General features: G+C 35.9%; 4 protein-coding genes across 4 annotated transcripts in view; 2 read left to right on the forward strand and 2 right to left on the reverse strand.

The window, feature by feature from the left end:
- Window positions 1-1,803: 1,803 nt before the first annotated feature.
- On the reverse strand, window positions 1,804-10,684 carry LOC117339061 (phospholysine phosphohistidine inorganic pyrophosphate phosphatase-like). The gene is made up of 7 exons (XM_033900428.1): window positions 10,526-10,684; window positions 8,906-9,093; window positions 8,452-8,605; window positions 7,457-7,520; window positions 6,668-6,760; window positions 5,999-6,090; window positions 1,804-4,036 (listed from the first exon to the last, which is right to left on the reverse strand). Exons 1-7 carry the CDS (start codon window positions 10,642-10,644, stop codon window positions 3,913-3,915), a joined length of 834 nt encoding a protein of 277 aa, XP_033756319.1. The 5' UTR covers window positions 10,645-10,684; the 3' UTR covers window positions 1,804-3,912.
- Window positions 10,685-10,777: 93 nt separating this feature from the next.
- On the forward strand, window positions 10,778-17,108 carry LOC117339062 (spermatogenesis-associated protein 24-like). The gene is made up of 6 exons (XM_033900429.1): window positions 10,778-10,917; window positions 11,845-11,922; window positions 12,433-12,495; window positions 13,165-13,295; window positions 14,801-14,871; window positions 15,026-17,108. The coding sequence occupies exons 1-6, from the start codon at window positions 10,792-10,794 to the stop codon at window positions 15,283-15,285; spliced, it is 729 nt and encodes a 242-aa protein (XP_033756320.1). The 5' UTR covers window positions 10,778-10,791; the 3' UTR covers window positions 15,286-17,108.
- Window positions 17,109-24,853: 7,745 nt separating this feature from the next.
- LOC117339382 (erythroid differentiation-related factor 1-like) lies at window positions 24,854-52,570 on the forward strand. Its single transcript, XM_033900944.1, has 21 exons — window positions 24,854-24,986; window positions 26,588-26,875; window positions 27,430-27,555; window positions 28,078-28,134; window positions 29,263-29,342; window positions 30,702-30,813; window positions 31,061-31,182; window positions 32,182-32,293; window positions 39,323-39,470; window positions 40,193-40,404; window positions 41,050-41,178; window positions 41,700-41,867; window positions 42,176-42,515; window positions 42,879-43,079; window positions 43,359-43,571; window positions 47,944-48,170; window positions 48,516-48,674; window positions 49,007-49,156; window positions 50,066-50,213; window positions 51,404-51,617; window positions 51,959-52,570. The coding sequence occupies exons 1-21, from the start codon at window positions 24,951-24,953 to the stop codon at window positions 52,137-52,139; spliced, it is 3,423 nt and encodes a 1,140-aa protein (XP_033756835.1). The 5' UTR covers window positions 24,854-24,950; the 3' UTR covers window positions 52,140-52,570.
- A 12,384-nt stretch (window positions 52,571-64,954) lies between these two features.
- The window catches only part of LOC117338982, a gene marked incomplete in the record, with an annotated part of 70,746 nt that continues 63,611 nt past the window's right edge, over window positions 64,955-72,089 (reverse strand). The window contains 4 exon segments of the mRNA XM_033900347.1: window positions 64,955-65,019; window positions 65,050-65,524; window positions 65,940-66,116; window positions 71,772-71,951. Of these exon segments, the coding sequence (XP_033756238.1) occupies window positions 65,064-65,524; window positions 65,940-66,116; window positions 71,772-71,951 (818 nt within the window).

Below are 72,089 nucleotides of genomic sequence, written 5' to 3' on the forward strand. Positions count from 1 at the left end.
TTGTTTTCCGATTAGTCTCAAAATGTAATATGCATAACTAGGCACCGAGGGGAACCTACATGTGAAATTTCAGAAAGATCCCTTCATTAGTTTCTGAGAAATAGTGATAACAAATTTCAATTGTCAAAATCCAAGATGGCTGCCTGTCGGCCATGTTGTTTTCCGATTGGTCTCAAAATGCAATATGCATAACAAGGCACCAGGAGGAACCTACATATGAAATTTGAGAAAGATCCCTTCAGTACTTTCTGAGAAATAGCGATAACAAACTTCAATTGTCAAAATCCAAGATGGCCGCCTGTCGGCCATGTTGTTTTCCTATTGGTCTCAAAATGCAATATGCATAACAAGGCACCGAGGGGAACCTACAAAAGAAATTTGAGAAAGATCCCTTCAGTACTTTCTGAGAAATAGCGATAACAAACTTCAATTGTCAAAATCCAAGATGGCTGCCTGTCGGCCATGTTGTTTTCCGATTAGTCTCAAAATGCAATATGCATAACTAGGCACCAAGGGGAACCTACATATGAAATTTGAGAAAGAGCCCTTCTGTACTTTCTGAGAAATAGCGATAACTAGAATTGTTTACGGACGGACGGACGGACGGACGGAGGGACGGACGGACGGAGGGACGGACGGACGGACGACGGACCACGGACGCAGGGCGATTTGAATAGCCCACCATCTGATGATGGTGGGCTAATAAAAACCAACATGTTATTAAATATAGTGTGGCATATGGCACCTGTATTTCATAGACAAACTAACAGAAAATATCAACTTAGAAAAGTCATTGTCCTTTTCATGGAAAGACTACATGTACATTGTACCAATAACTTAAACCAGGAAATTTGGATCCTGCAAAATCAAAGCACCTTACTGTAATTCAAATAACTTTAAATGTAAATTTTAAAGGGGCATTCCTTCAGCAGAAACATGCAAAATTTCTATTGATGAAATCTATGTCCAAATAAGGATTATATAAGTGTTTGTGTCTACTAGTAATGAAATTAACCCCAAAATGTACAGAAAAATGAAGAATCATACACAAATACTGTTTGTCTTTTTGGTAATAAGTGATACTCCGGGGCAAATTGTTTGGTTTGTCTTACGAGTAAAACTGTCATATTAATGTAAAGTTTATAAATCTTACTACTTATTACTACTTGATACATATTTTCCATTAAGTTCCATTTTGACAACCTAAATTTTATTAAAACGAAGGAATTTATGCCCCTTTAAAATGTTTAATCATATTAAGTATATTGCTTTAATACATGTTAATATATTACAATTAATTCCATACTGATTAATACTGGCACAAGCTGTTAAAACAAAATAATCAATAAGAGTTTAATTAATACATGTACAGTATTTCATTGGCATCTTGTCAATAAATCTTCAGATACAACTTATATTTTAATTAATATTAGTAGTATATACATTAACATGTACATAATTTAATAAAGAAATACATATGTTGTTCTTTTCAACTGTCTTATAACTCAAATTTCTTTGTTGTGGTATACTTGGTTATTACATGACCTAATGTACTATCACTGGAAACCCCCGAGACTTAATTGGTCTACTCCATGGTTTGTGTAGAGCAGAGACTCGAGAGTTTCTGTCATCTCTGGTTTGTGTAGAGCAGAGACTCAAGAGTTTCTGTCATCTCTATGGTTTAATTGTGTAGAGCAGACTCGAGAGTTTCTGTCATCTCTGGTTTGTGTAGAGCAGAGACTCGAGAGTTTCTGTCATCTCTATGGTTTGTGTAGAGCAGAGACTCAAGGGTTTGTCATCTCCATGGTTTGTGTAGAGCAGAGACTCGAGAGTTTCTGTCATCTCTATGGTTTGTGTAGAGCAGAGACTCAAGAGTTTCTGTCATCTCTATGGTTTGTGTAGAGCAGAGACTCCAGAGTTTCTGTCATCTCTATGGTTTGTGTAGAGCAGAGACTCCAGAGTTTCTGTCATCTCTATGGTTTGTGTAGAGCAGAGACTCAAGAGTTTCTGTCATCTCTATGGTTTGTGTAGAGCAGAGACTCAAGAGTTTCTGTCATCTCTATGGTTTGTGTAGAGCCGAGACTCCAGAGTTTCTGTCATCTCTATGGTTTGTGTAGAGCAGAGACTCGAGAGTTTCTGTCATCTCTATGGTTTGTGTAGAGCAGACTCCAGAGTTTCTGTCATCTCTGGTTTGTGTAGAGCAGACTCCAGAGTTTCTCTCATCTCTATGGTTTGTGTATAGCAGACTCCAGAGTTTCTGTCATCTCTATGGTTTAATTGTGTAGAGCAGACTCGAGAGTTTCTATCATCTCTATGGTTTGTGTAGAGCAGAGACTCAAGAGTTTCTGTCATCTCTATGGTTTGTGTAGAGCAGAGACTCGAGAGTTTCTGTCATCTCTATGGTTTGTGTAGAGCAGACTCGAGAGTTTCTGTCATCTCTATGGTTTGTGTAGTATGGTTTGTTTTTGTTTAACGTCCTATCAGCCAGGGTCATTTAAGGACGTGCCTGGTTTAGGAGGTGGAGGAAAGCCGGAGTACCCGGGGAGAAAAAAACAACGGCCTACGGTCTGTACCTGGCAACTGCCCCACATAGGTTTCGAACTCGCAACCCAGAGGTGGAGGGCTAGTGATAAAGTGTCGGGACACTTTAACTACTCTGCCATCACGGCCCCTGGTTTGTGTAGAGCAGAGACTCGACAGTTTCTGTCATCCCTATGGTTTGTGTAGAGCAGAGACTCGAAAGTTTCTGTCATCCCTATGGTTTGTGTAGAGCAGAGACTCGAGAGTTTCTGTCATCTTTATGGTTTGTGTAGAGCAGAGACTCGAGAGTTTTTTGACAATGACATTCTACATGCAATTGTAAAAAATTATTTGAAAGTGTTATTAACTAATGAATTGCATGGTTTTCAAGATATGAAATGTTGTTATAAATATTTTTTAATTCTTTTACATATTGCATATACACTACAATTATTTATCTAATTTTACATGTTGACTGCATCTGTAGTTCAAAATGACACTGATAATATAAATCACCTTTTAAAACTATATGCATTTTCAGGTATACAACTGTTATCTAACGATTAAAGCTTGTTAGATTGCATTTATTGTCAATATAAATTTTATCTTTAGTGACAATAAATACAATCTTATATCTCGAATGCATGCATCTATCCACTCATAGATGCAGTCAAGATTAATGCTGTGGCAATGGGAGACTGCAGCACCAAATGTAGATACATACCAGGTACATATACATGTACAGACGCGTACGGTTTGGGCTGGGAATGAAGGTGTTCGGATTATCGAGGCTCCACTGTATATAGTAATATAATTCATTTATAAATCGGATCTGTATCTCCCGAGATTCAAGGTCACTCTTTATAAGACCATGTCAGATCAAGCAGCATGTGTAAATCTTGTTTACAACTCAAAATACTCTGTATATTAAAAAACTAAAAATAAAATAAAAAAATCCTGAGAGGATTTCTTCCTTGAATCTATATATGTAACATTAACAAAACACTGACTTTATAATAAGATATTGAACATGATTAAGGACATATATAATCACTGCAAAAATTCCAAAAAATCATTTTATAATACTATAAAGACAAAAACCATCATGATGTATCAAATATAATTATCTAATTACAGTAGTAATTTAGTAACAATTAAAAAAAATCTGTTTAGTATAATATTTGATATTAAAAAGAAAGCTAATAACAATCCAACTAACTCTTAAACCTTTTGGACATCCAAAATGTTCATGAATGTTGACGATCTATTTATATACATGTATATCATTTTTTTTGGCTGGAAGGGAATGACACTATATCGTGGAGCCTCAGCAGAGATGACGGCAAGAGCAAAGGAGTTCTTGTAGCCATATGGCATAAACACAGAAGATTGCTATGCAAGTTCTGCAAGGCCATCCCAGTTGGGTTTTCTTGATTTGATCAAAATATCTACTGCTTCTGACAGATTATTTACAATTGCTGATGGCTTGACTGTAGGGTGATCTTCGTCTGTGGATCTAAAAATAATTGACAAAACTACAGTGAAAATGCTTTTTAATGAAAATTAAATTAAATTAAAACTATCTGAAATTGCTGATAGAAAGTCACTATGATTTTAATTGTACATGTAAAGGCAAGAACAAGTACATCTTCAGTTATACAGGTATTGCAAACAACCTCAAAGCATTTAAATACTAGTAGATACGTATACGTCTCGAAGAACTGCTTAGAACATTCCTGAATTTAAGATTTTCCACTCCCATGGAAATGCCACAGACCTAGTCATGAGATATAGATAATTTCTATTCTACCTTTTTATAGGTGTTGATTATACATGAAGCTAGAGTTCTAGGCACAATGTAGGCATGTCCTGTGCATGTCTCTGACTTAGGATACACATGGGTATGCTGTATTGGCATGAAGTCAGCATTATATCACATGAACCTGAAAGAAAGTCATTGTGACCTACTTTTCATCCTTCAGTGACAAATTTCTGGTTTCGAGTAGCAATTTAATCTGCATCAATATCATAACTTATACCAGTAACACTCCATTTAATTCTGCTTGTATTCCTGATATACCAGTGTCCCTCCTACCTCACTGTCTACTATCTTGCCTGTATTTACCTGTCCATACAAGCATTTCCCTTACCTGTATGTATCTGTCCATACAAGCACTCCCCTTGCCTGTATTTACCTGTCCATGCCAGCACTCCCCTTACCTGTATTTTCCTGTCCATACCAGCACTCCAATTACCTGTATTTTCCTGTCCATACCAGCACTCCCCTTACCTGTATTTACCTGTTTTTACCTGTCCATACAAGCACTCCCCTTACCTGTATTTACCTATCCATACCAACACTCTCCTTACCTGTCTTTACCTGTCCATGCCAGCACTCCCCTTACCTGTATTTACCTGTTTTTACCTGTCCATACAAGCACTCCCCTTACCTGTATTTATCTGTCCATACAAGCACTCCCCTTACCTGTATATACCTGTCCATGCCAGCACTCCCCTTACCTGTATATACCTGTCCATGCCAGCACTCCCCTTACCTGTATTTTCCTGTCCATGCCAGCACTCCCCTTACCTGTAGTTACCTGGTTTTACCTGTCCATATCAGCATTCCCCTTACCTGTGTTTACCTGTCCATACCAGCACTCTCTTTACCTGTATTTTCCTGTCCATACCAGCACTCATCTTACCTGTATATACCTGTCCATGCCAGCACTCCCCTTACCTGTATTTTCCTGTCCATACCAGCACTCCAATTACCTGTATTTTCCTTTCCATACCAGCACTCCCCTTACCTGTATTTACCTGTATTTACCTGTTTTTACCTGTCCATACAAGCACTCTCCTTACCTGTGTTTACCTGTCCATACCAGCACTCTCTTTACCTGTATTTTGCTGTCCATATCAGCACTCCCCTTACCTGTATTTCCTGTCCATACCAGCACTCCCCTTACCTGTATTTACCTGTTTTTACCTGTCCATACCAGCACTCCCCTTACCTATATATACCTGTCCATGCCAGCACTCCCCTTACCTGTATTTTCCAGTCCGTACCAGCACTCGATCCCCTTACCTGTATTTACCTGTTTTTACCTGTCCATACCAGCACTCCCCTTACCTGTATTTTCCAGTCCATACCAGCACTCCCCTTACCTGTATTTACCTGTTTTTACCTGTCCATATCAGCACTCCCCTTACCTGTGTTTACCTGTCTGTACCAGCACTCCCCTTACCTGTATTTACCTGTTTTTACCTGTTCATACCAGCACTCCCCTTACCTGTGTTTACCTGTCCGTACCAGCACTCCCCTTACCTGTGTTTACCTGTCCGTACCAGCACTCCCCTTACCTGTGTTTACCTGTCCGTACCAGCACTCCCCTTACCTGTATTTACCTGTTTTTACCTGTCCATATCAGCACTCCCCTTACCTGTGTTTACCTGTCCGTACCAGCACTCCCCTTACCTGTATTTTCCAGTCCGTACCAGCACTCCTCTCATACCAGATGCCAGTGCACCTCCTACATCACTCACAATATCATCCCCCACCATAACAACCTGTAGATGAAAAGGAACAATATATATATAAATGTCTGTAGAGTGACACACCGAGCTCCAACTTCACTGCTTAAAGAACCTGACCCTGGCTGTTGGTGTCCCTTTGGGCACCCTGCATCTCTTTATATACTAGACTATCTTGTTGGTTTTTTATTTGACCTTGGCTGGCAGTGTCCCCCTGGACACCAGTTTTTCATTTGAATATTTTTTGGGAGTCATGTTCAATAGATTCTATTTCTTATGCTATTTTCAATGATTGAAGAAAATAAAATTGGACATTTTCAAGAGTTCAAGAGAATATATACTCCTTTGAAACTTCTTGTAAAATTGTAAAAGCTTGAAACATGAACAAATCTTATGATGGATATCATGGGATGTTGCAATAATCAGAGCTATATTAGACAAGTTAAACATGACTGCATAATTACCATATGGTACTCTAAGAGATTTATAATATGCCACTATTATATAATGAAATATACAAAGTATAAAGAAAACCCAGAAAAAGGATGAACCTGCAATAACACATTAATTATATCAAAATCTCTGTTTTGTTTAACTCGTCTTAAGATTTTACCTTTTCAGCATTAAGGCCCATGTTCTTCACAGCAGTGTTAAAAAATGTAGCAGATGGCTTCCCTACTACCTCAGCCTCAATATCACAGGCATACTGTAAGATAAACAATTACACAGTTACTTCCCCTTTCCCTACTACCTCAGCCTCAATATCACAGGAATACTGTAAGATAAACAATTACACAGTTACTTCTCCTTTCACTACTACCTTAGCTTCAATATATCACAGACATACTGTAAGATAAACAATTACACAGTTACTTCCCCTTACACTACCACCTCAGCTTCAATATCACAGGAATACTGTACGAAAACAATTACACAGTTACTTCCCCTTACATTACCACCTTAGCTTCAATATCACAGGAATACTGTACGAAAACAATTACACAGTTACTTCCCCTTTCCCTACTACCTCAGCTTCAATATCACAGACATACTGTAAGATAAACAATTGCACAGTTACTTCCCCTAACACTACCACCTTAGCTTCAATATCACAATCATACTTTAAAAAACAATTACACAGTTACTTCCCCTTTCCCTACTACCTCAGCTTCAATACCACAATCATACTTTAAGATAAACAATTGCACAGTTACTTCCCCTTACACTACCACCTTAGCTTCAATATCACAATCATACTTTAAGAAAAACAATTACACAGTTACTTCCCCTTTCTCTACTACCTCAGCTTCAACAATTACACAATTACTTCCCCTTATTTCTCCACTTTCGACAACATAAAAAATGTCTCAATATTGTGTGTATAGTCTCGCATCTGACTTACCTCTAAAGCACGACAAAATGATCCCACGTCTAGAACTAAGTTTCCTTCATCTTTATAATACCTCCTGTTGAAAAAGTATACATACAGTTCTTATTTAAATTGTTAATTGTAAAGAATCTACCAAGTATTTTATGAAAAAGCTGTTCTCAGGTATAGCATTGATCAACATTATGTTTTTATAGCTCATTCATATCTACTGAACTATACTTTAATTTGTTTATGGAAAAATAGAACCTACCGGTATATTGTTTGTAGCTTTCTACATCCTGGAATTTATCCATAAAGAAGAATCTTAGTTGTTTCATTTCATAAGTTAAAAATTGTTTTGCTCAGGAATCTTTTTTAGATTATATCATCTACTAAAAAGGTATATTGCAGATTTAGGACAATACAAAAACATCCATCCACTGATCATAAAAACATTAACTTAACCTTGAATAAAATACAACTTTTTAACTGTGTCTGAAAATAGAATCAATCCGAGTGTGAGAGTTTGGCCAGTCAGTACAAGGCTTGCGAAGTGCTGGCCACCCAAACCCTTACACGAGGGTTGAGATATCCTTGTTCGCAGAAGAGACCCATGTTTGTTTATTTTTCTCACATACTTGCAAGCAAATGTAAGTTGTTATGAAAGTTTTTCATCGCACCATCTGCAATGTTCCTTGGGACGTGCTTCGAAATTAATGACATCATCATTTACGACATGGTTACTGAACGTAAAATAGTAAAGTTACGTTATTGTGAGCAGCGTCATATAGCACATGCCAGCTATCTTTAACCCCCCCTGTGTTAGATCAATTTACATTCTAGTGTATCTTTTCCCTCGCAACAGCGGGATAACCCTGTGAAGCATGTGAGAAGCCTGTATCAATGTCCATTTTAGGTTCCAACTTCTTTACAAGCAAATTTGAAATGTACTGACTGAAACTTTCAGATAGATCGACACAAGATCTTTAAAGAACAGGATGAATGTAGCAAAGTGTCATTGACCATACCCTTTGCCCAGGGAGAAAAGGATAGGGTTATTCAAGGAGACCAGTATCTGGAAAGCCTTGTTTAAGTTGGCGTAGGAAAACTCGTGGATGGCATCCCCTAGTACCACACAATTAGGGTTCTCTGTTGTCACATCACTAAAGTCAGCTGAAGCATCTGATAACAACAAATATCAGTATTAAAATATTCACAACTTAAAAACAAATATATAATACAAATCTAAGATAGATTAAGATAGAAAAAAGACAGAAACATATATTTAAGCATTTTTTGTTCTTTTAACAAAATTTTTAGGTCCTGAATATTATACCATACAATGATGAGGTTAATATACATGCAATAATATGAAATGACACATTTTACATCTTAGAGCTGAATTCAAAGAGATACATGTCATACATATTTTGTATGTCTACATCAACACAAACTCGCTCTATAAATCCTGTTAATACTCACTGGGATGGATAAGAAGATGAGGACGTAGATTTCTCTCCTTGAGGACCTGACACATAGCTGGGATGGGTGGAAATACTTCCTCTGGTTTAATGTCAAACCCAAAACCTTTTAATCTGTCTACTAACACCTGTCTGGTACAAGTCGTCTCATTGGTACAGAACCGTACTGGCAGCCCAGCCTCTTTCAGTCTGCCCAAAAAACACAATATAACTAAGTACACAAGATGACATGTCTCTAATGGTAATAATGTTTTGTATAAGTCAGAAAGATGGTCTCCCAAGATGGACTGCCAAACATGTCAAGTGTCTAATGAGAGATTTAAATATCTCCATCAATGCATTGACTGACTGAAATGTCATTTAAGTGTCTTTAGAGAGATAGTCTCCCATGTTTGACAATCTAAATTAATGTGTTTTCAAAAGAGATTTTCTCCCATGATTGCATTGACTACCAGATACAATCTACCTAGATTTTGTTTCAAGAGTGACACATCAAGTGTCTAAAGACAGATTTTGTCCAATGATCAGCTGTCTATAGCAGGTCATGTGTCGAAAGAGAGATTTTCTCCTGTATGTGAATGCACTGGCAGCAGCCATGACATTTATTCTGTCTAGACTATATTTAGAATACATATTCTTAACAGTTAAGACAAGTTAATAACTTGTCTACACTGCTCTCTGACAGGTGAACACCATGCCCATTTTTGTTTTTGCGGTCCATGTAATTGGACCAGAGTAATTATATATATAATATGTGTTTATGAAATAAAGACGGACCTGGGCTGGTGATTTTATGTCAAGATATATGTACATTTAAATTTACATTTAAAAACGGATGAACTGGTTTGACCGCAAAGACAAACAGGCCCCTGGCCCTGCAGTTAGAAATCGTCTGATTGACATCCAGAGCTATGTGTTACTGCAGCTATACTATGATTTCTCCTATGATCATGGCAAAAATATCAGATTCTCTTACACAGGTTGTCTCCCATTACCTGCCCCAGCTGCTGTCTAACCTGTGAAGCGTCTAAAGTTCAAGTGTTATCTATGACATGTACAGCTCCACATTCTTACATCAACAAGTAGCCCGAGTTTTCTCTGGCCCTGTCACCATGTCTGGTGTAGGAGACATGGTGACAGGGCCAGAGAAAACTCGGGCTAATCAACAAGGTGGCAAACTGGTTTGGTTTATAATGTTTTTATCTACTTTAGGATACCTGAACGTCCAATGAATACAATTACATTGACTCAAGCCAGTGGAATTCCGTGGAAATATACAATTGAGAACTTTTATATTAACTGGCTGCAGGCATGGAAAATATGCGTAGATCTAGATCTACTTCTATGTTGTATATTGTACCCCTCCCACACACACACACATGTACACACACACACACACATTGTTCAGATGTATGGTATGGTCACCACTTTTCTCTATAATATAACGAATTTTTTCAAAAGTATATCTCAATTGCCGTGTGTGATTAGATTCGGACGGCGGATTGATCATGTGTACATATGTACTTTGTGGGAGAGCAATGCAGGTGAAAGTGAAAGTAGAACCCGTTGCTTATTCAGGCAACAAAATTTGAAGTAGAATCTAGGTTCATTGAAAACTTGCCTCTTTACCGCTTCTAAAGATCCTTGTATGGCTTCCGAAGGTCCACTTTCATATAAAACTCCTGTTATGTCTAATAAAACGCCTTCCACACCGTCTGTCCATTTTCCTGTACTCGTCATTTTGACTTACAATTAATGTCCGAAACGCGTATAATCTTTCACGTTTTGTAGAGTCATTCGGAACATTTCAGATTTGTTCATAACGTTGCCACTATGAAGTTAACCTTGACCTTGTCAACAAAAAACTCGGAACTTTCTATTCAAATCATGGCGGAGAGAGATGCAGGTTGTAGTCCGGAGGATAATTATGTTCCTTCTGATGTCCTTGTTCAAAATCAGTTGAAAGATGTGATCATTTTACAAGATTTGACTATCAACAAACTTCACCAAGATGTAAGAGTACTTATGAGTACAAAGAAAATATAAAAATTTGTAAATGTTGAACACCAGAACCTGTCGCAGCCTGTCATTCATGATCACTTCACCAGTTCACAACACTTGTTCACATACTCCAACAGTTAAAATAAAATGTGTTCATGTTTAGTTATGAAGGGGAAAATTAAAACTTGAGCGCTTCTGCAATGTTTTTTTATTGTTCATAGAAGAAAGCTGCAGTCACGTGGCAGCAATAGTGGGCAATCAGAATCAATAATTAAATATGTTTGGTGTGGTAAAAACACACAATATATGTATTTGATTTGAGAGTTAAAGTAATAAAGTATCATCAATTGAAAATATTGATTAATGAATCAAATTAAATGGACAAATGTTATATTTCTTTTTATCTTGTACTGTTCTCTACATACATGTAGTACTAGTGGTTATGGTATTTATCTTAAAATACTCCTGGTCTAACATCATGTCTTTCATTTGTATTTATAAATACTTATATGCAATACATTCCAGTACATTGTACTGCATTTTTTGTAATATAGGCAGTTAGAAATGTTTTACCCCATAAATAGTCATTAGATAATTGGGTAAGAGGCACCACCATGCCAGTTGACGCACCTATGGCATGGCACACGTCAGACTATACATTGTATGATACATCAAAAGTCTTATCCCCTTTCTCGGTCAAAGTTTTCAGCAATGATTATACTCTATCATTAGTTTAATTCGGTACCATTTACATGTGTACAAGATGCCACTATCCTAGTGGTGGGGCCAATGGACAATGGAAACTTTGGTGCCCTTTTGTTGATACACCACCTGATTGTTATACAAAATTATATTGCCTGGCTTCTACATTTTACAGCCTATAATTTGTGCCGAACTGTAATTACTCATCCTAATCTGTATCCCAAATTTTAATTGCAGATAACATTACAGGAATCTACACTGCGAGAAAGCTTCCTGCCTAGAGATGTTTATGATTCTGAACTGAAACAGCTTGAGGTATCCTTATCTGCTTTTATGTTATCTGGATTTGTTGAAATAGATAACTTAAACCAATCTGATGAATTCTTTGAATTTTCATATATGATCACAAATATTTTTACAATAAAATATATAGACAGTTTGGATTTCTGTAACATATCTTATTTGTGTTCATTTACTGAATCATGGATTGCAAGTCACCATGTTGGCAGCTGTATGCTCAATGTTTAATTTTGTTTGCTGGATCTCTGGTATATTAATTCAATGTTGGTCTGACAGGGTTAATATCTCATAAAACACAGATTAATACTGTAAATACAGCAAATGTTCTTTATTGTCAAAATTTAATACAGATCTTCCATAACTTGGTAAAAATTTGATTACAGATAAAAGATGTTTATATTTACAAATGTGTACATGTAATGTAAATGTTATATACATGTGTGTACATCAATATAATGTAGTTTTAAGTTAAATTGCTAATAAAAAAATTGATTAAATTTTTTTACCATTTTTGTTACTTTTCAGAAAACAATACACGAAGATTACATTCCAAGACAAAAGTATGAATCGCTTCAAACTGAATTAGAGGTACGACACATTATCGATAAAAAAAACCTTTTCAGTTTTATTAATGGTTCTCTGCCATTATTTTGAGTCCTTATGTGTGTGAAGTTTTATTTGAATTTAAGCAAGATGTGATAATGAAGTAAAAAAGAGCTGTCAAGTGACTGCCTTGGACTTCTAACAGTTAGAATTTTTATGAGTATTTCTTAGAATGTACAGAATGGGTCATCCCCAAAAAGTAAAGAGATTTCCCTCCTTAGTTATTATACATTCAATGCCATTGCGATTGAATATGTTATAAAAATAAAACCTGCTTGTTTGACATTTACCATGTACAGTTCATATAAAGACAAACCATTACTGTATAACAGCTCTTTATAGATCTCAAGGTATCCAGGTGACCCTTGATTTGTAACAATTTCAGAAGTCAAATAGACATGTCTTTTTAATCTCAAGGCCCAGATCTGATTTTAAGGAGACAAAAATGAAGAAAAAGAAGAAAAAATAATCAGAAATGGATTTTCGTTGTGTACTCTGGTTTCCTCCCACAGTAAGATCCCTTGTGTGATTCCACCTGGGCCAACAGGCATGATTGATATAATTGATAAAACCTGTTTCACATTTGTTATAAAATAGATAAAGTTTACATTTACATAATAGAGCTGATTTACAATTGATTTTCATTGTAAATAGCAGGAGAAGCTGAGACACATAAAGACACAGGGAGAGTTACACGAGGTCCAAGACAAGCTGGAGTTTGCTTTGGGTGAGGTAGAAGTACTTACAAAACAGCTTCAGAGAGAGAAGGCAGCATTTGAAAAAGCGTGAGTAAATCAAAGTTTTCATTAGGGCGCAAACATGTAACAGTAATTGTTTAGTACCGTATTTATCTAAAATATACCCCCTCCTCTGGTGTTTAATTTTAGTATTGTATTTGAGCAGGGACTTAATTTGTTGATAAATACAGTTACTCATGACTAAAGGGTTGACAAATGTAAATTCAGTGCGAGAACTCAGTATTTTGAAAAAATCCTACTATGTCATTATAATGAGAAGACTTTGATGGTATAGTCCTCCATCAGGAACTCTTTATCATATAGTATTAGAGGAGATTATAATTAGTTTGATATGTAATGATTTACCATGGGAATTTCATTTTGAATTATTATCATATTTAAAAAGATATGTATTTCTTGTAATACCTGACTGTGTCCCTACATTGAAGTTTTTTATTAAGAAAATATATTAAATTCAAGATACCTTTTTATTCCTTATCAATTTTGATAATGTATATACTGACAGGATCCTTTATAATGTAGATACTGACTGGATATCTGATGATGTATATACTGACTGGATGTATGATGATGTATATACTGACTGGGTGTCTGATGACGTATGTATTGACTGGATGCCTGATGATGTATATACTGACTGGATGTCTGATGATGTATATACTGACTGGATATCTGATGATGTATATATACTGACTGGATGTCTGATGATGTATATATACTGACTGGATGTATGATGATGTATATATACTGACTGGATGTATGATGATGTATATATTTACTGGATGTATGATGATGTATATACTGACTGGATGTATGATGATGTATATATTTACTGGATGTATGATGATGTATATACTGACTGGATGTATGATGATGTATATACTGACTGGATGTATGATGATGTATATATTTACTGGATGTATGATGATGTATATACTGACTTGATGTATGATGATGTATATACTGACTGGATGTATGATGATGTATATATTTACTGGATGTATGATGATGTATATATTGACTGGATGCCTGATGATGTATATATTGACTGGATGCCTGATGATGTATATACTGACTGGATGTATGATGATGATGTATATATTGACTGGATATCTGATGATGTATATACTGACTGGATGTATGATGATGTATATACTGACTGGATGTATGATGATGTATATATTGACTGGATGTATGATGATGTATATATTGACTGGATGTATATACTGACTGGATGTATGATGATGTATATATTTACTGGATGTATGATGATGTATATATTGACTGGATGTATGATGATGTATATATTTACTGGATGTCTGATGATGTATATACTGACTGGATATATGATGATGTATATATTTACTGGATGTCTGATGATGTATATACTGACTGGATGTATGATGATGTATATATTTACTGGATGCCTGATGATGTATATACTGACTGGATGCCTGATGATGTATATATACTGACTGGATATCTGATGATGTTTATTCTGTTACAACAAGGAAATCTTGTTTATGTAATAGGTTCGGTTCCCTCCAAAAGAAAGCTGTAGCAGAGACGTCAAAGACTGCCCTGCTGACAGACAAGTGTTCAGGTGAGATTTGGAGTAAAGTCTTGTTACACAGAGGTTACTATAAATATATGACTGAATGATAATGTTTTATTAAATGTTGATATTAGAAAAGTACTGTGAATGTGGTTACTGTCAAAGTTTGTACAAGTTTCTTAAAAATAATTTTTGGTTTCAGAAATTAGCGAAGAAGTACAAAAGAAAGATGAAGAATTAAATTCCAAAGAACAAGAAATCCAACAATTGGAAAAAAAATTAAAGCAACAACAAATGAGTTATAAAAAGAAACTGAGTGATGCTGAAATTCAGCGTAAACAGGACCAATACATTGCCAAACTTCTAGAGAAACAGGACAAAAAAGCTGGGTACACAGAATATCAGCGACCCAAATCACACAGCACAAGTGCTAAAACAGGAAGTAAAAACACATGGAGATGATGTCTGTCTTACTTTAGTTTTTAATGCATTGGATATTTATAGGCATTTTACATCTGTCTACCGAAAACTTGGTGATTGTTTTCACTTACCAGGGTATTTTGAAAGGATTTTGTCCACATTCACCAAAGATATTGATGTGAAATCTCCTTTTCAGCTATGGTTTTTACTGCTGCATGACAGAGAATTCTCATTGCTACAATGAAGACTTGTTGATTTTTGGATCCTAAAATTAAGTAATGCTATTGGGTGATTTAGATTTTAGCGACTATTTAATGATAGAGGTTTATATTTTTGCAACTAAATTTTATGTTACTGTAATAGGTATCTACTGTATTTATGCACAATTAAGCACCTACTCACAAATAATCTTCGTTTCTGCATTATCATGAAAACTCTGAAATAGTAAACTAAAAGCAGTTCACAAAATAATAAACCAAACTTTAATACTTTAAACTAGAAGGAGACATATTTGAGAATAAATGTGATATTATGAAGTTATGTCTATGTGATAATGTGTTGGTGACAATGTATGTACACTGTATTATTGTTGCTATGCAACTGTCTGTACCATGAATTACTGTACATTGTATGTATGTCAAGTTGATGCGTTTGGTGCTAATTCCCTGCAGTTATAGTCAGAGTGTTGCAGGTGCAGAAAACAATCTATTTGTCTGGCTCCAAATTCTCACTCTACAGTCTACACTTCAACCTTTGACTTTGCCAATCGCAAAAAGGAATCTAATTAATCAACATGAAAATTAATAACAAGAACATGCTTATGGCTAATTGATGTTTTAAACACTTTAATTAATTGTTAATTAATGTCTATACAGTATGTTACAATATCCAGACACTGTTTGAGTATACATATATGTATTACCATTAAACTTTGTCTAGGCATATATAACTGTTCATCACTGGTGCCATACACAGTGAAAATATTCAGGAAGAACTTTACAACCACCTTATGGAAACTGTGAGGAATTTTCTAAAATTCAACAGGTGATGTTTTGCAGTTGTAATGGATATGATAATGTTTTTATATTTGTACTTATCAATGATTGATATTGTGTCATTATTTATATGGTTGACATTGTTATTGGGTATGATTCCTTGACCCTGGCTGTTAATAGGACGTTAAACAAAAACAAACCAAATGATTCCTTGTTTATTTGACTGAGGAACTCATTAATTGATTAAGCAGTGTAAACAATAAAACCATATCAACAAGTGATCAATAATGATTTATGATAAACATGATTTACTATAACATTAGAATTCAATATAGCTGTACATTGTATATTTTATATAAAGTTTTAGAAAACACCTTTTGTTTTGTTACTGGTTTACTACTTAAGTGACTCCAACTATATTGCTAGGTTCTGTCTCACCACTATAAACAGTCAGTGTTCTGTCACCATTAGAAAACATTCCTGAATGACATGGCTTGTACAAATCATGATTAGATAAAGAGAACCTAACATTGTCCACCATTTTTTGTGATGTGTCTGGAAAATCCTCTGAGAATGGAAATGTTCATTTTAGGAGTTACAGTTCTTTATTGCATTTGCAGTAATCTTGATGGGATTGTTTAATGTCCCAAACTGTTATTGATACTTACATGAATATAAATGTCTGAAGAAATCAGTTTGCTTGAAATTTATTTTTATATATTAGTACTACAACACTTGAAAGTGAACTACACATATCACTTCTTAAAAAGTTAATAAAAAGTTATTGCCAAGTTTTGTTTTGTCCATAATTAATTGCAGTTACATGTAGATTATTGACAAGTCTACTTTATTAAACAAATGCAAACAAAATATTCTCCATGTGCCTCAATTATTACCCTCAGCCCACTTTAGATTCCTCATAAAACTCGTGTTTCCCACCAGCACACAGAAGTTCAATGTGTACAGCTTAGATACTGTACACTCTGCCAAAAGGATACATTATACTTTGACTGATACTGTTATTAGCCCGTACATGTCTGGATTATCAGGTTAAGGTGATAGATGTACTATACCAGGAATATTCTACTACCTGTAAAGCTCGCTGTCTAATCTCAGTCTGCTAGTCAATAATTTGGAAAATCTTGAATATAAACAGTTATTATGATTAAAAATTGTATTTGTGAGCTGAATCAAAGGGAAGAGAAGTGATGTCATTCAGCAGTGGATGTAGGACTTCTCGTCTCATCATAATGAACATGCAGTCATGAAGTATTTTTCATTTCTAAAGGAAACAGACATTTTTAGAACCTTGGAAATACAGAAACATCTTTCAAATAATATACCAAACTGCTGAATCTTTAATACTGAACTGTATGTCAATACTTTACTAATTTCTCTGAATTACACAGTGTATATGCTGTGATGAGACCAGGCCGGGTAAATGTTATACTGAACTGTATGTACTGATTTACAAGTACACAGTGTATCCTTTGATGAGACCAGCTGACTGTACTTGTACCCTATTCCTCTCCACTAACTTATACTGTAAATGTGGATATTTTCGCACGTTGAAATTTTCGCTTAGTCAGCCTCCAAACTGTTCATGGTGTGGATATTTTCGCGCTGTCAATCATGATGAAAATATATTTTGCATTTCGATGTCATTGGCCATGTACATAAAGTAAGATTATTTTCGGCAAACTCCATTGAAAGCTCACAACGATCGGTCCAGTAAATATACAAACTTTGATCAACAGACACGTTTAGGTTAATTGGTTGTTAGTGTGATAATTGCATTACGTCTGTGGAACAGGAAAAAAAACATTAATATATATGAGATATTTTAGCGTTGATTCAGTTTTTTACATTAAAAATATACCTTTATGCAGCTTAAGGCCCGAAAATGTATAAATAACATGCGTTATCAGGAGCCAGTAATCCTTATAGTAACCAGCAATTCTTGCTTAAGAAGTCAGCAATTCTTGTCACAGAAGTCAGCAATTCTTGTCACAGAAGTCAGTAATCCTTGTCACAGAAGTCAGCAATCCTTGTCACAGAAGTCAGCAATCCTTGTCACAGAAGTCAGCAATCCTTTTCATAGAAGCCATCCTTGTCATAGAAGGCAGCGATTCTTGTCATAGAAGTCAGTAATCCTTGTCATAGAAGTCAGCCATCCTTGTCATAAAAGTCAGCAATCCTTGTCACAGAAGTCAGCAATCCTTGTCACAGAAGTCAGCAATCCTTGTCACAGAAGTCAGCAATTCTTGTCACAGCAGTCAGTAATCCTTGTTATAGAAGCCATCGATTCTTGTCACAGAAGTCAGCAATCTTTGTCACAGAAGTCAGCAATCTTTGTCACAGAAGCCAGCAATCCTTGTCATAGAAGTCAGCAATCCTTGTCACAGAAGTCAGCAATCCTTGTCACAGAAGTCAGCAATCCTTGTCACAGAAGTCAGCAATCCTTGTCACAGAAGTCAGCAATCTTTGTCACCGAAGCCAGCAATCCTTGTCATAGAAGCTAGCGATTCTTGTCATAGAAGTCAGCAATCATTGTCATAGAAGCCAGCGATTCTTGTCACAGAAGTCAGCAATCTTTGTCACAGAAGCCAGCAATCTTTGTCACAGAAGCCAGCAATCCTTGTCATAGAAGTCAGCAATCCTTGTCATAAAGGCTAGCAATCATTGCCATAGAAGCCAGTAATCCTTGTTACAGAATTTAGCAATCCTTGTCATAGAAGCCAACAATCTTTGTCACAGATGACAGCAAACCTTATCATAAATGCCAACAATCCTTGTTACAGAAGTTAACAGTCCTTGTCAGAGAAACCAGCAATCCTTGTGACAGAAGTTAGAGAATCTTTGTCATAGAAGCCAGCAATCCTTGTCATAGAAGCTAGCGATTCTTGTCATAGAAGCCAGCGATTCTTGTCACAGAAGTCAGCAATCTTTGTCATAGAAGTCAGCAATCTTTTTCACAGAAGCCAGCAATCCTTATCACAGAAGTCAGCAATCCTTGTCACAGAAGTCAGCAATCCTTGTCACAGAAGTCAGCAATCCTTGTCACAGAAGTCAGCAATCCTTGTCACAGAAGTCAGCAATCCTTGTCATAGAAGCCATCCTTGTCACAGAAGTCAACAATCCTTGTCACAGAAGTCAGCAATCTTTGTCACAGAAGTCAGCAATCTTTGTCACAGAAGCCAGCTATCTTTGTCACAGAAGCCAGCAATCCTCGTCATAGAAGTCAGCAATCCTTGTCACAGAAGCCAGCAATCCTCGTCATAGAAGTCAGCAATCCTTGTCACAGAAGTCAGCAATCCTTGTCATAGAAGCCAGCGATTCTTGTCACAGAAATCAGCAATCTTTGTCACAGAAGCCAGCAATCCTTGTCACAGAAGTCAGCAATCCTTGTCACAGATATCAGCAATCCTTGTCATAGAAGCTAGCAATCCTTGTCATAGAAGCCAACAATCCTTGTCACAGATGTCATCAATTCTTGTTACAGATGTCAATAATCTTTGTCACAGATGACAGCAAACCTTGTCACAAAAGCCAACAATCCTTGTTACAGAAGTCAGCAGTCCTTGTCAGAGAAACCAGCAATCTTTGTGACAGAAGTTAGAGAATCTTTGTCATAGAAGCCAGCAATCCTTGTCATAGAGGCCAGCGATTCTTGTCACAGAAGTCAGCAATCTTTGTCATAGAAGTCAGCAATCCTTGTCACAGAAGCCAGCGATTCTTGTCACAGAAATCAGCAATCCTTGTCATAGAAGCCAGCAATCCTTGTCACAGAAGTCAGCAATGCTTGTCACAGAAGTCAGCCATCCTTGTCATAGAAGTCAGCAATGCTTGTCACAGAAGTCAGCAATCTTTGTCATAGAAGTCAGCAATCCTTGTCACAGAAGCCAGCGATTCTTGTCACAGAAATCAGCAATCCTTGTCATAGAAGCCAGCAATCTTTGTCACAGAAACCAGCAATCTTTGTCACAGAAGTCAGCAATCCTTGTCATAGAAGCCAGCAATTCTTGTCACAGAAGTCAGCAATCCTTGTCATAGAAGCCAGCAATCCTTGTCACAGAAGTCAGCAATGCTTGTCACAGAAGTCAGCCATCCTTGTCATAGAAGTCAGCAATGCTTGTCATAGAAGTCAGCAATCCTTGTCATAGAAGTCAGCAATCCTTGTCAAAGAAACAAACAATCCTTCTCGCAGAAAGGATATTTTACAACTTACACTATCCAAGAGGATAATAGTAGATGATGTAAAGCAGTGTAAAATTGTATACAACAGGAAATGTATCTTAATTACGTAAGAAGTTTGTGTCAGTATCCCCTATTAATCTAATTGAAATTGAGAACGACTATCTAGATTTTAATTAGATTGTATCCCCTATATACATTCACTCTTTCAAGAATAATCCTTTCACCAGGGGTGCATCTGACAAAATTTTGTCAAAATCTATTCCGTATATAACGAGAATTTGTTCCCCTTCCCGATGGATGCTTCTGTTTTGGTAAAAATCCGAATTAAAAGAACACTTGATTGACCCCTCATGTCCTTCGCCAATCGAATCCTTTAATGGACCATCTGAGCTAAACACGAATATATAATTGTAGTGGCATGATTTGCATAAGTTTGTTGAACAAAACGCAACAGAGAATACCGACATAATAACGGAATCATTATTCTAACTCAAAATTGACAAAAGGTGGATAACGTACGAACAAAAATATAAAGATTTTATCGCAGTACCTTGAAAGAGCGTAATGATAATATGGCCAGGTGTTCTGGAAGGAGAGCGTCTGACGACACCCGCCATACAAATCCGTCAACTTCCAGGTTTCTCAAAATGAGAACATGGATGGTGAAAACTGAACCAACAGACATACATGTACGATAAAACATCAGAAACACTAAATTACAGACCCCCCCCCCCCCCCTTTTGAAAATCCTGGATCCGCACGTGTTGTAATTTCTCCATCAGTGGTGTACATCTATGGGGCGCCGTTTTACTATTTATTCCCATTTGGTGATATCACCTATTCGAATGAGTGATATCACCTATTCGAATAGGTGATATAACTTAAGAACTTTTTTAAGGGATATCACCTATTCGAATGAGTGATATCACCTATTCGAATAAGTGATGTCACCTATTCGTTTCATTAAGTGATATCACCCATTTGAATAGGTGATATCACTCATTCGAATAGGTGATATCACTTATTGAAACGAATAGGTGATATCACTCATTCGAATAGGTGATATCACTTAATGAAACGAATAGGTGATATCACCAATTCGAATAAGTGATATCACCAATTCGAATAGGTGATATCACTTATTTGAAAAATGAATGAGTGATATCACCTATTCGAATAGGTGATATCACGGATTGAATAGGTGATATCACCTATTCGAATGGGTGATATCACCAAATGGGAATAAATAGTAAAACGGCGCCCCATAGTGATATCACTCATTCGAATAGGTGATATCACTTATAAAATTTCATAAGTGATATCACCTATTCGAATAGGTGATATCACTCATTCGAATAGGTGATATCACTTAAGAATTTTATAAGTGATATCACCTATTCGAATGGGTGATATCACCTATTCGAATAGGTGATATCACTTTAGAATTTTCTTAAGTGATATCACCTATTCGAATTGGTGATATCACCTATTCGAATGAGTGATATCACCTATTCGAATAAGTGATATCACCTATTCGTTTCATTAAGTGATATCACCTATTCGAATTGGTGATATCACCTATTCGAATAGGTGATATCACTTATTTGAAAAATGAATTGGTGATATCACCTATTCGAATAGGTGATATCACTGATTGAATAGGTGATATCACCAAATAGGAATAAATAGTAAAACGGCGCCCCATATACATCAGTCACGGAAATCGTGATATTGTAAGAATGTAGGGATGTGACTACAAAGAAATGGAAAATTTACAATTAGGAAATATAAATCATCAAGCTTATCGTACAGCTTGCATAATAATTATATAAGCTGTTCTTTGAGTGAAGATCAAGATATGCGGTACTCCAATACACAGGGGCTCTGTGCTCCAATACGTGTGTGAGGTCTTATTGCACCTGATTACATTGGTGTATTGCACCTGATTACATTGCATTGGTGTATTGCACCTGATTACATTGGTGTATTGCACCTGATTACATTGGTGTAGTGCACCTGATTACATTGGTGTATTGCACCTGATTACATTGGTTATTACGACGTTACATGACAGTCTGTCAAAAGTTTCCTGTCGTGTTAACCTCTAATAGTATTGGAGTTGATATGCGGCTGGTATTGAAGAGTCTGTAGTGTCATTGATTACGATTTCTACAGGGTACAGTATATCGCGGGCTACCGGTCGACGTGGTTGATAAAAATTTTTTTTATTATTATTCTATTATATAACATTAATATACTCATAGATGAAAATGAAAGACTTGAAAGATATTGTAAAAACTCTTATTCAGTCATGTAGATACAAGGTACGTATGACAACAAAATCATGTCCGACGGCCAACAGAGGGACCATTGGGTTGCCAGTATAGCCTGTTGAATATCTGGTCACCAAACTTTGCAAAGAGGTTGTCGATCAGACTTCGGTGTATACGAACCTCATTATATGTTTACAACTAGACCTTTGTTCTTATTACGTCGTCTTGGAAAAGAAAAAGCTCTCGTAAAAAAAAAGAACGAAGACGTTATAAGTTTAGGATAGTGAATGGTAGTGTAAAGATTGCATTTCAAGATTAATCCAGATGTCATTAATTTCTCTTCTGGAATAAACATTATCCCAATAGGTCTGCAGATCTGACCTAATTGTATGAAGAATTATGCTGGAATGTAAATATAAATTGTAGATAGAAACAGTTACATATGTATACATATACATATGTTTTACTTGACTTTAATTTAGAACTACAGATGAAGGTCCACGTCCATTTCTCGCCAGTTGTCTGTAAAGTTGTGGTGAGAATTAGCTAGTGCTTACTGATGACAGCTATTGGAGATCTATGGTAATTATAAATGAAGCTTTCTTTTAAATATTCGTGAAACCATATATGTTGATCCAGTATTTTAATCATATTATATATAGAAGCTATAAATTTTAATTACCTCGTTATCAACTTAGATTTAATTTTCATCTTAAATGATAGAATCACATGTTATATGTTTTCAATTCATTCAAATGAGGTAGATACCGTTCAACTTTTTTCTCTCGGTTTTATCGATGAGGAATTTTTCGTCTTTGTCTGTGCAGTGTATCCCCATTCATCAGCTCATCTCGTTTTTATTTCCCGTTCGATAATTTTACACTATATATACTGTATGTGTATATTGTGGCTTAACTCAGAGACCAGTGTAACTAAAAAAATGATGATAAAAACCCACTGCTGAACTTCATAATATGCTAATCCATTATACTTAACCCGTAGACGTACACGCCGACTGTCATACCTAATTAAGTAGTTAGAATAAAGATGTTAGGATATACTAAACATTTAGCAGTATTGAAAAATCACCTTGCTATTCAAATCATCCAGACAAGCAAATTTTCTTATAAAACTTCAGTAATGTTATTTTCTTAGTACAATGTATCAATAGTTGTCACAATAAAATAAGGTTGTTCAATACATACTCTGAACCATTTAACATTCCAAAAAGTTCGTTTCGTTATCGTTTTTAGCGTAAATTAGCAAGCGTTCTGAATCGTTAGCTCGGAGATCTACGGGTATGCAGTAAGTGGTTTATTTTATTTTATTTTTAACAAAGATAAGGGAGCTTACAAAGATTAAAAGTTTCAAATTAAACATACATTTTTTATAGAATTCGAAAATTTACTTGTTCGACTGACGTTATTACTACATGACAACTGATTTGTTACAATCAAATGTAGACTGATAGATGTTTTATTATGGGGCGCCGTTTTACTATTTATTAACAAAACTGGATATCTATAATTCGAATTTAGGATATCCATAATTCATTTCTGGATATCCATAATTCAAATTTAGGATATCTTAAAATGTATGAATTTAGGATATCCATAATTCGAATTTTGGATATCCTTAATTCATTTTTGGATATCCAAAATTCGAATTATGGATATATCCTAAATTCAAAGCATTTTAAGATATCCAAAATTCGATTTAATGATATCAAGAAATGATATTTGGATATCCAAAATTCGAATTTTGGATATCCATAAATGAATTTTGGATATCCATAATTCGAATTTATGATATCTTAAAATGCTTTGAATTTAGGATATCCATAATTCGAATTTTGGATATCCTATATTAATTTTGGATATCCAAAATTATTTAATGATATCATAAATTCGAATTATGGATATCCAAAGATGAATTATGGATATCCAAAATTCGAATTATGGGTATCCAGTTTTGTTAATAAATAGTAAAACGGCGCCCCATATTTTATCTACTGTAGGCTACATAACTAGCTTTTGTTCCGGATTTATGAGTTCGGTTCACTAGTTTGATTTTAGTTAGCATGTGTACATCTGTAGTCTTAGAAGTGTTTGTAACGAAGGCAAATTCAGTGATGTAATTCTGGAACACACTGGAACATCTTGACAGAATGTTAGGTGAAAGGAAGTATTTATCTTCTCCGCAACAAAGGAGGATATATTTATCAGTACAAAAAAATTAGGACATGGCTACCAACAAGTTAACGAATATGACACAACCGGTAAGTTATTTCCTGGGTGAATTGATAACGAGGACGTCGAGGTGTTAGAAATGAACAATACCGATACTGTAAGGTTTGATTAAAAAAAAAAATAAATAAACGCACACACAGATTGCAATTACATGGCCTACTGTATGGTCAGTTTTAAATTTTAGCATGATAGTGTAAAATATTGAGTTAGCAGCTTTAACTGGACAAGTGCCTAAATTGCTCATTTGCCAACTGATAAATTATAAGACTTAAGCTAGATAAATCTCTCGAGTGATTCGAATTGTGAGTAGGTCTAGCCTACCTTTTTCGTCATGTTCAGTACACAGGTCGGGGAAACCCCGAGATCGGCGTATAATACCTCGATCGGCCTATTATACGCCGATTGAGGTATGGATTTGTTACTAAAAATAGCTCAAATCAATTTAAACTCATCTTTTTAAAATTTTCTATCCAAGTCGCATGAATTTATGACAAAATAAATAATATTTTGCTGAAATATGTTTAATGGAAGCAGTGGCTACTTAGAAACTTGATGCCGCCGTAGTAACACTACCATCGTAACATAGGCCATATAGACCGGAAGTATTACATCTGTTTTCAGTTCTTTCCCGCACTCAAATAAATTTAATTTTTGTATTTGTATAACGTTTAATGCCTAAATAAATGCGACTTGGATAGAAATTTTTAAAAAGAAGAGTTTAAATTGATTTGAGCTTTTTTAGTAACAAATCCATACCTCAATCGGCGTATAATGGGCCGATCGAGGTATTATACGCCGATCTCGGGGTTTCCCCGACCTGGTACATGCTTCACCCTGGTCTTTTTAATGACTCTCATTTGTACTGTACTTATTAAATACTTCAATCTCGCTTGCTGTGATACTTTCTTTGTTGTTTCAAACACGTAAGTCGTAAAATATAGCTTTTTTGACATATTGTTTGTTTTTTTCACATACGACATAATAAACACATAAAAGAAATCTTTTACAAAATGTTAGAAAATATAAAAATAGTCCTGTTAACGTTGGTTTCATGGATTAGAATAATGTACTGTACTGATGAACGCCAATGATTTAGCCAGGTATACATGTAATGTCTGTGGAAAAATGCACGGTCAGACCGGGGTTCGAACCCGGGACCTCCAAACACTAGCTGGATGCTCTACCGATTGAGTAGCCTGGTCGCCGATGATCGACCCGGTCCAGTTCCGCTACATACATATCTATAGCTCATCGGTTGTATATATCACTGGGGCTCGGTTTCAGGTTTCTGAGTAACATATATGACATCAGTAAACAACCACAACTCTATAAATTAAGTATTCATATACATTCTGAAACCTTATAAAAAATCGATGCATCAATAACCCCGATTTTTTATAAGGTTTTAGAATGTACATATGTGTATATGAATACTTAATTTATAATGTGGTTGTTTACTGATGTCATGCATATGTTACTCAGAAACCTGAAACCGAGCCCCTGTGGTATATATATATATATATCTAGTCTGTCTACAATTTGGAGGTCCCGTAGATATGAAAATGTTGTTTGATCAGCATGATACATTTTTACTCCTGTAACAAAAAAAAAAAATGTTTTTAAATTTCAGATGCCTCAACATGGAGTTCAGAAAGAGAAGGATTCCAACAAGGAAGTGAAATCTATGGCCATTTTGAAGAATGCCACAGTACATTTTTCGCCAAACTTCTCCCTACTACAGCGAAACACAAACCTGAATGTACCACCATCGAATTGGTTAAGGCAAACCTCTGTTGTGGAGCAGAACATCCATGATTTTACTCAGCATCAGAGTAGCAAGTCCTACCTAAGTAGCATAGAGATGGCTGGCAACTCTTTAGATTTGACAGGAGAAGTAGATGTCATCACAAATGCACAGGTAACCTAGTACATTGGCTGGAAATAATGGCATATCACTGGTTTGGGATTGGAAAACATTTTTCTGGTGTAAATTGTATATTTTATTAATTTGACTTGTTATATATATATAGAAGCAATACAATCATATGAACTCAATTAACAATATGAAAGTGCCCCCATTTTTAGTACTTCATGGTACACAGTTTGTAATTAAATTGTCCTGATGAATCCCACTTTTCAGGCAAAACTGGTTGACATACAATTATAAAATGAAACTAACTTATTACAAGCTTGTTGCGATTGACTGCTTTACTGAGTTTTTCCCCAATTGTTCTGCAGTTACCCTGCATATACTGGCTGGTATCAAGTAAGGGATACGATGAACCTTAATTAAAGTAACAGTGTTGGCTCTACTCCCAGGTTTAATAAAAACAATCCTAGCTATCTTACATTACAGAACATTCAGAAACTGCTGTTGAAATTCTCAATTTCACATAATAGTTAATACTGAAGTCAAAATAAGTCTGAACATAAAAACTCCAACTCCAAATCCCCAGATGTTTTACATTACAGAACATCAAGAAACTGCTAAAGATACCCTTTAGTCGGTCCCACATTAGTATGATGGTGCATAGAATTGGGAAGTCACTGCTGCTGGATGAGTTTGACATACACAAACACCTGCTTCGTCAACAACAGGTAAAACCATCTAGGGTATATGTAGTCATTTCAACAAATTAGATATTCACAAATCTTATTTGTGACTCTTGAAAATGTTCAAGACAATTTAATGTTAACATTGTCACATGAGTGATATGCTGCTCATGATTATATCTTACTACAGTATACCTATTCTTGTGTCAATGATCTCTGGGATTTCAGGAAGGGACAAGTTCAACTGTCAGATGTGTAACCTATTCAAAATGAATGTATTTATATCAGATTCTATTTTACATTTCAAACACATGGTAGCATAAAAATTAGTTGTTAATTTTTGTCATAATTTGTGTAGAGCTTGGTGTTGGTGCTTTGGACATTAGATATATATAAATGTATATGAACTTCCTGTTTTACTCAGTATCAGTGCTGTGGTATTACAATAGATGTACACTAACTGTATTATAAATACTGTATACTGGTGGTAAATGGAGTGTAAGACCTATGGACTTTTAGTTGAAACAATTTACCAGTAGGAATATCTTTATGTTGTTTTATATACAGGATGACTGGAAATGGCTAAGGGAGTTCTATTATGATTGTGTTGCTAGAGATATGCAGGTGAGTGAAATGTAACAGTGACGTGGATCAATCCTTTTGAAAGCTGATGATTTGTAGTGTTTATCAATTTCTTGAGTTTTATTTTAGTAATAATCAAGTCAGTGGCTTCATGGATTTTTTTTTCTTCCTTTGAGCAAATCTTTAATTGATTACATATTTAAAGAGGCTTACCCGCAGACGGACCGGTAAACGGCACATCTCCGATCACTAAATAAACTTCAGTACACGTTTCTATGTGACAAAATTAGAGGCTTTCCGACTTTATTTCTTGAAAACAATTACAGAATATGTATTTAAAAGACGTTTTAAAACTCAACCTGAGAGGGAAATGTATGGAATATAACGGTAAATCTTCTTTGTAAATCGCCGCTGCCTTTGAAGTTATCACTGTGCGGCACTGTGCACGTGCTTGTTTCTTTGATGTGTCAATCATAAATTAGACTCCATTTCATAGCGGGGACTTATCGCGGGTTGCGATTAAATAAATAATATTAAAAAATGAGGTTTTAATATCACTTTTCAGCGTTTTATAAGGAAAATAAAATGAAAAACTCAACAATTCCAACAATCTGTCATGTGTAAAAAATCTGTTTCTATTAGCCAATTTTTCTGATCTCTGTGTGGGCAAGCCTCTTTAACAAAACTTTGTCGTTGATATAGTAAAAAGATCTGTTGTATGCATGTATAACATCAGTAGTTTATAAACAATAAAAAGGAAATGTTTCCTTTATTGAAAATGGATCGCTTCTTTGAATGAAGCACCCGTACCATCTATTGTATAACTATGTACATGTATGATGTGATAAGATATCTAAACATATTTATACAAGATATTATAATACAATATACACTAATCATGACGAATTCGATTTTAACGCCAAGCTGAGTTCTATAATCGGAATCTTAAGACCAAAATTAAAAAGCTCAATTTCATTTTTAATTTCAATATTCTAGAGACATGTACAGGAGCCAGTCTAATGACATAGTAGCACTTGTTGGTTTTCATCATAAACAGCCATTCTATGTTAATGGACGTTTGAAAGATACAGTATATATATTTCATATACACATTGCAGGAAGGTAATGCAAGAATTATTTGAAATTCTATTTTTACTTGGTATTTTTCAGATGAAATGTGTGCCAAGAAAGGATAAAAGCCGCCATAAACAACAGACCAGGAACATGTATTCCAAGTTTTTGTACCACAGGTGAAAATGTCTACATTTAGTTTGTGATATTTATAAACAAACATAGACATCTTAAAAATAAAATACATGAATTGCCATATATTTGTCCTGTAAATAAGCCCAGGGATCTACCACTTTCAAATTTGACACAGAAGTATTTGGGAATTGGGATTGGGTGATGATGATGCAGATCTGCTGTCTCCCAAGTACTTTCGAAGCTCTCCAGCTGCCCTGCAGGTAGGGCGTAAGAAATGTACCTGCTTCCCCCATTGTATGATCGTAAGAGGTGACTAAATTTAGGATCTTTATCTTTTCTCTCCTTTCTTAACAACTTCCTTCCTAATGTGTCCCTTGGCAATGCCTCACTTTTGGCCTTTCGTTGAGCGTTCACTCTTGTGAGGAAAATGCATATATGCACTCATCACATGCATGCATATATTGCACGCACGGAAGGCCATCCTTAAATGACCTTAGCTGTTGATAGGACGTTAAACAAATAAAACCAAACTGCTCTCCAGGGGAATATGACAAACATCAGATGACAGTAGTAAAGCTGTTGTATGTACCTTTTATATATGTACCTTTTGTGTTTATGATTAATGATCAGAATCAGACTAGCTCCTAATGAATTCATATCCAAATAAAATGTATTGTAAAAATATTTCAAAATCAATGAGCTGCATTAGAAACAAATTAGATATAAGAAAAATGTTTATAGCAATAGGTGGATACTATACCATACCGTACTTTGGGATATTTTGGATGTGGTTATATTTTGGTTTAATGGGGTGAATGAGCCAAAATTAAACAAACCAAAATTTCACGAAAAAAAATTGTCGGAACAATATCTAGATTATAGCGTCTTTCCGTTCAATTACTACATACCCATTACTAGCTTCCGCGATCTGTGTTGATGTGTGTTGGAATATTGTTTTTTGTTAAAAACGTGTCAATTAAGGTATGTTTTCATCTAAATGTGTCATAAATTTCATTAATGTTTTCATATTGATTGTTGTATTACCTGTGTTCAATGACAAGTCGCGTCTCAATTGATCGATTAACTTGTGTAACTTACAAAGGCTGTTTTCCTGTGCAACCAGGCGAGATGAAATACAAAAGGCTTATACTGAAAAGTTCTCAGAAAATACCTATTCAAACAAAGGCTATATCTCAGGTAGGTGCAAAAAACGCCAAATTTTGGCAACGCCAAAATATCCCAAAGTACGGTACACTAAAACCACGCCCTCAGTCAATACTTGTGATTCCAACGGGCCGGAGTAATATTGACCTTTCCAAATGTCCATAATTAATATATTCATACCAGTACATTACCAATAGCTTATATATACATGACATTGTGTTTGTTGTTCTTTGTTTCAGTATTGCTGATGCTAATCCTGGAGAGAATATTGAGAAAGAATTTCCTGTAACCCAGGTCTTTGAGAAATTGGAGGAGAAGGAACTAAAGCTGTTAAATGAACATCCATCTGAGGTATTTTCCAACACATTACTATTTACAAAAACTATCATTGAGTGATTGATTCATCCTGAAATCTGGTAAAAAAGTGGTCAAAGTATTTTTCGAAGAGGAAATTTGGAACAACAATACCCCTCCCTGGAGATCCACAAAAAAGAAGAGATTTTCTAAGGAAACGTATACATGTAGCAACTTTTTCCATTATGTCACATATGCTTTTTAAAAACATTATCATGAAAAATATGTAACTGTTTTGTTGTAGACTCCCAGTGGTGACTTTCACAAAGAAATTCTGTGGATGTTTGAGGACATTCGTATGCTCATTGGAACAGACCTTCCCATATTTTGTGGTAACAACTACCCTTGCATTAGTCTGAAACTAAGGTACGTGCAGAATCAAAACTACTGCATTCATAATTAATTCTATGTAACACTGGTAAATACTAGCCGCAATATACCGCTCGGCTAGAGAGATCTTCTCTTTAGCTCGATCGGTTGAGCGTAAGACTAGTAAGCCAGAGGTCCCGGGTTTGATCCCTAGTGGAGGCAGTGATTTAAATTTAATTAATCATGCGCTCTGTTACATTGGCGCCCATGTAGGGACTCTGGAATGATAATCATCGCTGCTTGCGAAAGCATCGCTGTTACCTCTGGAATCTCGAGGACGAGTTATTTTCTGGAGGGGGAGTATGTAACCCTGGTAAATACTAGCTGCAATATACTGCTCGGCTAGAGAGATCTTCTCTTTAGCTCGATCGGTTGAGCGTAAGACTAGAAGTAAGCCAGAGGTCCCGGGTTCGATCCCTAGCGGAGGCAGTGATTTAAATTTAATTAATCATGCGCTCTGTTACATCTATTAAGAAGTAAATAAAGTGTAATGGCTACACCTCAATCTCCTTCTGCGAAACAGTACATTTCGGTTAGGAGTTTAATATTGTCACACTGACCATGCTGGATTAATAAGTGATTCTGGTGTCACTAATTAAAAGCTTCAACAAATTTGTACCTAAATATAAAATATCAATAAATATATATTTATTAATATAAAACAATACCGGTAACCCATAGTACTGTACTGTATTCCCTTCTGTGTTATACTACTTGGATATTATCTTTGTTGTACAAACAATAGATATTTTGAAACTGAATATTGAAGTAAAAAAACAAATCCCTACAATGTGTCTGAACCCTAATTTTCATGATAATGCAAGAAGAAATGCAGCTTTTTTTCAATTGGTCCAATATGTGGCAAATTTCACTTTATTATTGAAAACTTTATAGTATACAAAACAAATTCTGTCCGTGATACCATTTCTGTATGATAAGTGTGGAAATGTTACATTTGAGATCTGATATAACTAGCATTGTTATTTTATTATCCAGGGACATGAGGACGCCTATAAATGTGTTAACTGGTCTGGACTACTGGCTGGATAACCTGATGTGTAATGTCCCTGAGGTAGCCATGTGTTTCCATCTCAATGGAATCGTACAGGTAACACTAACAAACACATATTGACATGACAGTATTGATTTCTAACATTTGAAGTTTGCAAATATGACTGGTAGATTTCAGTCATTTCATCTACGTACACATTATATATAATAACTGATTCTGTGACATTGATTTTTTGAGGATTATCAGAGAATGGAAGGGTTAAATTGCAATACACATGTATTCGATATGGTCCAATTTTCCTCCACTCTTATTGGTTAAAACTTGGTTAAGTGGTGGTTAATATTGTGACGTCACAATCAATACTCTGGTGTAAATTTCCTGTTATCAAGAAGGATATTAACACAATTTCTTCCTTTTGCAAACAAGTTTCATATCTTACATAAAAATTAAGGATTTTGTCAACCTCAAAAAAGGGTCATAGTTAATAGATATTGTATAGTCATGTTACAGACAAATTGGTATCCTCCTAAAGTAATGATAAACCATAGTTAAATGATGGACCTAAACAGTATTAAGAAAAGACTTGGTGATGTAACTTTCATTGATCTGACATGTACTGTCTGAACACAAAAGACCTCATTTATTGCAGTCTTCAGATACCTGTTCATCAAGTCTCATAGAACTTTGTAACATCAAATACATCATAGAATTTATTGATTCTTGACAGGGAGCTCCAGGTATTGAAGGCAAAATTTGGGGAATCTACACAAAACACAGAGACATACTGTATACTGTACAAAATAATAAGCGAAATATATGATAAAGAATGTTTTAATGGTATCATTTTATGGAAGGATGCTGCTGAACGCAACAGTACCAGAGGACATACCAAAAAAAAAATTCCCTAGACAATCCACAAATACGCTAAGAAAAAACTACTTTTCAAACAGAACAGTGTCAATCTGGAATGAATTGCCAGAACAGGTTATATCAGCATTAAATGTAAACTCCTTCAAAAACAAGCTAGACGATCACTGGAAAAACCAAGAACTTTTCTTTTAATTACAAAGCATCAATTAAATCATAAACAATGTACAGTAGACCGGACAGAAGTAATATATCAATCTCATGTATTATTTGAGTCTGGTATAGAGGACTTTAAAAGTCCTGAAACAGAAATAAACTTATCTTATCTTATCTTATGTATACCTGGTATTTTTCGCCCCAGGTTTTTTTCGCCCTTGAGTAACACAAAAGATATTCGCCCCGTTTTAAATTCGCCCTAAACTACTTTTATGAAATGTCTTTTCCTCGTTTACAATCGGAAAATTCCGTTCGGAATTCTCGATACAGTTGCACTCGGAACACTCATGATTTATCAAGTTCCCCTATTTTCTTTTCTTTGGATATACAGTACGAGTAGGGGTGATTTGATACTCATACGCTCACAGAGTGTTGACCCGCGCAGCCCCCCGCTCAGAATTTGCGCGGGATTGCCGCGGGATTTGAGCGGGCTTGAGCGGGTTCGCAGCGGGCTTGAGCGGTTTTGTAGCGGGCTTGAGCGGACTTGTAGCAGCGGACCCGCTCACCGGGCGGGCTTGTAGCGGGCCCGCTCGAGCGGACTTGTAGCAGACCCGCTCGAGCGGACTTGTAGCAGACCCGCTCGAGCGGAATTGAATAGGACCCGCTCAATCAGTAATGACGGTAGACTTTCAACAGCCTGGTGTCGATTAATTATACTTTAATGACCATGTATATGTTTTCAGTTGTATCGTCCATCGTAAGTATTTATTGGATGATGTACCTCAACTATGAGATACAAATTCATACGTGTAATGTATTGCTCATGAAATCTATGTTATAAGTTGAATAATATCTGCAATGTTGTACAATATGACAGTGTACTTGATGTCAGACCATTTTGATAAAAACTATTTGTAGGGAAATATTGTAGTTATTAAAGTTCAAATAGACTATTTTCATGCATGTGCAAGATCACTCACGAGTCATAAATCCAGTAATATTGGATATAGTCGTCATTTAGTGTTAGGAGCTGAGTCAATACATTTTAAATGTATCTTGTGACTGCTAACTGGTGACCGCCTTCTTCGGGAAAACAAAAGGTAATTATTCTGGTTAATGGTGGACAATGAACCAAGTGTCCACAGTAGCTTTAATTCATTCTTACGGAATGGGGACGGGTCAAAAGGCGGTTTTGTCATCATTTCTAGAGTACTTAGGACGGTCGGATCTTGGTCAGAATTTTTGTGCACCTCGAGTGGGATATGGGGAATACGGAAATGTGCTCAATCAGGTAACCATTTTAATAGTGGAAAATGAGCCACGTGTCCACGGCAGCATTATTACTATTCTGATTTAGCTGACCTTTGTATAGATGACGTTTTGTGCATGACCTCGGAGAGGCCACATAAGGGGCTCGTTATTTTGATCTCGACTTATTTTTACATAGACATTTGAAGTATTTAGCTAGCAACATGTCTGTTTGAGAAAATTATCTTTGAATTTCTGTAGTAGGTTTCATAAACTTTTCAATTATTTGAACATTTCGTAGTTTTAAATCCACGGCCTAAAGATATTGTGTTTTTATTACTATCATTATTTATGTGTCCATCGGGGACATCTCTTGCATGGCTAATATCACGGACATACACTTACATGTATATTACCGGTAGATATCGAAATCAGTGCTAATAGTTTCCCAACTATAGTAGCTAATCATTTAATTACTTTCTTATCAGAAAAAAAAATCGTCACAAGTGCATTGCTCTACTCGAGCTGACTTGAATTATATTTTTTGTAATCGTATGATGTTGATGAGATGTATACTCGCAAGACTAATAAAGAATTGAAAAAATTGTTACCATTTTAGCAGCCTGGTACAAAATTATTTTGTGAGATATCGAACACTTTTGTAAAGGATAATCGATTGCCTTCCCGATCTCTTTTTGTCAGCAAAGAAATACATGTAGTACGGTCTTTGATTACAAGACCGAGCATAATAGTATATACGTATGTATGTATATCTTATGTTGTATATATGCTATTAAATGGAAATTGTCAAATAGAATACAGTTTAAACTATATAGCTAGCTACCACAGAATGATTGTGTGTGTAGTCCAATATTCTTTCTTTATTGTGAGAAAAACAATACATTTGTGTCATCTGTCATGTGTATGTGATAAAAACGTCAACAAAAACACATTTTAAACAAATTTTAATCAATTATAACGACAACATGGGAAAATTTCCTGTCCTTTTTATTTCGGAAGTAAAAAAAAAAAAATAAAAAAAAAAATACGTACTGACTATGCGAAAGTCACCATTATTATCAAGACCTAACACCCAAACAATGTGAAGTATTTCCTCCTTCACCGAGCTATTGACCAGTACATTTTATGTCCGATGAAGCCTGAGATTAGATTAACTCTAATTGTATTAGATACACAGTGTACGTACATGTAATTGAAATTTTCCATTGAAACTGGTAGGTAACAAAGAGTTTCAGGAGAAGATATGAACCTTGTCTTCAGAGAATGTAGGAGATGAGTATCATTATCTGTTTTCCTGTAAAAACGCAATCATTGAAAATTCGCAAAGAAATTACATATTCTAAATTATTACCGCTCAAATCCAAATAAAACTAAACTAAAAGTCTGTTTAAGATCATAATTATAAATGGAAGTTCTAAATGGTTTGTCTTTTTTTTCAAAAAAAATCTCTTCTTTGATTACGTGTATGTAATATAATCCTATGAATATTATGTTTTTGTAACTGGATTGTTTATTCATATATATGTACATGTGGTACAATGTTAATGTTCCTCATGTAACACAATTTCCATGTGTTATAGTATCCAAATAAAACTGTGTGTATGGAGACCACGTGGTTAAAATCGCGTCATTTACAAATCATGATTGGAGTTAATCAATGTGATATAGATAAATCCTCTATACACAGGACAAATACCGGTCGTGTACAGTGTAGTTACCGTTATAGAAATGTTTTCACCTGCTGTTAACATCTGCCAATCACAGATTTTGATTACAATAGCGAGTATACCTGTATCGCAGTGACCCCATCGGACCCCTACAGCTTTTTTTTACCTGCGGGCGGAATGTTGTTACATAAGGATTTAGCCTATGCTTCATGTTTACTAGTCTACCTGTATCTCACCTCTTACATTTCGGTCTTTTAGAATAAGGCACCTGCCGTTTTCCTTTTGAGGCCGTAATAGCGGAAGTAAAACCCGTTAAATCCGTATGCGATGATAATTGTATTAATCATTCTTAAATCATATATATATTTCAGATTTAAATTAGGTACGTAATTTGTATTGTTGAAAGTTATACATTTATAATATGTACATTGTACGTATTGGTTTAATGGTTGCAACATATCAAGATATACACGTGCATTGAAATAAGAGCAATTACTTTCACTATATCTTTATAGAGATACGGACAAAAGCCCCCCCGGACATTAGCCCCTAGGACAAAAGCCCCTTCACACTAATCAAAAAGTGGACAAAAGCCCCTTCATGAAAAAAAAATGATATTTATTTTTCTGTTGATTTTTAATTGCTACATATACATATGTCATCAGTGCCTTTGACAAAAGCCCCTTCATATAAAAAATAATATTTTTTTTTTTTATGATTTTTAATTGCTACATATACATATGTCATCACATGTGTACACCCCCCCCCCTCCTCTCTCTCTCCCGCTAAACCAATTTGTAAACATGTTAAAAAATAATATTATATTAAAATATTATATTATGCCATCTTGCTGTATTTTTTTCATGTATACTTGTGTCGGGAAAGGTGGTTTTTGCCCAATCTCTTATATACATATAAGTTACAATAAAAATATGTTTAAATAAAAAATCAGGGTAACTATCTATGTCAGGTTTCGTAAGAAAATAGAACACTCAGTATCCATATTTTTAATTTCAATACATGTACATCTTATTGACGAGATGTTAAGTCAATAGGATTGGACATCAGACATAGCCTATATAGATCGGTATCGTGATACACTTATTTATTGATCTTCATATTACTTTAATAAGGACGAACTTGGATATTTTACCCAAACATGCATATACAATTTACATATATATACACATAATACTAATCATAATAACAACATTATCCGTAATAAATCATGTACATGTATTTGTTTCAACAAGCACATACAAATGTACATGTACATGTATAATGTATATATGAGACATGCGTTATGGCTCCGGTTGTTCAAAACAAATGTGTTTTCATTTTAGGAAAAATGTCAAGACTGGTTACCTATCAAACGGGTGATATACAGATTAATAAGTTTACAATACAGTACATTTTACCGTCTCAGCTTATGTAAATGATAAGGATGACCACAATTCATTTCAAATATTTCATTCAGAGAATTACATAAATATTATATATATATATATATATATATGAATGGATTGAACAACAAACTAAGCCTACATGTATCAGTGTATACTGCCCATCGCCAGCCGTCGAAAAACTCTCTCGGTACCCCGTACATTGCGCGTGCATTGTGCATACTACGACGTTTACCGAGCATTGAATACATTTGTAGGTAACTCAGACGGGCATGGCTACATAACGGCTGGCGATCGTACAATTCGACCACATTTCAAATCCTGCCTATATCAAAGAAAATGTTTCACTGACAGAACTAATTGCCTTCTTTATTTTAATATATCATACATAACTACGATACTTTAAGTGGATATACCACGCACAAATGTATATATAAGATAAATGATTGTTCGCGCACAGCGCTAGCGAGAGCTTAACTAGAGTACATGTGAAATATCACGTGACTTATTACTCTTGATTTGATACTTACACAAGCAGACAACAACTCAAGCAAGTGAATACGAAACATATTTTGTAAACATTACATTACATTCTGCGAACGTTTCTGATGAAATAAATATGAGTTCCTTCTTATTCATCGTTATATTTAAAAAAAAAGATTGCAGGATTTCTTGTGTCCATGTTACGGGAGCGTGATCGCTGGCTGAGCGGGTTTGCTGGCCCGCCGGAGCGGGATCGCTGGCTGAGCGGGTTTGCTGGCCCGCCGGAGCGGGATCGCTGGCTGAGTGGAGTTGCTGCTTGTCAGAGCGGAATCGCTGCGTGAGCGGGATCGCAGCGACATCGCTTGCGCGGGATTACGGCGGGATTGCAGCAGGGTTTTAATCCCCATCGCTCGATGGGCGCAAACGCGCTGTGAGCGTTTGAGTACCAAATCACCCTCCTCGTACTGTATATCCCGCTGAGGTGTGAAATGCAATCAGGTTTGATATACAACGTTTACATGTGTTCAGATTTACTTTTAGCCCCTATTGATTCAAATAGTATCAGGTATGCATGGGCGATTTAAGTAAACACGATGAATGGTTAGTTCACCGTGCCATGACTAATTACCGACCAGTGTTTTCTCTTGTTCACTTGTACAACGATGGAAGCCACAAGTGACGGTGAACTCATAAAATCAGCCTTCACAATGACAAGAATTTGATGCTAATTTGTGTGCATCATTTTAAAAAATGACTGGATTTTAAAGTTACTTAGTATTTATATTTTCAAAAAATCAAATATACTAAACCTAGTATGCTATCTTAGCCCATTTTCTCGATTTACCTCAACGTGATGTTGCAAATTTACTAGGCCTAGAGTTAGATCTAGATTTTATTTCACATGCATAGATTGGAATAAAACAATGAATTACTTTATCAATTTATTGTAAATATATAACACGTGTTGCTTATGATGGTATAGAATAAAACACACTTAAAAAGCACAGGGATATGTTTTGGAAATTTTCGCCGTCATTTTAAATTCGCCCTATTATCAAAGAGCGAAAATGGCGAAAATTAAACGGAGGCAAAATTACCAGGTATACAGTAACATAATGTGTGTAAAAATACATGTACATTTTTTTATGTCATTTGGGCATTGCACAGTTTGCATCAGTACTTTATAAGTACAAAGATATCATTTACATAATTTTTGTGAATTGTTTGCTTGATTATGAAAGAAAAGAATGTTTACAAATGATGGAAAATCTTCACTTCAGAGGTACGAGCTTATCAAAACAGAGGATATTCCAAACATGGAGGATTCAAGTTTTAATCCTCAAGAAGTCACAGAAATTGCCCGAAATATCCTGTCATTTCTGAAGGCTAATGCCACCAAAGAAGGCCACACATACTGGCTTTACAAAGGTAAGATATAGCTTTTTTGGAGGTGTAACGTTTCATTTTAGCTTCTTGTAAAAATATAATATACGGGAGTTTTAACACTAAAAGGTAGAGGAGTCTAACGTCCTGTAAGTGCTTTTTGGTAGATGTCCCGATAGAGGAAATCCAAGGACACTTGGGTATTCTAATAGAGCTCCATAAACAATAGGTAACAACAAGTTGACAAAGAGATGGAGTACCAACACCAGAGATTCTGTAAATAATAGATTTTATTTTTTGACATATTTTGGATGGCTATAGGCCATGCTTTTGATGACGGTGGACCTAGCCATCTGGAACAAATAAAACCTGCTATTTTCGGAATCCCTGGTATTTGCATATATAATGAGGCTAACCCTTACATCATTGTACAAACTTTGGTACATACATATGCATCATGTTTTAATTTAGTGATCCACAAAGACACTTTCCCCATCCTCCCTATACAGACAATGGTTTCTTTTCTAAGATGAAAGTTCAAGAAAATTAACATGAGCCTGTTACCCCACCTTTCCGTATTATCTCCCAGTGTACCCAGATCAGTGGTGATAGATTAGACATTGTATTTTTGGCTCTGTTACACTAATAGGCCAAATTGAAACATTACTTACATTTGTAACCTTAGCCAATGCTTGACTGTCAAAAAAGCATGGATTATATATGTAAATGTGTTTTTTTGATATGATTACTCTATTTGTGTTTGACAGGTAATGATGATGACGTGGTGAAGTTGTATGACCTGACAGCCCTATGTGGAGACAATATGGAAGGTTCAAATCCATTCACAGTACCACTGGGCATGTTACTGTATCGAGTGGCACGTAACTTACGGCAACAACATCAGAGAAAGAAAGCACCAACCGTGCGGACTCTTCTAGAAAACTGCCTGCTACTTCTTACAGAAGACAAGCATTCACAGGTTTATAAAAGCTACTTGTTAATCATCCTATAATTTCATTCTCTGAACCAAGTCTACCCAGAGACAAACATAGGATAAACCTGTATTACTGCTCATGGTCAAATTTCCCAGAGAGGGAAAAAATCTTCCTCATGTCTTTACTTCTAAGCTAGAATGTTTACCAATTTTGTATTAGTAACTGTCTAATTTGAAAATATCCTTCCTTTTTGCCTTTTCCCCTTTTGGAAAAACTTGTTATTATAATTTATATGCATTTAAAATGCATTTTAATATATGCATGGACATTGAATGTCAATGAGATCTTGAAGTGAAGTCAAACAGTTAGGAATTAATGATTCCTGGTACATCAAATCTAATCATATTGAAAAGCTGTTTACATATATAACTTGATATGTATAAAGATTTCTCATATGTAAAGATTCTAAACCTATCAAAAAGTAAAAATCCCCTGAAATAGGTTATACCCTGGAAAACAGGTGTTTATTACAGCTAGTGTGTATTTGTATTTTTATTACCATCTAAATTGCATTTATGAACAAAAAAAATATAGATGATATTGTTTGTATGCATTTAAAATTGTTTCTGTAAACAATTTAATACATTTATTTGTTTGTATAAACATGTTGTTTGTATATACATTTGCAGGTGTGTACCTCTGCGTACTATTTATTGTCTGACCTGTACGTGCCTGATAGTACTGTAAAGGATGATGCGTGGGAGAATTCAGATGTAGGAGAGTCAGACGAAGAAATGTATGATAACGACTCGTGTCAGGTAATTATAGAAGTTATGGTCTTTATAGATTATTATGTGACTTGTATAATTGATTCATCAATCACAAGTGTATGTTCAAGGCCTATTTTTCCCTAGGGATATGTCACCTCAGGTGGCTTTCATTGACATGATGAACAGAAGAAAAAGATCAGACAATCCAAGATGTGATCATGTGGATTGTGTAACCTTGGTGATATGGCGAATTTGCCTTCCTAATTAACGTTTATATTCAGGAATAAATGAAGAGACTTTCTGATAATTTTTAGGAATGTTATTAAAACTAAAACATCCTGATGAATTTCCAGGTGACTCATGAGACACTGGATTTTATCAAAAAGTCAAAAATGGTCATAAGTTTGTATCCAATACAAATTCAATATCCAGTTCAAATAAAACATTGAACTTGTATCTAGCACAAGTAAAGTGTTAAAATTGTATCAAACACTGATGTTACGAATGCTGTTATATTGAATAGAATTTAATCACTTTTGAAAATTACTTTTCCTGTGTTTTATGTATAGGAGGAGACAGGGGATGGGGAAGATTCTACGAAATCATTAGATATAAAGAACTTATCCAATAAAAACCAGGAAAGCAGAAAACGAAATAACCAGGACATCACCAAAGTACGGCCGATAGTTGGAAGTGTAAACGAAAAATGTGCTGAAGCTCTCCACAACATACACAAGGTATTTACTATTGTATCTATGGTAACTCATCACACAAGGTATTTACTATTGTATCTATGGTAACTCATCACACAAGGTATTTACTATTGTATCTATGGTAACTCATCACACAAGGTATTTACTATTGTATCTATGGTAACTCATCACACAAGGTATTTACTATTGTATCTATGGTAACTGAACATTTAAGTAAGGCCTAGATACCTATTAATTAAAGTGTCAATGTTTCTCAGTACATTTACACAAAACCTATGTTGAATGTCCGTGTACATGACCTATATTGTGATATTCATAATATTCTTATGCAGGGCCTACAATGTCTTGATCGAGATTTCACAGAGCAGATCCGAAAGAGTAAGAACTTAGTTGAGGAGCAGGTATGGTGTGACAGCAATCAGGCAATACCTCTCCATTACGTCCCTCTCCAGAAGTCTGCCCCACCCCACAACGAGTCAGAATTCCCTCTCCATGACCTTGACCACCTACAGCTGGCTGAAACAGAGTCATCCTGCTCCTGGCATCGCTTGTCAAAGGTCCTGTTGTTAAGAAAGGCAGCAATGGCATTCTACTCCTTGGCAAAGTTCTCATTGTCCTCTCAGAAAACTGGCTGTGCCATGAGATACATCAAGTCAGCCCTACGCTGCTTTGGTAAGTTTGGGTCTGGGATATCAGTTTATATTCATGTCGTTGAGGTCCCAGTGCCACCCTCCCCTGATCACTTCCAACCTCCCACTAATAATGAACGATTCTTTTTGGATTTGTGGATACACCTTTCTAGGCTATGAGATACACCTATCTAGGCTATGAGATACACCTTTCTAGGCTATGAGATACACCTATCTAGGCTATGAGATACACCTATCTAGGCTATGAGATACACCTATCTAGGCAATGAGAACAAGGAAATTTACTACCGGTAAAAGTGTAGATCGGTTTAAGTGGAGATACACCTGTCCAGGGTAAGAGAATTATAAATTCTATAAATATTTACATCCAATTTATCTGTTGTAGCTGGTGTGCGTGTCCTCCTGCCACAGAAGTTTGAGGAGAACCGAGAGTTACTGATGAACATGTTGGGTTTAGTCGGTGACATCATACTGATGTTCATTCATGATGGACAGGTGTATGATGATATCAGTGTTAACCTGATCGATTACACTGAGCAGGAAATGGGCATTCTGGATAGTGTGGAGCGTGAACTTGACACTTTTGGTAAGGATAATAGTATTACTAAATACTTTCATAAATATTGAACTGTTATCAGATGCTAATATACAATTTGGATGACAAATTAAATACTTGAACATAACCTGTTAAACCTTCTAGAGTTCTACAAATGTAATATATATCTTTTATATACTCTTGATTGTTTTTTAAAAATATTTTATATGATTTCTTCATAAATCTCCTCATTAACCATGAATATTTTGCATGACCGTAGTTATTTTATCATGCCGTGATACTACAGTATAGTTTTTGGCTGTTTAACAGAACACAGCTGGGCATGTGACCTGCGGGGAGGGAAGGACAAGCTGCTTCAGCAGTGTTCTTCATGTTACAAGAATGCCCTTGACCTTGCTACCAGTCATATGTCATCCGACTCTCAGGCTTTTGTCGTTACATTGAGAAAACGATACGGAAATGTGAAGAACGAAATAGGAGTGTTCTTTATGGGTCAGGCTCAAAATTTCTTGCAGAAATCAGGTAAAAATGTTCTGGGTACTGGACTATTACTGAAAAAGCTAGTATGTTAAGCTGATTTATTTTGAAACAAATATAAGAACATATCCTGATATTAAAACAGACAAGCTTATACATATGTAAATGCTTATGATCTTGTAGTTGATGTACACCAAGTGCTTAAACCACTTGTAATTATCTGTAGTTGTAGTTGTTGATATCTGTTTAAATTAATTTGAACAAATTATTTCAAAGTTACATTTTATTCCTCAATATGAGGTTTTATCTTTTGCCCTGATGTGATATATGTCATTACCAGGTCCTATGCTATTCATACAATTTTAATAAATAAATCTTCATGCAGACTTTAAATACTAAAAAGCAGGTAGCAAGTTGCCTTTCAAGATCTTACTTTGAATAGAAAATCTTTGTCATCAGCCACTGACTTACTTTTTTAAACGAACATTAATGTTCGGTTATTGTGATCAAGAACTGGACTGAGAAATATAACCATATATGGTAGCCACATTCACCAATACGCCATCTACTGTCTGTTTCAATGACATATGGCTGCCCCCATTGCCTTACGCTTCAAATAATTTACTTGCAAAAACATCTTCTTTTTATATAGTAGTTTTACCGAAAAGGTTGAAATGTATTCAGTAGGTGTTTTCAAGATGCATACGATTTGAGAAATGCATAACGCTAGCGAAATGAGAAGACTAAATGAACCTGAACTTTGCGAATAACTCCAGGTCAATATATTTATGTAAACAACTATTGCGCAGGCGCATTCGTCTCCGGATGTTTAGAAAGTTTTGCTCTTCTGTGTTCTTTCCAAAACGGCTGACATTATAGCATAGGTCTGCAAATTTGTCCGTGATTTACTTAAATGTGTAATATATATATTCTAGAATGTTACATCATTATCAACTAGGTGTGTATTTCTATAACTTAGAGAAAGAAATATATCAATGACGGCATACGAGACGATACATTGTATCATACTATACTGTAGTTACTGTACGTGTTTGCGAGAAAGAACTGTACATATGTATAGGCTTACAATTAGGTGGCATTTGTGGCCAGGGTGACTGGTCATAGCGTTAAAATTGTCATCGATTTCCATATACCATTTTCCTTTGACGAAAATGACCCAATAAATCAAATGCAAATGATAATATCTTGCTATGTGCACGGGATTGCTTGTTGTAGGCGATACTTGGAACGTATTTACTGTTGTAAGGGAGGTAACTGCAAGATTTACGGAAATCAAAAATAAACCAATTTGATTGGTCGATTCTTCCTTCACTTTGGCATGGGGTTTACAATCGAAGTGACAGATAACTACGGCAATATTCAGATGATATCAACAATAATATTTTTGGATACGTGTGGTTGGCAGTTGTTGTCATGTTTAAAATGAACAATTATATAGCTTGTTTTTATTTCGGCAAAGACGAGAATATTTACTGAAACGGACCACACGTGAAGCAGACTTGGAAATACCGAAACGAAGAAAAATCGGGCTTAATTATAATATAAATTGGCATTATTTTCAGAGGATTGACCAAAATATATGTTCTGCAATGCCTGATTGTATCATATATAAAATATTAGAGGTTTATTTGACCGAATTTTAAATTAATTATTCATTTGCGAATCGCGGCCCGATTGTCGTTAGAGTTGAATTACCGAAATGGCCGATAGTCGACCCAAAATCGATATTTTTACGAGAATTTTTTTTTTCTTTTACCTGAAAGTATTTTGAAATAATTTGCAAAATACCGAATTCACGACCAAATTTTCGATTGCAACGAACTTCTGTGACGGTGTTAAGTTCATGTTAAGTTATATCTGATTAAAATCAGCTGTTACATGGCTACGTTTACTATGCACTACGTCTACTAGGTATTTTTTTTTAAAGACGAATCCGGATTATCTAAAAACAAATGCAAAAATACTTGTGATATTCACTTAATTTGATATTCAGTCGTTAATTGTTATCTGTAGTTTGATAACTTCTGATATATTGTGATTGATACTCTATATAATATTGCTGTGGAACTTGTGTTATTTTTCAAACAAATTCATTTTAATAATTTGTTAATTTAGAATTTTCATCAAGTCATAATCAAGACTTGAAATTCTCACTACACCATACTTCAAACACAGAGTAATCGATGAATTGATAAACTGAAAATTGAAGTCAAGCAAATGAGTTAATATTTACCTTAAATATTTTTTCAATATACAACAAATGTTCAGATGACTATTTGTGCCATGCTGTTACAAGATTTCAGTTACAATTCTAAAATTGAATTAGTATGTAAATATATGTTATACTGTCAATATCCACAAAGCGAGTGTAGTCTACTGTACTCAAAGTCATGCCAGTAGATAGTGGTACATATACTTACTGCTTACATCTAGTGCTTACTTGTGTGAACTATTAATCAATAACAAAATGGTTCATATATTTCTATATATGACTTCTCAAATTATGTGGTGTCTGAAGATCTGAATGAAGTGAATAAACGATGTATTAAATTATTTTTATGAAATGTTCAAGTCACAGATCATTCTCTTTTTTAAAATATTGATTTCAGGTCCATTTTGGTAATTCAAATATGACGGCAATCAGGCCTCGAATGGCGAATGATTACAAAAATTTTAAATACGTCTCGGTCAAATAAACCCCTAATATTTTACATATGATTAATTTTGACATTGGAGAACATATAATTGTGTCCATTCTCTAATATAAGCACTGGTAGAAAGTACAGAATAGAGCTTGATAAATATATAATCAAAATTACTAATTACCCCGGTAAATATAACATTTTACGTAAACCTCCCATGACTGATGGTGAACTTAAACTTGCAAATCTCCTGTGTCATTCCAATTTTGATATGTGTAAATATATACACGAACGGTATATATATAGATATAGATATGGAATGATTCACAAATTTGCATACAGTTATGGAATCTTATAACACCCCGAAAACTGTTCTCTCCACATAAAGGATGTGATTTGTGCAATTACATTGCTGAACTGTGTGCATGGTTCACTATGATTGGATGGTCAACATTGGAAAGGGACAATAAATAGGGAATGTGTCATCCCATCGAATGGACTGTAACCTTTATCAGTTTGAAGTTGAAAATGAAGCTTGAAGTTTTCTTTTCCTGTTTGCTGAATTATTTGATGAAGATAGTCTTTATATGGTTGTTATGATTCCTGAACAAAAGGAGTCAAGTTTTTTGTTTTGAAGTACCATACATGCTTGAGTACAGTTTCAATAGGATACATTCCTAATCCGAGCCTTGATTAGCAGCTCTGGTTTTGGTTTTCAGTAGTTCTTTATGTGTGTTTCATCATATTAAGTTGAAATATGCTAAACTAACGATGGAAATAGCCTAAATTTAGTGCATATTAGAAGTTGGCATCAATAAGGTCACAGAGTCCTGGCTGTATTATAACTGATGATGGCTTCCCGAAAGAAAGAAGACATATTTTATTTTCATCCATCCAAGATAGATCAATAAACTTCCAATTTCAATCAGGACCTTACAGAAATATGCATGTGTTCAATCATATCAGAACAGCTGCAAACATTTCAAATAATTTGCAATTAATTCCTAAACCAATATCAGTAAATTTATCGACTTTAAACTTAGATTACTGATTTTGCATTAAACAATAATGTTCGTTTACAGTACTTCCAGTACTTTGATTCTCTCTAAAATCAAATCCTGATTAACTGTATATTGGATTCAGGTCCAAGGGTAGATCTTACATCACAAATACAGTAGTTATATAAATGAGTTTCTTCCACAATACGCTGTGTTATTCCACTCTTAAGCCATTGTATGTTATATTTCTGGAATATGACCTTCCGGTCTTTTGATTGGTCAAGAATTCGAACTTTGACGTCATCAACAATTGAATAACGTCACATCACCAGGTCCCAGCCGTCACCTGTACACCTTCTTTGCATGCGCGAAATAAGACTTGGCCATGTTTCCCTTTGATTCCAGCCGATATTATTGTGGTAGAAACAGGTCACACAACTCCTGATTTTTAGATATGGAATTTATTTCACATTCAGGAGTAAGTTATTTTTTAAAAGTAACAAAAGACACTCTCTAAAACTGGTGTCTCTTGTAACTTAAAAAAAAAATAGCTTACTTGTGTGAAATAAATTCCATATCCAACAACCACTCGTTGTGTAACCTCTATGTGTAACCTCTATATCCATTTCAGGATTCAGGACCCAAACATAGGTATGATTACTGTGGTGCTAGATTAAGGGGAGATAACTGTATTCCAATTAAGGACTTATACGGAGTTGATTCTTTACTTAATTTGTGTTGATTTCATCACTACAGACTTCTCCTCTCCTGATATTGACATGGAGCGAATGTGTGAGAAGAGTGAGGAAAGTTTCAATCAGGGTATCACCAGCTTCGAATGTGTGTCTGACGCAGCCAATCAGGCCTTGCTTCACTCCAACAAGGGAAGACTGATGAGGCTGCGTGCCCAGGCTCACACCCAAGTAACACTACAGGGAGCCAGCCCAGAGTTTAGTCAGGATGAGAGGATGTTCTATTGCAAGGTTACTTGTTGTTTCTTACCATGATTGCCCTTCTTGTGTTACATGTCTATATGTATTAAGTTATTACAGATTAAAATCAATTATCTACTTGTATTAGAAATATTATATATTTCATTTCTTTTCAGGTAAATAGTACTTTCAATCAAACAAATCTATCGGAGCTTACATCGAAGCTGTCTCTATAGCGCTTAAGCATAAAAAAATAAAAACAATTCCCACAGAAGTCCATTTAGCTATAATACAGAGTGGCCCAATTTCATCTGGAAAGAACCGATGCCATTTATATCATACCCAGTGCAACTTTGATCACTGATCTTCATAGTATGTTTGATATACTGTTTCCAGGCAATAGACTGTTACCGTGTAGCTCTGACATTACTGAAGTCACCCACACGCTACCCCGATATCTGGGAGTCAGTCTGCTGGGAGTTGTCCACCACATACTACAACATGGCCGTCCTTTTACAGGACTGTACTCCATTATCTACTGAACCACGACTAAAGGTAGGGCATTTATTGTCACTAAACCATGTCCCATAGTATGTCTTAGTAACTAAACCAGGCTTATTGTGTGTCTTGTTCACCGGACCATGGCCAATAAGTATAATTTATGTCTTATTCACTGAACCATGGCCAATAAGTATGTTTTATTCACTGAGCCATAACCAATGAACTTGTATGTGTGTTATTCACTGAAGCATGACTAATAGTATCATATGCCTTATTCGTGAGACCACAAGTATAAGAGTATGAAATGCCTTTATTATCATAATTGAAATATAACATGTTTAAGTCTGTTCCAGAGTAAACCGTATTTTGTTGTGTTTGTCATTAAGGTAGAGAAAGAAGTTGCAGACCTGATGAGTAAGTCATTGAAGTATTGTGACATGGCCAGCACCTCGGCCCGACAGCCTATGTACCAGTATCGAGCAGGATCTGTCAACCATCGCCTGGCCTCCCTGTATCACAAATCCATACGCACAGAGGTACTCTATGTAATAGTCAATATAAACAGTATGTTTGACATCATACAGAATTGTATTTGCAATCTCTCTTCAGCTATTGAAACAATAATATCAGGATATGTACTAGAACCATTCAACTAACGTGATAGCAAAAATCCATTGTCAATTATGTCTTGATTGTGAAAATCCATTGTCAATTATGTCTTGATTGTGAAAATAAAAGCTCATATGCGGTGACAAACACATCCAAGCTTGGTTAGCTTGATTACAATAGTACAAATGAAGACTTTTTTTTTCTAATTTTTAAAAAAGAAAATAGCAACGACATTTTCTTCGACTAGAAATTTTCAAAATTCTATAAATATGAATATATCTGTAATTTGGATTAATGTTGACCATAAAACGTGTTTAAATATTTAAATGATAAGTATTTGTATTGCTTTAGCCTGGAAAAGTAATCATCCATTAATAAGGACCAGAAGACACCTTCTAGTGGTGAACTTAGTTTATGTCTGTTTAATAGCATCTTACCATGAAAATAAAAGTAAAACAACACATTAATGTCATTTTTCTTTTCCACATAAAGAGGAGTTATCTCCCTTTGACATTGTTCTGGCATTTTCCTGGTGTCACAGACCAACATAGCTCTTGACTACATAAGTGTATGTAAAAGTGCTCACAAGGGTCTATAGCTCTTACAAACTGTACTAAAATCTAGGTCTGACGTTTGACTAGAAATCTTTTTCTCAGAGGTAACATTTTATGAGTGTTTCATACCCTAATAAGACTGTAGCATGAGAATTCAAAATTGTTTATAATATTATTGTCTAAGCGAGATTTATGATATAATTTTCCCTGCCTCGTAAACAACAAATGTACTGATGCTGGAATACTGTATTGTCCAAGCTATACCTTAATTTTTCTTTACAGGTGAGTGAACAGAAGAAGAAGTACCTGCGACATTTGGCCGAGACTCATTATTCTAAGGCTGCTCATTTCTTCTCTGCAGTGGACTGTCATGTAGAACTCCTGCGCACCAGACTGGAACATTTCGCTCTGCTGGAGTTCATCTTGTCGGGTATGGAACTCATTGTTGGTTTATTTCAGTCATTTATGTATCTTTAACTAGCAGCATTTCCTTGGAATCATTTTTCAACCTGGATGGAATGGCATCTGTAATCTGTCCTTCAGTAATCTAATGGCAAATTGGCTTTAGATTTGTTTAAATGAATGGCCTTAACCTTTCAGGGTCAGGGAGGTCAAGTTAAGTTTAAATTTCAATACTTAGGGAGGTCTTAAGTGATAACTATTAAAATATCTAAGAGATCTAGATTAGTGATATTTTGTCTTTAGTTTGTTTGTGAGAAGGCAGTCTCATCTGAATGAGATAGACCCAGTTTGTTGGTCACAGTGGTGAGATGTGTGAATAGCATAGTTTATAGTACAGAGCTGATTGATAAGTTGTGAGCCTCATATTGAAGGAAGTACTCAAGGATGTTCTTTTTTGAGTCCTACTTTTCTCTGATTATATAGGACCGTGTACCCAAGGACTGGTATCATTTGGTTAGTTTACATCGATGAGGTAGCACTCTAAAGTAAACAAGACAAACAGCTTTTGCAAAATGGACAAAATTGGTTAGAGTTAGTGTTAGGGTGAAAGAGTGTGTCATTGCCTTACCTGCCATTCACGATTATGGCTTTAAATTGATTGAGCATCCACCTTATTCACCTGATCTTGCTCCATTAGATTTCAACTATTTTCAAAACTGAAAACAGCCATTTCAGGCACCCTAACCCTAACATGCAGAGGATGACTTTTTGAGCAGCCAAGAAAAGGAGTTCTATAAAAGTGGCATTTAGGCCCTGATACTGAAGGGGATTATGTTGAAATATAATACAAATATGTCTGGCAAAATTCAAATCCTTCAATATGAGGCTAACAAAACATTAATTGTGTGTCTGTATTTGACGTCACTGTCACACCTGTGTCAAATATTGACATTTGCAATCAATGTTACAATATTGATTAACTGTAATATTTTGTTGTCCTTCATCTGCATAGTAAACACTAATTCAAAATTGATCATTACACAGATTTTTATCAAATAACCCATCTTAAATTAAAATTGCACTTGTGGTTTTTGGTTTAGAAATTGGAATGTAGTAATTGTTTCTGAGGTCATGGTAGTTCACAGATATCTGACAAGACCCATACAATTGACCAATCCTTTTTGTATAAATGGTAAGTTTGATGTTTACATATTCCAGGTTTAACCAATATTAAGCTACGTCTCAGGACACTGACCAGTGGCGTGTCATTCTTACTTGAGTGTGAAAACGTTCTGACCGCTCTGCTGGCCACCATTGGAGAGATGGATGACAAACACAAACAGGAGGCACTCAGTCTACTAGGGATTCTTGATTCGCGGCTTCAGTTCTCCCTCCTACAGCTTGTCAAGTGCTACACCAATCTTAAACGCAGGTAAATAGGTTAAACAGGACATAGATATATTATCCTGTAATTCTGTGAATGTAGGTCAATTACACTCCCCACGAATATTCCTAACTATACAGTGTAGTGTTGTCATTGTCTTCTTTACTGGTTAAATCTTTTCTCATTTGGCAATATAACAAACGTGAAAATGTGTACTAGTTTTTGATCATGTTGATCAGTGTTCATTATAAATTGTTAACTACCATGTCTCACTTATGTTGTTAGTGGATTTGAGTTACAGAATGTATAGGTACAATAACTTAGTACATGTTTGTATTTAATTTATTATTGATAGGATTATTGATTTAATTCTTTATTTCACTTGACAGGAAATCAGAACAGGAGCAGTTAAAATCATTATATGCTAAAAGTCTGAAGAAGGACTATAGTAAAAGTGAGGGGAATACAGGCGAGTGCAATGAACTGACTGTGATAGCAACTCATCTTGTTCGTCTGTTGACGGAGTTCAGGAAGTTTTATAAGGACACACTTCTTCATGACCCAGGGTAGACAAACCCACTGAAGATTCAAGGTGGTCCAGATCTATAGAAAGATATTTTTGAATTAGTATTAATGTGAAAAGTAATTATTTTAGTATTAAAAAAAAACATATTACTAATTTAGAATTGAGCACCAGGACAGATAATTACCATGTTACCCAGGACAATTTTACAAAATGAATGAACTTTCATTTGTTCTAAATATTTGACTCATTCAGGCCCTGAATAAAACGTTTTTACATTGATTTTGATTTCATAAAACTCATACAAAAAAGCACCTCATGTAAGATCCACTCTGTCCAAACAGTAGCATTTAACATTGATGGTACATTATCCTGTATGCGATATAGTGATATTAACCGACTGAGGTATCGTTGTCTTCTGTTGTACATGTACGTTGAAAACATTAAAACACATTTTGTGATGTTATTTTTACTACAATTTAAAATTATGTTTTCTTGTGATTATTTATTTTCATGCTGTTAATTTCTAAATACATGTATTAGAGAAAAAAGTGTGTATATCAATAATCATTCATTTTTGGAAGAAACAATTTTTTTTATAAAACCATGATTGCAGAATGCACAATGATGTCAAGACAGAAATGGTAAGCAATTCATTCACAAACACACCTAAATTCATGAAGACATATTCCCTAACGGGACATCAAAACTGACTGGGTCATTTGGCTGACCATGTGGGGGTTTCTCCAGGTACTCCTGGACAAGTTTCCTCCCACATTTAGTCTTTGCACTGATCAATATAAGTATGCCGTGGCGCGGCGTCCGCCGTCCGTCCGTCGTCCGTCTGTCCGGCGTCAACTTTTCCATTCAAGCAACTTCTTCTCAATAACCAAAAGGCCCAGAGACCTAATATTGGGCCTGTAGCATGCTGGGGTGAAGGGCTACCAAGTTTGTTCAAATGAATAAAGTTGACCTTCATTCGAGGTCACAGGGGTCAAAAAGGCTAAAATCTGTAAACAACTTCTTCCCAATAACCAAGAGTCCCAGGGAGTTGATATTGGGTCTGTAGCATGCTTGGGTGAAGGGCTACCAAGTTTGTTCAAATGAATGACCTTGACTTTCATTCAAGGTCACAGGGGTCAAATATGCTAAAAAAAATTAAACGACTTCTTCTAAATAGCCAAAAGACCCAGGGAAGTATATTGGGTCTGTAGCATGCTGGGGTAAAGGGCTACCAAGTTTGTTCAAATGAATGACCTTGACCTTCATTCAAGGTCACAGGAGTCGAAAAGGCTAAAATCTTTAAACAACTTCTTCTCAATAACCAAGAGTCCCAGGGAGTTGATATTGGGTCTGTAGAATGCTGGGGTAAAGGGCTACCAAGTTTGTTCAAATGAATGACCTTGACCTTCATTCAAGGTCACAGGAGTCAAAAAGGCTAAAATCTTTAAACGACTTCTTCTCAATAACCAAGAGTCCCAGATACCTTATGTTTGGCCTGTAGCATGCTGGGGTAAAGGGCTCTCAAGTTTGTTCAAATGAATGACCTTGCCCTTCATTCAAGGTCAAAGGGGTCAAAAAGACTGAAATATTTAAACGACTTCTTCTCAATAACCAAGAGTCCCATGGAGTTGATATTGGGTCTTTAGCATGCTTGGGTGAAGGGCTACCAAGTTTGTTCAAATGAATGACCCTGACTCACATTCAAGGTCACGTCGATCAAGTATGCTTAAATCTTAAAAAGACTTTAAGTGAATAGCTTAAGTGTCGAGAGACATTATATTGGTCCTGTAGCATGCTTTCAAATAACTGCAGGATCCATATTTGAAAAGATCACTGCATTGCAGGTGAGCGATTCGGGCCCATTGGGCCTTTGTTGTAAAATATATAGATCTTTATTTCATGTTTTGCTTTGTTACACGGGCTTGACTTAATTGACAAATTAAAAAATATGATGTTCAAGTGGAAAACAAGTCATAGTAAATAGAGAAAAACATTTCAGAATAAGAAAAAATGTGCATGCATGAGTAAGGCTTTTGTAAAGTGAAACTTTGAAAATTGTTTTTATACATGACTTTAGCTTGTTTTGGATATACTTAAACAACTTCAGCAATTGTTCACAGTTCCCTGCAATATTCTTATAACTTTATTTTAATATGTGGTAGGCATTTTTTTATTTATCAATTACAAGATAAAGGGGATCTGTGATTTTACTTTTAGCAATGCTCATGATTGATGTAAATCCTGTTTTGTTTAATTTTTATGCATTAAAGTTCATACAAATCTGTTTGTTTGGTCATGTTTTGTCAACAAAAGAAGAAAGCACTACAAATTCGGTTGTGAGCACAGAACTTCTACTGTAGTGCAGCCTATCAAGTAATCTGTTAAAGACTAATTTTCCAAAAGAACAGAAGAATTTTTTAGTGACTTCGGCATCGGTCATTCATTTTTCAAGGCCAGTGGATTATAATACTATCAATTTCAATTTCAACATATTTTATTGACATAAGATGTAATTTTGTCAATAGGATTAGACATCAGGCTATAATACTATACACATGCAGGATGTGACCAATCTGGGTGCATATGGTATTGCTATTAAGGATTTAATCATGTGATCAAGTTTTACATTATTCAACAATTGTAAGCGAGCTAAAAATGAAAACGGCAAAGCCAGTCCTTAAGTAGGGTTAAACGGGGTTTGTCTCGTTTGAGATTGGACATCCGTCAGTCAAGAACTTTCTACATACATGTACATGTAACTTTCCTTTTAATTCAAAATCTAACATGTCCTTCTCGGCGGCTGATTCGCTGAGACACTTTCATTTGCGCATTATCGGCCACTCTTACATTTTGACCTTTGAACTCTGTCAAAGAAAAGGTTTTTGTCACCAGAACTTTACACTTGGGCATGAGTTCACGTACTTGAGTGATCATGAGACCACGTGCCATATATCCGAAGTAGGAGGTATAATTGATATGTTGTGAGCCTCGTATTGAGGGAGATACTCAAGGATGTTCTTTTAAAGTCCTACTATTCTCTGACTATATAGGGCCGTGTCCTACTATTCTCTGACTATATAGGGCCGTGTACGCAAGGACTGGTCTCATTTGGTTAGTTTATATCGACGAGGTAGCACTCTAAAGTAAACAAGACAAGCGGCTTTTGCAAAATGGACAAAATCGGTGAAAGAGCAGTGATCCAATATTTGCATAAAAAAGGTTTAACACCAAAGGATATCCACAATGATATGGTAGCAACACTAGAAAATGATGCCCCTTTATATGCTACAGTGAAAAGGTGGGTGGCGGAATTTATGCGCGGTCGAGAGAGCCTTGAAGATGACCCCCGTCCAGGAAGGCCTGTCAATGTTGCAACCCCAGAAATGGTCAATGAAGTTCATGATATTGTTATGACTGAGAGACGAGTCACAGAAAGATATATAGCCAGTAGAGTTCGCATTTCACAGGAAAGTGTACATTCCATTCTGACCGAGAATCTTGCAATGAGAAAGCTTTCGGTCCGATGGGTACGAAGACTTCTGACAGTTGATCAGATGTACACCAGGCGCACATTATCGCTTGCTAATCTTAACCTTTTTGAGGAAGATCCTGCCATATTTCTTCAGAGATTTGTCGCTATGGAAATCTATGCAAATCTTGCAACACTTGAAATACCCCTTCTACCTCAATCTCATTGTTTTTGTGGCTTTACTTTTTACATTTACTTCAAGTAAATAGCTTCTATGTCCATGATTTGAAATATATTAAAGCAGGCTATCTTATTTACAAAATCTCATCTGACGGAAACTTTAAACACCTAATACAGTATCGTTCTTACATAGGAGATAGGTGTGTAGGTGCGGGTTGTGAAGTTGTCTTTAGGAGAGACATTAAAACCAAGAAATCTGCTAGAAACATAAAACTTTACCTGCACAATTGGTTGCTCGATGTTTTAAAAACAGATGGCAATAAATTTACTGATTATCATAAGATTGACATGTGTGTGAAGTATTTCAAGAATTATCAGAACCGAAAGCCGCAACATAAAGATCAAAACGTTGGTGTTGATGATAACTGACGGAACGTGTCATTATCATCCATAGAAGATCTTTGTTATTGTTTGCCTTCCCACGCCAAATGCACACTATGTATGGATATTTCCAAGCAGAACTCCACCATTTTGCCCAAGAGCGCAAAACACCAACTCATCTTTCATCACAAACTGTGACGTCCTTGGTCCTAATGTATTTGTTCATATCATCTTTTAGTGACATATCTTAACTCTAACGTTGAAATTCGCGGCACTGATGAAGAAGAAATGTTGACTTCTCGGCTACCTTTCAGATCAAAGGAATTCATCAATGCTCTTTTAGAGATATTACATATGATATTAATGTAGGGGGTTGTTCTTTACTCCTCCCGGGATGATGCAGATTGTACAGCCTGGACAGGCAGGAAAAGAACACAAATTCTAGAAATTCATTCACATTGTTCCTCCTCTATTGAAGTTCATGAACATAGACTTGCCTAATGGTACGTTGTATTCTGGTTACAGTAGGGCTTTTCTTGGAAGCGATAATAATGCAAAGATTACAAAAGCCATCATGTCTCTCCTGGCTAGAGAAAGATGACAATGTCGTTGTTGATCGGGGATTAAGGAATGTTTTGCCAGATTTGGAAACACGTGGTTTGACAACAAAGATGCCGTCTGATCTCAAACCTGGACAGACTCAACATGACAACGTACAATGTAACCTTGATAGATCCAAAACTAAATCCAGTTGGGTAGTGGAGTCATTTCATGGACGATTCAAGCAATGGCTGGTTTTCAAAACACAACTTGCATCTAACTATTTGATTGATGTCAACGAGGCACTCGTTAGAATAGTAACAGACTGTCTGAATGGAACCCGATGACCCATAATGATAGCGTCCTAGTCTTAACAACACAGCATGTGAAAGATGAGTCAGATCTGACCAGAAGGGCCAAGTCACTATTTGTCAAACTAGATGCAACTGCGGATAATTGTGACTTTCCAAAGTTAGACATGGAATACCTTCGGACAATATCATGTGGTACACACCAAATATCAATGGCAGCTGGCTACGTCAGTGATAATATTAGTGATGTTGGTGACAACATGACCTCTGATCTATTGGCACTCACGGGAAATTGTACGATGTCGGATCCACTCGAGGTATATGAGCACTGTAAAGTACAATGTTTGGAGCTAGCATGACAGCTGCGACACCATTAATCCCATAAGGGATTTTTATTGCCAGTATTCTACTGGACAGATAACCACTGGGGTATGTGCCCACACAGCCACTATCCTATCCTATTTAGGATACTACATGCATTTTGAAGCCAGTAAGCCTTTGCATCCAAAAGTCAAAAGGTTTAAGACAAACCTCAAGTAATGAAGATTTTGCTATTAACTGTCATGTTTCAGGTACGTCATGTATAAGGTATGGTCGACTTGGACAATTAAAACTTCGATGTCGATTAACACTGATATGACCAATCAGATTCTAAGACGAGGATCTGTATTGGATTCTAGATTAAGTGGTTTAATGGGCAAACCAACATAAATCTATCAGGAAGCGTTCTTGTTAGAAAATTGATGCAGCAGTTGTAAGAACATTTAATAGTTGTGGTTATCAGGGAACCTGGCGGCCATTTTGAAAGTATTAATTGAAACCCCTAATTAAAAAAAAAAATGTATATATTAGATCAAAAAGAAATTAAGTTGAGATATGCAGGTCCTTTGTATGGAATTTGTAAGCTCACCTGCCCTAATGGTGCGGTTTCCGTCGGGTCCAGCCTGTCATATATACATTCTTAATAAACAAGAGGCCCATATACCTCACATTTAGCTAGTGACATGTTGGAATGACCATGACCTATATTCAAGTTTACAGGGGTCAAATGTGGTTAAATTCTCTAAAAAGTTCTCTGTAACCAAGAGCGGCAAGGACCATGATATATGACCAGTAGCATGTAAGGAGGAAGGGTTACTATAAATGTGGTTTGTTCAAACGAACAACCTTGACCTACTTTCTAGGTGAATACCCTGGGCTTAAAGGCTACACAGTTTGTGAAAATGAATAAACTTAGTCTACTATCCTATTCATTGAGGAGATATTTAACAATCACATAAATCATACATCAACTTAAAAGTTGCATAGAAAGAAGGTAAGCGATACAGATAATATACATTTGTACATAGAGCCTCTTGTACTACATGTAGGTGCAGCTTGGTAACTGATACAATGCCGCTTTGTAGAAAATCTTAGTTTTAAATGCATATTTTGAAACGGAGAAAAATCCACGAATTTGCTAGATTGATAAAGTATTTTTTAGTAAGAGCCAAAATTCTATTGTTTTGCACACAGTGTTGAAAGGTTTAGGACAATTAAGGCTCAGCGAGCAATATAGTACATAGGGGATATTGAATGGTTTCCCGTTTAATATGACGTATATTTCACGAGTATGACAGAATATCGATATTTTCACGAGTGCGAAGCACGAGTGAAAAGTATCGAAATAGTCTGTCCACTAAAGGCGCCATTTTGAACTTGTGTTATCGGATAATCTGTGCATGAATAGCTAACGTCAAATGAGTAATTTATCAAAAACTAGTCTGAATATTTCAGAAATACAGCAAAATAGCCAATTTATCTATCTTCACTTCTTTTGGAAAAAAGTTTCAATGAGGTGAATACAAAGGTTCGCTCTGATTGGTCAAAAACGAAAAAACTTATTTTTACAGCAAAATCTTATATTTTCACTGCTCACCGCTACAGTTATAAGCCCTTCAAAGCTATACCTTTCCAAATGTTTCCCCTATCTCAACACAACTTGTAAAAATGCTGCAACACCATGGGTTATTCCACCTAATTGCAAGATATTATATCTCCACTGTAACATCTTTGTGGAAGATGCAGCTGCTAGTAACTCCATGTGACGAACATTGTGTGTGTACCAGCAACGATAATCCGGCCCATTCAAGTTGCAGCGATACTCGACAGTCCACCTGCTGCTATAAAAGACATGTTTGAATACGAAGATCGCCTTTTGGCATCATTTGCAAGAGATTGTTGTATTTACACCAAAACGTATCCTTTCTATGTTTAATAACGGAGACAACTCGCTCGATATAGACCTCTTAAACATATGTGTTAATATGGTTCAACCTGGCAATTTGACAAACCTACCTTACATACCTGTTTTCACACTTTCCGATAAGTATGTATCGTTGTACACGTACATCGTTTATTATGTAATCACGTAATTGTTTGTAACATATTGTAGATGTCATTTGTAACTTTCCAGATAGTGTAATTGAAGCAACAGCTACATGTATGTAATTTATAACAACATTTTAAAAGAAGCATTTCTGAAAAAAGTCCAGATTCGGAATTTCCCATCTTCGCTAGCCAAGGCTTCTGATTACGTTACACTCCACGAACCCTTGGCGGGATATAGTCGTGTTCAAACCGTCGCGCCCTGGAATCCCAGGGCAACCAATCAAATCGCATTTTACATTCAGGCTTGGTTTCGCATTAAACAAAAACTGCGGCACCCAGTACAGAACTACATTGTCGACTATGTCATGGCATTTTACCTATATACAGAGACGTACAATCATTGGGGAAACATTCACAGTGTTTGATCAATTTATATAAGTCATTGATCACACATCTCATCGAAATTGACACAAGTCTTCATGTGTGTCTGTAAACATCACCGATGAAGTACATTGGTAACGCTCATTTTGATTGGTCGAAAATTTCATGAATAAAGGGTGGTAATTTCGAATATCCGCTAGAGGGCCAGAACTGACGACTATATCCGCCAAGGGTTCGTGGAGTGTAACGTAATCAGAAGCCTTGGCTAGCGAAGATGGAATTTCCATGTTTTTTTGTATTTTTTTTTTAGGTTTATTCGTCGCCTCTTATATATATCAACATTTTAGGGCGTTTAATTAGCATCACGGACGTGTCCTACAAGGATGTAGCAGTTGTATGGTGTCTCGTGTCCCTAGCATCGCTGACGAGTCCTGGAATGACAAAACAGCTGTATGGTGTCCCTAGCATCACTGACGAGTCCTGGAAGGACAAAACAGCTGTATGGTGTCCCTAACTTCACTGAGAAGTCCTTTAAGACGGAATAGCTTTATGATGTCCCTAACATCACTGACAAGTCCTGGAAGGACAAAACAGCTGTATGGTGTCCCTAACTTCACTGACGAGTCCTGGAAGGACAAAACAGCTGTATGGTGTCCCTAACTTCACTGAGAAGTCCTTTAAGACGGAATAGCTTTATGATGTCCCTACCATCGCTGACAAGTCCTGGAAGACGAAACAACTGTATGGTATCGCTAACATCACTGACGAGTCCTAGAAGGACGAAATAGCTGTATGGTGTCCCTAACATCATTTACAAGTCCTAAAAGGACGAAATAGCTGTATGGTGTCCCTAACATCACTGACGAGTCCTAGAAAGACGACACAGCTGTATGATGCAGTTAAGGACTGTACAGACGACAAACCAGATATTACAAATTGAAAGTTACATACAATAAAGCCGAATGAATTGAATTGCATCATGCAGCTATCTAGGACTCGGCAGTATATACAGTTTTCCGGGACTCTTCAGTGATGTATGGGACATCATACCGCTTGTTGGGACTTGTCAGTGATGTTAGGGACATTATACAGCTTTCAGGGACTGTTCAGTGATGTTAGGGACATTATATAGTTTCTTTGACTCGTCAGTGATTTTTGGGACATTATAAGCTTTTTGGGACTCGTCACATGTGTCTAAAACGAGGAGGCGACTACAGAATCCGAGATAGGTCAACAAGAATACCAAAACGCGGATGGTGAGGTGCGTAACAAAAATCCATAATCTTAAATGTTGGGTTTTAAAAGAACTTTAAGAACACGTGTATATTCTGAACTATTCAAATGTTTGATATCGAGGACTAAAAATCTGCAAGCACTACCAAATTCATTTTTGACGTATCTTGCTCTAATTTAGTATTGGAAGGTTCTTAGATCTTCGCTATCTTTTGTATAATCCTTTTAAATCATGCACATATAATTGACATGTTTAAAAAAAGAAGAAAAACCAAGTCATTTTTATTCGTCAGTTATTTATGAGTTTCATAGTATCGTTAATGTCACAAAGGAATGAAAAATGAATACTTAACACGTCATGTATAACACACATCACAAGAATCAACTTAAGCAGATAAAAGAAAATGTAAGCATTAACATCAAAATCTATCAATAACCCAATGAAATACACAATTGTTCTAGTATCACATTATCATAACAAAATTGCTAATATCAGGCTTTCCCCTATAAGCATGCCAAAGATAGCAATACAGAAATATTTTTTATGTACAAATAATATAATTTCCATTGACTTAAGTAATATGGAAACTACAAAAGCCTCATTCAGAAATAACATAACATAAAGATGACGTCGCATTTGTAACGTCGCTTTTGATTGGCTGATACAGCGGAGTAAAAGTTTTGAAGAGAAAGAAGTCATTCAATAAAGTAAATCGGATTTTCACCGTTATTTTGTACAGTAAGTTAGATTATAAGGATGAACTAGGATATATATTCCTATGATATGGGGCCATATCACTAAAATCCGGAGTGTATTGACGTCATATACCATTTTGCGGCTTTTTTGGTGTTCAATGGCACAGAAAATTTATCAAGTACCCATAACGAATTTAATTCAAAGGAAAAAGTAGGGTATAGGGGGATGTTACATGTGTATGCTAAAACAAGTATATGTGCACTACTAAGTAAATTAAATGAAACGGGAAGATGTTTTGGAAATAAACGTACAAAGAGTAGGGGTAAGTCCGTTAACAGAAGCTGTACATCAAATGTCACATATTAAAATCAATATCATAATAACTGACAACAATGAATAACTGTAGGTTGATTATTTATGTGTGACGGCTAAGTGGGAGTTATCTCCCTTGAACTGTTAAAAAGTGTAATGCTCATTTGACTGTGTCGTCTTTGTCAAGGACATTTGCTGGAATACAAATCGATAAAACAATGATTCATGTTGATTTACAGTATGCGAAAAATATATTGTTTTTACATCTGCCTTTTAAAATTTATTTAAGTGATGGATCGCCTTTTTGAACCTTTAAAAGTATATCATTATACATGTACATGTATATAGCTTTGAGCTGTTACACGTATACAGTACGTACCTAAAATAAAGTGTAATAAGTTACCAATATATGTGCGTGGATCGATACAGCTATTAACAAACCGTGCTATGCGCTTATAACATAACGAAATTCAAAACATGCGATAACAGTAACAAATGATGACGCTGTATTTTCCGCTAGCGTCTTCTTTGTTCTATGTACCCATAAAGCTAACAATGAAAACGCTAGTATAATATATGACATCTTATTGACATTTTATTTTGTCAATAAATGAATAAATACATGTATTTACAAACGTTCTTTGGTTCGACAAACATACACATTATACTCAAACCTGCTGTGTTGAGAACCTCGTCTAGGAATATGTACATAGGACAAAAACTGTTATGTTGTACGCTATCTTAATTATCATTCTAGATAATGAAATGTACCGAGACTGTTATGCATTCAAAAATTACATTGCCAATCATCATAACCAATAATATGAAATTATTAACATTAACAAAAAAAAAACAAAAAAAACAACAACAACAAAAAAACAAAAAAACAATTATGTCAGAATACCTTTAACAAACGATCGATTGAGAACCCTTAAATTTTACGAGAAAAAAAATAGTGATTTAAATTAAGAAACATTTTCATAAATTAAAGAAGGGGAGTTTCATTTTCCAGATAAACTTGCCTTTTTATACATTTCCTCTTAAATAAAAAAGTGTTAAATCTTGCGTTCCTCTTTTTCAGCAAATAAATATAATTCATATCTACATTATTACAACAATCCTGATAGCAAACACATGTGGGATGATTCTAGATAGTTCGTTCTAAAAAGATCGACTGTCAAAAACAAAAGATGAAAATAATACAGAACAGGATTTAAGATTTAATTCCACAGCATTCCCTTCCTCCAATTCGATCCTCTCCTCAGATGAGACAAAGGGTTCTATTTCATTTCCAGGTTGTATATTTTACTTGTAGTATTGTTGGAAATAGACATTCGTTTTAGAAAATTTAAGCAAAGTTATTGTTTCGTAACTTAATTTGTAAATGATTATCCATCCTCTTTTACTTGTGTTTGCTGTTTTTGCTATTTTCACGGTAATCTAATACTCATGGCCACAGTTTCATCAATGCTTCTTATCTTAAATTTCAAAAGGAAAGCGTGATAGGAAACTATCCGTACATTCTGTAATGCTTTCATATGGAAAATGTTAAGTAAGTTGAGGAATTTCCATAAGTTAAGGAATATTGATAAAACTGACCTCAGATCTGTTCAATTCTATTACAAAACAATTATTGTGTTTAATTGACATAAACCGAATTGATAAAAACATACTTATATCCTAGTATTGTTTTCGAAATGTTCGTATAGCGTAGCGTTTATCAAAGGAAATTATTACGGACTGATGTTTCCCAGTGTACAAATGTAGCATGGGTTTACCCAACTTACGGAATGTTTGTAAAACTGGGTCCTGTTAGCGCCATACCGCCATAGTACCTACACATATACCTCGCTGCCCTCATATCTACCCAAACTGATGTGAGGGTCTCTAGATTGTGCATGGCAGTGTCCATACTATACATACCTCTGTATTCGCTGTGTTTAAAACAATTGTTATATGTTTCCTGTGCTACCACCAAAATAGTTTTGGTGCTGTACTGAACTATATGTGGCAGTTGTTCATGTACGATGGCCGATATCAGCCGTCACGTTACTCGCATTTATGTGATGCGAGACATAGTAAAAATCACATGACGGGTTACTAGCATGTGATGCGAGTAACCTGACATAGTAAAAATCACATGACGGGTTACTAGCATGTGATGCGAGTAACCTGACATAGTAAAAATCACATGACAGGTTACTAGCATGTGATGCGAGTAACTGTACACAGTCGCGAATGAGATGACTGTACACTTACAAAACCCATTAACATTCCAGAGTATAGTTTTACTAGACCTTTCAAAAGAGGTTATCATGGCGACTGTAGAAAATGGTTTTATAAGCCAAGGTGTGGCATGTATATATAATGGAGCTCGTGTAGTCTTGTCAATTCATTATTTGACCACACACTAATTGCAACAGATTTTTTAAAAATTTTCCTGTAGATTGGTATATTTATGAGATAGAAAAAAAATGCCCTAAAATCTAAATTGGGGTAAATGGTTTTATTCACCAAATAGAATTGAGGAAATAAGAGAAATTGACCAATACATACACTTGAGTGACATTGGACGAGAGATTTTGTATGCAACACAAATAGACTAAAATAGTCAATTGGAACCATATGTACTATACTGTACAAAGCCACCTGTCATGTGATTTTTACTATGTCAGGTTACTCGCATCACATGCTAGTAACCTGTCATGTGATTTTTACGATGTCCGGTTACTCGCATCACATGCTAGTAACCTGTCATGTGATTTTTACTATGTCAGGTTACTCGCATCACATGCTAGTAACCTGTCATGTGATTTTTACTATGTCAGGTTACTCGCATCACATGCTAGTAACCTGTCATGTGATTTTTACTATGCCAGGTTACTCGCATCACATGCTAGTAACCCGTCATGTGATTTTTACTATGTCAGGTTACTCGCATCACATAAATGCGAGTAACGTGACGGCTGATATCGGCCATCGTAGTTCATGTGATTAGACGGCAATTTCCTCTTTTCCTGGAGTGGTACGAGATATGGTCCAAATGTAATCACATGATGATATGTACGTATAACAGTAATTATAAAGGATATGTCTATATAGGGTGATCAGATCCATTGTCGGCGTTCGTTTCGTTCTTTGATTTGGGCGATGTTTTATCCTTTTTAGTAGTGTTCTTTGCCATCTGTCCACTATTTCCACTTGTATTTCCGTTTCCGCTGTTGCCACTTCCGCTTCCACTTCCGCCTACTTTATTGGTGTTGGGTGTCATGGAATTTCGCATCATGTAATCCAGTGTATCAATTGCCATAGTGAAAATTAATGGAAGTGAAACAATCACAATTCCAGTAAACCCGATGAGTTTGGAGACCCAGCGATCATCAGGAACACTATATAATGTTCGCTTGTAGCGATTGGTTGACTTTAATGGGATTTTGAGTAGGAGGATATCCTTTTCTGTTAAGGGAGGGTTTTTGCTAGGTGAACCGCCTATACCGAGGGATGGGAGATTCGGAGGGGTTCCATTGACAGGATTTAAGAACACCTGGTAAACCTCTGTCAGGAAACACAAATGAGACAGTAACGTGCATGTTGAAATTATTCAATCTTGAACAATATATACTTAAATAATTGATGTAACATATATTCGCTGTGTCTGTCATTAATATGTATTCCCATCGTACTGTATTTGATTTCTGCTTTGAAAAATAAAATTTCAGAAATATAAGCCAATTAAAAATACATTTATCTTACAATCTCAGAGGCAAAAACAAAGAGGAGGAGATACAACGTTGGTTTAAACCCCCTCCTCCCATCTTCCCTCCCACCTTTACAGTGAAGTTTTATGTGAATGTTATATCAAATGGAGGCTTTTTTTAAACTGCTAATATAAATTTGAAGTAAGCATAATATAGGAGACTTGCACAAGGAAAGAATATTTAAGATAAAAGAGGACGTATAATAGACTTACCACCACAGTAAGGTTTTGTACCAGACCATTGTCCGCCATTTCCGCAGGTCCTCGATGAATCCCCAAACTCTATTGCGAATCCCTGGTCACACCCAACAATCACCATACCGTTGTAGTTTGTATCGAGGTAGAACACTGTTCCGTTATTTACCTCACCGGGATCAGAACAAACGATATCTATAATATAACAACATAATTAACAGGGTAGATCACTTTACAATGCCAATTGTTTTAATCACTCAATTGATAGAGCAGGCCACTGCAGAGGTATTCTTTATAAAGGACTAATAAATGGAACGAGTACAGTGTACTGGTGTCACACTTTTTACCCTAGTGAGAAAACAACAGGAACATATCGACATAGTTATTATAACATCAAATCGGTAAAACCAGAGCAAAATATGAATAAAACACAGGGGTAAAATACAAAGAGAATAAGAAAAGATATTTCATACGGTGTCTCCTGCTTCTTCAGAATAAGAACAGCGGTGGTGACAACGAAACTACCAGACTACTCTGCGCTAGAAGTAAACTACAAACATGTACTAATAATTACTTTGTTTTCAACACGTGTTAACCATATATAGTGACACGATGATTTCCAAACTGCCTTTATCATCAAATGGCACGGTGTTTTACTTACTACTGCTCAAATAGTCACGTGTCTCGGAGCTTGTCGCGTTATCATGCTTTTAATCATGATGATGTCACATTGTTTACTGGTTCTGCGTTGTGTCTGCACGGCCTAACAAGAGTTTGTTATGTGTTTTCAGTGATTTTGCAAGTTTTCTTTGTTTGCATTGATGGGACATACATGTGTATTATAAACATTCAAATAGTACTAGGTATGATGTATTTTTACGGAAAACTGTCTCTTTGTTACCGCATGGCAACGATCAAGACCGTGGTTTAATCCAATATCGTAACTACCAAATTGTACATATAACTCTATTATTGTGTATTCGTTTCTATGCAGCATTTTGATACTAAAACACGTTACCGCCCATTATTCATGTAACAAGCATTAAACTGCCCTGGTATGATATCTATGGTCGTAAACATGTCATATTGCGCTCGCAAATACCCGCTTTATCGACAACTGCAACATTTGGGTTCAACAAATGGGACAGTCTATAGTCGCGTGCAGATTGGTAAAAGAAGTGTATGGACATAATAAAAAAACCTAAAAACAAGCGGGTTTTAAAAAAAAATTATTATTTGATTTGTTATCAATAAAATCATGTTATTCATTACCTTGTGTTCAACGTTTCTTTTTTACTTTTTACCCGGAATGTAACCAGGAACAAATTTTACGCATGAAATTATCTATAAACCGTCAAGCCGCCATTTGCATACAGCCCCATCAATTTTGAATTGCAAATGTAGCTTGATTTACCAAAGAAGTATGACTTGAATTTATTAATCTACTACATACATAGAGACATGATCACAGTTGGTAGTCGCTACCGTTTGATTTTAGACAATATACCAGCTAGGAAAGCGGTTCGATTGATTATGGATATCAAGGTAGGCCTAAACATTGCTAACGGGACTGAAAACAGGGGCACGTCGCCATCTTAGTTCAAGCTCAAGCGTATACAAAGTAATGAACAGATCTAGTGAGTGTCCCGGTCAAGCGTATACAAAGTAATGAATAGATCTAGTGAGTGTACCGGTCAAACGTATACAAAGTAATGAACAGATCTAGAGAGTGACCCGGTCAAGCATATACAAAGTAATAGATAGATCTAGTTAGTGTCCCGGTCAAGCGTATACAAAGTAATGAACAGATCTAGTGAGTGTCCCGGTCAAGCGTATACAAAGTAATAAACAGATCTAGTGAGTGTACCGGTCAAGCGTATACAAAGTAATAAACAGATCTAGTGAGTGTCCCGGTCAAGCATATACAAAGTAATAAATAGATCTAGTTAGTGTCCCGGTCAAGCGTATACAAAGTAATGAACATATCTAGTGAGTGTCCCGGTCAAGCGTATACAAAGTAATAAACAGATCTAGTGAGTGTCCCGGTCAAGCGTATACAAAGTAATAAACAGATCTAGTTAGTGTCCCGGTCAAGCGTATACAAAGTAATAAATAGATCTAGTGAGTGTCTCGGTCAAGCGTATACAAAGTAATAAATAAATCTTGTGACTGTCCCGGTCAAGCGTATACAAAGTATTAAACAGATCTAGTGAGTGTCCCGGTCAAGCGTATACAAAGTAATAAATAGATCTAGTGAGTGTCCCGGTCAAGCGTATGCAAAGTGATAAACAGATCTATTTAGTGTCGTGGTGACACGGTCTCATTATTCTATCGAAGAGAAGATGTATTCAAGGACAACAAGGACATATATCCCTCTTAGGCTACGTTACATAGAAATACGAAGGACTTTGCGTATGCAAAGTGATAAACAGATCTATTTAGTGTCGTGGTGACACGGTCTCATTATTCTATCGAAGAGAAGATGTATTCAAGGACAACAAGGACATATATCCCTCTTAGGCTACGTTACATAGAAATACGAAGGACTAATAAGAACTCGAAAAATGTTTGAAGAAAACATCAAAACGAAAGACCAAAATCTCCATACTTGCTTTAAATTCTCAGATATAAACTTGGGAAAATCAACAGCAAAACACGACAGTGAGTCGGATATACAACAGAGGCTAGTAGATATACTAACAAATCAGGACCTAAAACACAACCGACCCACGAGATAGGATAACATACTGGATCTCGTCGTCACTACAAATCCATAGCACTTAAAACATTCATAAGCGTACCAGCAAGGACAACGACATCCTTAAACAGATATGGAAAAAGGCCTTTTTACCAACTGATACCAGGGAGAAAGTGCCACATTTACTCAAGACCAAACTAAAATGATGTCTTAGACAACTGCCAAGTACCTCCAAGGAAATGCATGAGAAAGGCATGAAAATACATATACGTGATCTATGGAGCACCTTCAAACCAAAATTACAAAACCACATTGATGACTGCATCAGTATAAGATGGATATCATGGATAAGAAACAAAGAAACCAAAATCCAAAATAAAAGTATAGACTTTACAAACAGGCAAAGAGAACAAAGCATTAGACAAACTACAGGCATTTCCAAAAGTACTGGAAACTTCACCTACGACGGGCTGTGGGGAAGCATATTGAAAATAACACCAAACCATTCTAGAAGAACGTGAAGTCAACGAAAACAAACAATGAAACCATCTTATACTTCTCAAAGGCTTTGAACAGCGTGTCACATACCAAACTACTAAGCAAACTACATCAATATGGATTAAAATACAACCAGTAAAAATGGCTCACCAACTTCCTGTCACAAAGAACAATGATGGATCTCGTTGAAGGCATGAAATGAAGGAAGTGAAAGTGGAATCTGGAGTCCCGCACGGCACAGTGCTCGGACCCTTATGTTCCTCCGTGAAATCAATAATGTCCCACCGGATATTGTAACATTTAACGTTCGACTATAAGCCTACGAATGCTTACTCCAACGCACCATCAAAACATTGAAGACCACATAAATCCACAGAAATACCGCGAAAACTTGGAGGAAAGGGCAAACAAATGGGATATGTGCGTTCGTACCAAGAAATGCTACATAGCGAACATGCACAAAGTTCTTTACCATCAAAAATCACATCTTAGAGGAAGAACAAGACTGCCCCTATATTCGATTACAAATATCCTAAGAGCTTAATTGGACCAACGCATAAGCGAAGTAGGCAATAAATCACAGTTTGCTCTGGCCTTCCTACGCATGAATCTTAAACACTGCACCAGGGAATGTGAGAGAATAGCATATATTTCAATGGTAAGATATATAATGGAGTATGGTTCCACAATATAGGATCGCTACCAAAGTTTAGACATGGACAAATCAGAAGGCTTCCGACGCCGAGCAATACGGGCTACAAAACCACAGATACGGGATCAACGAGATGGCAAAATAACCTCAGCTACAGACGGTAGAACGTACAAAAAGAGCATGGACACTAACTACTAGATATTTTTGGTGAAAACAACACCCAAAAGCCAAATAAGAGCTACGAAGTTCAGTGGCTGCGTCACAAACAACACTGTAGCAAGAAATGTAAAAATAACTCAAATGTATCGAAGTCCCACTAGCCAAATCTGCACAATACAAGAACTTATATTTTGTGAGAACTAGCATAGACGGGAACCAACTGGATAAGTATCCAGTCAGCACAAAATTAAATGTGTCGAGGTTTTCAAATCTATACTCGACAGAATAAACAATTGAGACCAGGCAACAGACACTTAAAATAAAATGTGTTCATACGGATAGAATAATCACGATTTGGGTGTATGTTACGCTCTCATAGACAGCAAATCTATTGTAGTTGGTTTATAAAAGCCATTGAAATGTATTCTTTCAATTACATACCTGTATAACATTACAAATGTGTGTTGATTGGGAAGATAACAGTACATGTACACCGTAAAACCCTGATAGGCGAACATCTGATGCAGATATAAAACAAATAATATCATAAATTGCCGGACCCATTAAGTTTCATCAGAACCATCATTTGTTAAGCCATTTATTACGTAATCCCAGGTATGAATAAAACAACAGTTGATATTGTGTTTCACACGAATCAATAACAACTAAACACAAATGACATTCTAAAATGCAATCTAATTTCACAGTAAAAGAGTGATGGTCGCTTTTATATCGTGATGTAGTAGTAATTAGTTATGTCCATTATATGTAGGGATCAGTCAGTCCCAGTTGATGTTTTAATTTATAGTAACTGGGATAGGTAAGCATTTCTGTTGCAATGCACACAATATGTACATGGGAATTTGTTACGCTTATGTGCATTTTGACTTATCCTGATATGTATAGCACGTGTAATTTAAATTAACATTAAGTAAAAAGATATGGGGAGAATGCTAATCTAGTCCCAAATACCTCCTCTTTCCCCATCCGAGGTTCAAATTAAATACTGCTGGAGAAATACAAGGAGAACAAGTAAAATCAGTCAAACTTGGGAATTCATGTTAACAGATAGTCGTATAGAAAACATCGGTATCTGGTGCTGGACACTTGCCATTGTGAAGCTGCTTCAATTAACCTTGAAAAACTAGTGCTGCCCCACAGAATACATGTAAGAGTGAAGCTGCTTTAATTTACCTTGACAAAGTGGTGCTGCCCCACAGAACACATGTCAGAGTGAAGCTGCTTTAATTTACCTTGAAAAACTGGTGCTGCCCCACAGAACACATGTCAGAGTGAAGCTGCTTTAATTTACCTTGAAAAAGTGGTGCTGCCCCACAGAACACATGTCAGAGTGAAGCTGCTTTAATTTACCTTGCAAAACTGGTGCTGCCCCACAGAACACATGTCAGAGTGAAGCTGCTTTAATTTACCTGGACAAAGTGGTGTTGCCACACAGAACACATGTCAGAGTGAAGCTGCTTTAATTTACCTGGACAAAGTGGTGCTGCCACACAGAACACATGTCAGAGTGAAGCTGCTTTAATTTACCTTGAAAAACTGGTTCTGCCCCACAGAACACATGTCAGAGTGAAGCTGCTTTAATTTACCTTGAAAAACTAGTTCTGCCCCACAGAACACATGTCAGAGTGAAGCTGCTTTAATTTACCTTGAAAAACTGGTTCTGCCCCACAGAACACATGTCAGAGTGAAGCTGCTTTAATTTACCTTGAAAAACTGGTTCTGCCCCACAGAACACATGTCAGAGTGAAGCTGCTTTAATTTACCTTGACAAACTGGTGCTGCCTCACAGAACACATGTCAGAGTGAAGCTGCTTTAATTTACCTTGACAAACTGGTGCTGCCCCACTCCAGGAGGTGTCAGATTGGCAAGTGCTCAGAAGTGTTCCTGACAAAAGCATTGTTCCATATTTACACTCGTACTCGATGACATTTCCATATTCAATTCCTTGAACTGACGTGATATCCGCCTTCACTCCCAATGGGTAAGCGGGACATATCACCTCTATAATATAAATTTGTATTAAAGATAATAACATCTGCCAATACAACTGTTTCCATAAAAATATCTAAAAGGGTAACATTATTAATTTGTATATCACCTCAATTCACAATTGTATGTATCAATAATTCTAAATTATAG

The sequence above is a fragment of the Pecten maximus genome, chromosome 12, assembly GCF_902652985.1.
Source record: "Pecten maximus chromosome 12, xPecMax1.1, whole genome shotgun sequence".
In the NCBI taxonomy this organism is placed as follows: Eukaryota; Metazoa; Mollusca; class Bivalvia; order Pectinida; family Pectinidae; genus Pecten; species Pecten maximus.

Coding starts and splice junctions, on each gene's coding strand:
- LOC117339382 (XM_033900944.1), top strand. CDS start 24,951: ATGGCTACCAACAAGTTAACGAATATGACACAACCG. Junction 39,471..40,192: donor CACATACTGGCTTTACAAAG/GTAAGATATAGC, acceptor TGTGTTTGACAG/GTAATGATGATGACGTGGTG. Junction 49,157..50,065: donor ACAAATCCATACGCACAGAG/GTACTCTATGTA, acceptor TTTTCTTTACAG/GTGAGTGAACAGAAGAAGAA.
- LOC117339061 (XM_033900428.1), bottom strand. CDS start 10,644: ATGACGAGTACAGGAAAATGGACAGACGGTGTGGAAGGCGTTTTATTA. Junction 9,094..10,525: donor TCTTTAGAAGCGGTAAAGAG/GCAAGTTTTCAA, acceptor TTTTTTGGGCAG/ACTGAAAGAGGCTGGGCTGC. Junction 6,761..7,456: donor CATTTTGTCGTGCTTTAGAG/GTAAGTCAGATG, acceptor TTTATCTTACAG/TATGCCTGTGATATTGAGGC.
- LOC117339062 (XM_033900429.1), top strand. CDS start 10,792: ATGGCGGAGAGAGATGCAGGTTGTAGTCCGGAGGATAATTATGTTCCT. Junction 11,923..12,432: donor CTGAACTGAAACAGCTTGAG/GTATCCTTATCT, acceptor GTTACTTTTCAG/AAAACAATACACGAAGATTA. Junction 12,496..13,164: donor CGCTTCAAACTGAATTAGAG/GTACGACACATT, acceptor CATTGTAAATAG/CAGGAGAAGCTGAGACACAT.